Consider the following 72,089-nt stretch of genomic DNA (forward strand, 5'->3'; position numbering starts at 1 on the left):
CCTCTTAAATAAAAAAAAATAACAGCAGACTTATCAACACAAACTCTTAAGTCAAGAAGGGAGTGGGGAGAAATATTCCAAGTCCTGAAGGAAAAAAATATGCAACCTAAGTTCATATATCCGTCAAAACTCTCTCTAAAAATTAATGAAGAAATAAGATACTTTCAAGACAAGGAGGAACTGTGGGAGTTCATGGCCACCAATCCAACCCTACAGAGAGCGCTGAAGGACATTACAGAGAAAGAGAGGAAGAGATATCAGGATTACAGCTACAGTGGCAGAGAAGCCTCAGTGAACGGGGCAGACCATGGAATGAGGGAATAAGGTGGACAAATTATAGCAGAAAAGTGGAGTAGCAGACATGAGGCAGAGACGGTAAGCTAGTCTTTAGTAGAGACAGCTCTGAAACTATATTTAAAAAAAAGAAGCAGAGGTCATTGCTAATGGTGTATAACGATTTAAAAGACACAGTAGTCCTAGTGACATATTTAGATTGAATTAAATTTGTTCTGGTCTGTCCACTCATATCAGATTTGAGGACACAGACCTCTAGAACCAAAAATAGCAGGTTATACCACGGCAACTATCCTTACTTTCCTATTGACTTAGGCTGAAATTCTATATTACTTACATTGTCTTACTATGACTGATCTTAATTGTATCTGAATCATAAGACTATTGGTTGGCCTTGACTGATCCTATTTGAAATCGGTATGCATGTTAGAATCAACCCTAAAAGTAGAGGAAACTACTCTGAGCATGACAAGATGTAAAGGATATCCATACTGGTATGAATCAGTAACAGCTCTCAAATACTACAATGCAGTCAAAGATAAGTTTTTATAAAAATAGGTGATAGTATGTTTAACTATAATAAGCCAGTGTTGTCGACAAATCTATTGAAAATAACAAGAGAAAACATAGTAGCTACGGAAGATCATTTATATTATAGTTTTATAAGTCCTATCCATTGCATGTTTATCTAGGAAATTGTTTCGTTGTCTTGTTATGACTTGGTTTTCCCTATAATACAGAGAGGATAGGAACAAATACTCTGAGGAAGAGACCTGAAAAACCCGAGGCTTATTTTGTAGCATTATAATATAAATTCTAGCAATCTATTGCTTGCTGATTAAAATGACTCTGGACTGGTTTCTTCAGCTCAACTTCAGCATATGCAGAGATGGGGACGGCTATCACAAAGAGAATGAGAGATGCGATGGTAGTTGGTATTGTCTTCCCTAATTTGGAACTTGAGGACCTAAAAAGACTCCATCATCCTGTAATGATTTGATTAGTTCTATAATATGCAATAAGTATAGAAAGTGGGTGAAGTTAGGGACAACTATTTGTAAGAAGCTAGAGACAGTTAGATAAGGTAGATCTCCAGTGGACTTGCTTTGAAATCTGTATTTCTTTAAATTTTTTTATTTTTTTTTTAAAATGTTCTGTTCTGTTTTGATATGGTTAACCTTATCCTCTTAGAGATGTAAAACAAATAGGTGGGACTGATAATCATATTACGGAGCTTTTGTTCGGCCATAGAGCAGAATGGTTTGTAGGGTCATTTTTTTTGAATGTCATTCTATATACTTTAATTCTATAACCTGAACAGCCATTTTGAAGATGACAATTTGTAACTTATCAACTGGCAATTTCTTACCTTTTGTTTGTCTGTAATTTAGAATTATTTCTACCCTTTTTTTTTAATCTCCATGTATTTTTTTTTCGTTTCCTTTTCTTTAAATAAATTAAAAAAAAAATCAACGGAGAAAAAAAGATACATCCACGACAAAGAACAGTTAAAGTGCCTCATGATCACCAAGGCAACCTTGTGAAGAATACTGAAAGACAGTTTAGATACACTTAAGAAAAAGCACTAAGCAAAGCAGACAATTAAACAGAACAGAAAGATAAAGATGCAAGAGCAGAAAGATAATATGTCAACAATAAACCAATATTTAACAGTTATAACAATTAATATAAATGGTCTCAATGCACCAATTAAAAGGAACAGACTGGAAGAATGGATCAAGAAACAAAATCCAAACATATGGTGTCTACAAGAAACCCATCTAACCCAAAAGGATACTCACAGATTGAAAGTCAAAGGATGGAAAACAATACTTCATGCAACAGGAACACAAAAAAGCAGGGGTAACTTCTTGGTTTGCACACAATGTAAACTGAAAAACAATAATTATTAGAAGAGATAAAGAAAGTCACTACATACTGGTTAGGGGAAAACTTCGATAGGAAGAGGTAACTATCTTAAATATATATGCAACAAATGACAGAATACCCAGTTATATAAAACAATTATTAACAGAATCAAAAAGCCAAATTAGCAGTAATACAATTATAACAGGAGATCTTAACACACCATTGACAACAATGAACAGATCAACCAGACAGAAAATCACCAAAGAAATAACAGAACTCAGTCACACCTCTGGACAAATGAACTGGATAGACATATACAGAGTATTCCTCACAAGAACAACAACATCTACATTCTTCTCAGCAGTACGTGGGTCATTCTCTAAAATGGACCACATATTAACTTACACAACATATTTAATTAAATGCAAAAGAGTGGAAATTATCCCTTGCATGCTATCAGAACATAGTGCTATGAAATTAGAAATTAATGATAAAAGATACTGCAAAAATCCCACAAACACATGGAAACTGAGTAGCACACTCTTGAGTAATCAGTGGGTCAATGAGGAAATTAAAGAAGAAATTAAACAATACCTACAAACAAATGAAAACACAAATGTGACTTACCGGAATCTGTGGGATGCAATAAAAGCTGTCCTCAGTGGAAAATGTATTGCACTAAGTTCCCACATTAGGAAAACACAATGAATACAAATAAATAACCTGATGTTACACCTCAAACACCTAGAAAAAGAAGAGTAAGTCATGCACAAAACAAAAAGAAAGGAAATTATAAAAATCAGAGCACAAATCAATGCAATAGAGACTAAGAAAACATTGCAAAAACTCAATGAATCAAATAGTTCATTCTTTGAAAGAATAAATAAAATTGGTAAGCCCCTAGCCAACCTTATTTAAAAAGGTTAAAAAAAGCTCAAATTCATGCAATAAGGAATGAAAAAGGTGAAATCACTACAGACTCTACAGAAATACAGAAGATCATCAACACCTATTTCAAAAACCTCTACACTCAGAGGTTTGATAACACAGAAGAAATAGACAGATTCCTAGAAACATATGAAGTACCAAAGCTAGGTCAAGGAGATGTAAACCTACTGAATAATCCAATTTCTGTTAATGAAATTGAAAATGTAATTAAGTCCTTACCTACAAAAGAGCCCAGGCCCACACGGATTCACTGCAGAATTCTACAAGAAATACAAAGAAGACCTAATGCCAACACTTCTCAAACTCTTCAATGAAATTGAAAGGGAAGCAATCCTGCCTAAGTTGTTCCTGGAAGCAAATGTTACTCTAGTACCAAAACCTGAGAAGGACCCAGCTGAAAAAGAGAACTAAAGACCATCTCCCTAATGAACACAGATGCAAAACTCCTCAATAAAACGTTGGCAAATAGGATGCAGCAAATCATAAAGAAGATTATACCCCATGAACAACTGAGATTCATCGCAGGCATGCTGGGATGGTTGAACCTTCATAAATAAATAAATGTAATCCACCACATCAATAAAACCAAATGTATGAATCACATGATCATTTCTATAGATACCGAAAAAGTATTTGATAAGGTCAAACATTCATTTATGATAAGAACCTTGCAGAAAATTCAAATAGATGGTCTTTACCTCAATATAATAAATCCGTCTATGACAAACTAACAGCCAGTATCATACTAAATGGCCAAAAATGGAAAGCCTTTACTTTCAAATCAGGCACAAGACAAGGAAGTCCCTAATTACTGCTCCTATTTAATGTAGTACTGGAAATACTAGCCAGAGCAATTAGAAAAGAGAGAGAAATAAAAGGAGTAAAGATAGGAATAGAAGAAGTTAATATATTATGTGCAGATGACATAATATTCTACTAAAAACATTTGCTTCCAGGAACAACTTAGGAGTAACATTTGCTTCCAGGAACAACTTAGGAGTAGAAGACTCTCAAAACTCCATTGAAAGACTCTAAAATATAGTGAATAAATTCAGCACTATACCAGAACACAAAATCAATATTGAAAATTCAATAGCATTCCTTTACACTCACAAGAGAATCACAGAGAGAGAAATACAAGAGGCCACAACATTCACACCAGCAACTACTAAACTGAGATATATAAGAACTACTCTCATGAAAGCAGTGTAAAACCTATAGAGGAAAATTATACTGCACTGAAAAATGAAATTGAAGATGATCTCAGAACATGGAATGGCATCCCTTGATCATGGATAGGAAGAATAAATATTGTGAAAATGGCCATCCTTCCAAAACTGTTGCACAGATTCAATGCAATCCCAATCAAAATACCATCAACATACTTCATAGACCTCAAGAAATCATTCCTAAAATCCATCTGGAGAAAGAAGAGACCTAGAATACTAAAGACAGTTCTAAGCAGCAAAGGCAAGGCAGGAGGCTTCACAATCTCTGACTTGAAGCTATACTACAAAGCAACTGTACTAAAATCAACATGGTACTGGAACCAAAACAGAGCTGAAGATCAGTGGAATAGATTAGAAGATACAACCACAACTACAAACACACTCAAACACCTTATCTTTGAAAAGGGGTCAAACATGTTCACAGGAAGAAAGACAGTCTCTTTAACAAATGGTGTTTGAAAAACTGGCTCTCCATATGCCAAAAACTAAAACTAGACTCATGCCTATCACCATGTACTAAAATAAAATCTAAGTGGATCAAAGATCTGAATATTAAAACAGAAACACCTAATCTATTGGAACACAAATTGGGTAAAAACTTTGAAGACATAGGTGTAGGTAGAGAATTTATGAAAAAGATTCCAACCACATGCGAAATGCTTCTAAGAATCAATAACTGAGATCATCTCTTATTAAAAAGTTTCTCCAAATTCAAAGAAATCTTCACCATAGTGAAAATAAAACCCACAAACCGGGAAAAAATCTTAGGAACTGCCCATCAGACAAAGGACAACTTTCTAAAACATATAAAGAATTTAAAAAAATCAGACCCCCAAAATTCAAAGACCCAATCCACAAATGGGCATCTGAGATGAATACACAATTCTCAGATGAAGAAATACAAATGGCAAATATTCTTAGTCATTAGAAAAGTGCAAATTAAAACCACATTGAAATTTCATCTCTCTCCTGAAAGAATGGCCAAGATCAAGAAAACCCCAAACAAATGCAGGAGAGGTTGTAGGGGGAAAAGGCACTCTCCTACACTGTTAGTGGGATTGTAGACTAGTGCAACCATTGTGGACGTCAGTCTGGAGATTTCCCAGAAAGCTGGGATTGGAAGCCCCATTTGTCTCAACTATTCCACTTCTAGGCATACTCGCAGAACTGAAATCATCATACTACAGTGATATATGTGCACCCATGTCTATATCAGCACAATTTGTAATAGTTAGATCTTGAAACCAACCTAAGTGTCTATCATCTGAGGAATGGATAAAGAAGCTGTGGTATTTTTATACAATGGAGTAGTACTCAGGTGTAAAGAAGCATCACGTTGAGGTATTTATTAAGAAATGGACACAGCTTGAGACCATACTCATAAGTGAAAGAAATCAAACTCACATATATAAATACCTAATTGTTTCCCTAGTGTAAGAAATGATAAGAATACATAAAAGTTATGTGGTAACCATGATTCCCAACTATATTGGTTTGAATCCATATAATGTTTTCACTCATTAATTGGAATGATTTTAATCTGGGTTGTTCAATTTGATTGTCTGTAATAGTACAAATAGGTATTTTGAAGAAAACAAGACATCATAACAACTAGTTCTAATTTAATATCATTTTGTTTTGAAGTCCCATCAAGCTGTTGTTAATCGGTTTCCATTAGTTTAGCATGTTGTATCTTATTATATTTTAATATATGTGATAACATAAGCAAAAATTTTTATACGTAATGAGAGAATATAGAAACTATTGTGTTTTTTGTATTAGCTGGTTCTAAATAGCCTGTAATACTTTCAGTCTCTTGAATGGTTTCACACTGTCTTGATATGTTTGATGGTACAGTATGCAAAGTTATACTCTAATATTTCAAGGAAATAGACACTATGGTAACTACTATTATGTCAGATTATCTGGTGGTGAAACACTGTGATGCTTAAATTGTTCTGTTCTGATCTATGTTGTTCTGTTGTTATGTCATCTTTTATCTCAATCTAACCCATTTTTTAAAAAGATTAATTTATTTTTCTTTATTTTTTTAATTAAGGGAAAAATAAATTTAAAAATAGCAGGATATATTAGAGTAACATTTTGTTTTCCTATTATCCTGATTTGAACCCCTATGTTGCTCTCCCCATCTTGTTTTCACTGATTTTTCTATATTCTGTTTTGTTTGATAGTATCAAGTTTGAGGGCATAGGCAACCACTTTGAAGGCAATAAGATTTACTGTGATGCCCATTATGGTTTAACTATTATCTTCTTTTGAAGCCCTCTAAGGTCTCCAATGTTTAGGTTTTATTGGTTTTGTTCTGTACTGTTTTGTTCAATTTTGTTATACCTGATGATATAGACAACTCTTTTTAAGATAGCAAGAGGCATAATAGTAACCATTGTTGATCACCTGGTATTCTGTTTTTACATCATATACTGTGTCAATCCTTGTATTCCTACTGACTCTGTTTTGCTTTGTCACCTTTGGATTTTTCTCTTCAAAAAAAGTAATAAGAACTGTGTGAGTAATAAAACCCAAAATATTTAATTGTTATTGTAGAAAAGAGAGGGAAAGAAAGTGATCTAAAGGATATAACTGCATGTATATTTAAGTGTGTAAGATAGAAAACCATATTACTGGGTTTTTGTTGGATCATTGAAAAGAACTGTTTGAATGTCCACCTTATATGCTTTAATTTTGTAATTTGAACAACTATTTCTAAGATGACAATATGTAATCTATTAGCTAGTGATTTCTTACTGCATTTTTCTTGACATTCTGTATTACATGTATCCTTTCACTGTTTTGTTTTGGTTTTTTTTCTCTTTAAATAATAAAAAAGACCAGACAGTTGGGAAGTCAACAATGGTTGCCATAATGTCTCTCATTCTCTTCGAAATAGCGGGCCATTTCTTTATGTATGTTGACATTTAACATGAGACTAGACTAATATCACTCTGAACAGTGAACAATAGTATTGCTAGATTTTATATCATAATGCTATAAAATTACCACTGGATATCTTAGTTTCTCTTCTTCAGAGTATCTGTTCATTTATTGTGCATTATTTAATCTGTTCTCCTAAACTGATTAGCAAGTATACACATCTGTGAATCTCTACATGTATACCTATCCTTTCTGTATTATCAGGTAAAACAGATCAAAACAAGACAAAAAAAACAAATTCCTACAAAAACATGAAAAGAAAAAGACATATAAAATCACAATATTAGATGATGTACAGTAATTACTATTCTGTCTCCTGTTATTTTCAATAGAATTGTCTGCATCATCAGACACAATATAATTGAACAGAGCATTACATAGCAATTTAATAAAAATACAACATTGGAGATATTGTAGGCTTTCAAAAGGAGTTAATAATCAAACCAGAATGGATATCCTGTTGCATCTTGTCATCTTCAGAGTAGTTGCCTCTATTCTTAGACTTGGTACTATCAAGCATACCAAATTCAAATAAAATCAGTCAAGACAAACAGTCATCTAACAAACCAGCTTCAAATAAGTTCAGTCATAGTAAGATAATGTAAGTAATACAGGGCTTCAGCTTAAGTTAATAGGAAATTAAGTTTTCCCTAGTATACTGTAGTACATCCTGCTATTTTTAGGATAGCTGTCTGTGCCTTCCACTCTAGTATGAGTAGACAGACTGAAACAGAATAAAATCAAATCAAACAGATCCATGTCTAATGTGACTTTTACATCTTGATACACTATCAACATGTCATCTGCCTTCCTTTTTTAGACAATTCCTCCTCTTTCCCTTTATCAGTGTGCTTTCTATATTTTGGATTCCACTAACTCTTTTAGTTTTTAGATTAGGGAGGCAATCCGTTATCTATCTAAGTGGTGCTGAGCATTTTTAACCCTGAGCTTGATCTTGAGCTGTATTCCTTTACCTACTAAAGCCTCAAGGTTTTCCTTCCTTATAGCTGAGTAGTTCTGCACTGCACAAAAGTGTCATGACTTTCCAACCTATCTGCAATGGCTGAATGAGTTGTCCCTATTTTCCTTAGGTTTCCTGTCACATAGAAGATCATTTTCTCATCTTTGACTTTTGGTTTATTAGCCCTCTTTCAGGTTAATTATATTTCCTATCTTGATGAGCCCTATCTCCTGATGTACTGTGCCTGTGTTTCTTTTTGTTAGTGTATCAAAACCATCCATATTAGAAATTATAGCCAATCTTTTCTGCCTCATCTCTACTGTGCTATTTTTCTATTATTTGTCCGCTTTTCTCCTTCATTCCACTGTCTGCCCTGTTCATTGAGGCCTCTCTGCCACTGTTGCTGAAATACTGGTATTTCTCTCTCTCTCTCTCTCTCTCTCTCTCTCTCTCTCTCTCTCGAATTTCCTTCAGTATTTTTTGTAGGGTTGGGTTGGTAGTCACAAACTTCCACAGTTCCTCTTTGTCATGGAAACATCTTTTTTGTCCATTAATTTTGAGAGAGAGGTACATCAGGGTACATCAATCTGTGTTGGAGGGTATTTTCTTTTAAGGCTTGGACTACTTCACTCCAAGCTCTTCTTGATTTGATAGTTTGTGTTGAGAAGTCTTTCATGATTTTTATGGATTTTCCCTTATAGGTAATCTGTTTCTTTTCTCTGACCACTTTTAATATTCTGTTCTTGTGCTGAATTTCTGGGATCTTGATTATTGTATGTCTGGGTGTAGATCTGTTTTGGTTGTTGCTGACTAGAGTTCTGTATGCCTGATTTATCTGGATATCACTTCCCTTTCCTATTATTCCTGTTTTTCTTAATGATTTCTGTGAATAGCCTTTGTAATTCATTTGCGTTTCCTCTTGCTTTTTTGCTTAAGTTTTTTGTTCTTAAGTTATAGATACTCTTGTCAGCTTCTAGCCTTCATATTGTTACTTCTTGGTTCCTTGTTATTTTTAAGAGGTCTTTTCTTTCACAATCACACATTGCCAATCTATCTTCAAATTTTGAAAGGTTAACTTTAGTTTCTGTCAAAGCATTCTGCCAGCTTTCAATGGACTTTTTAATTTTCTGGTAATCTCTTGGGTCTGTTTCATGTATTCTAGATTTTTTTTTTTATATTCTTCACCATAGGTTTCTCTTTCTTTTCTGGGTTCATCCATTTTTCCAACTGTGCCTTCCTGAGAAGGGCTTAGCATTTCTTTTATTACTCTTTTTATATCTTGCCTCACTTGGATTAAAATTTCAGTTTTAAGTTCGTCTATGAGGTCATGAAGTATTTCTTTATATCCGCTGATGCTGTGTCCAATATTGCATGATTTCTGCCCTGGATTTCTTCTGTATTTAATTTTCCTGGACTTATTTTCCCACGGTCAGCAGCTGGAAGCTTTTTCTTATTTCTTTCTCTTGTCATGCTTCTGGTTTCTTTCAGATAGGTGTATGGTGAAGGTCTGAGACCGTTCAGTATTTTTAAAAATTTATTTTTATAAGATTAAGATAAAGGAGCTCATAGCAAAGCAGATCTTAAGAGAACAATGTAAGCAACACGTTGTTACAACACAAGAAAACCCGACACAAGAGTAGCTAGCAACTGTCTCTTTCGTTGAAATATTTGAGTATACATTCACATACAATAATATGAAACATAACAAAATAGTATAAAACCATTCATGAGAACAACAACATTACAGGGCATTCTGTACCTAATAACAGAAAATGAACAAGGGTTACTATATGATTCTCTTGTCTATAAAAATTGTTTATACCATCACCCACAATAACATCCAGTAAGATACAACATGATAGAATTAATGGACACAAAAGAACAAAAGCATGGTAGGACTTCAAAACAAGATGATATTAAATCAGCACTGGCTATTATAATGTCTTATTTTCTTCAAAATAGCTGTTAATACCATCACAAACAATAAAATCAAACAACACAGGATAAAACCATTCCAACTAATGAATGAAAGTCTTCAAAGCAATATAATGGGGAATCATGATTATCATATACTTTTATTTATTGTTACCATTTCATACACTAGGGAGAGAATATGGTATTTATATATGTGAGTTAGATTTATTTTGCTTATGAGTATGGTCTCAAATTGTGTCCATGTATTCATAAATATCTCAATGTGATCATTCTTATAGCTGGATAGTACTGCACTGTATTAAAATATTACAACTGTTTTATCCATTTTTCAGTTGATGGACACTTAGGTTGTTTCCAAGATCTGGCTGTTACGAATTGTCCTGCTATAAACATGGGTGCACATATATACTGTGGTATGATGTTTTCAGTTCTTCTGAGAATATGCCTAGAAATGGAACAGCTGGATAAATTGTGATGTCCAATTCCAGCTTTTTGAGAAATCTTCAGACTGATCTCCATAATGATTTCAGCAGTCTACAGGCCCACAAACAGTGCAGGAGAGTTCCTTTATCCCCACAGCTTCTCCAGCATTTGTTGTTGGTAGCTTTATTGATCCTGGCCATACTTTCAGGAGTGAGATGGAATCTCGATGTGGTTTTCATTTTCATTTCTCTAATGACTAATGATAATGAACCTTTTTTTCATGTATTTATTTGCCATTTATATTTCTTCATCTGAGAACTGTATATTCGTCTCAGATGCCCATTTTTGGATTAGGTCTTCGAATTTTGGGGGTCTGATTTTTAAAAATTCTTTATATGTTTTAGACAGAAGTCCATTGTCTGAGGGAGAGTTCACTAAGATGTTTTCCCATTTTGTGGATTTTCTTTTCACTATGCTGGAGATTTCTTTTGATGTGCAGAAATGTTTTAATAAGATGTGATCCCAGTTATTGATTTTGGGAAGTATTTCATGTGCAGTTTTATTCTTGTTTATGAATTGTCTACCTACCCATATATCTTCACAAATTTACCCAATTTGTCTTCCAATAGGTTAAGTGTTTCTGTTTTAGTATTCAGATCTTTGATCCATTTAGATTTTAGTTCAGTACATGGTGATAAGCATGGGTCTAGTTTTATTTTTTGATGTATAGTGAGCCAGCTTTTCCAGCACCATTGGATAAAGAGACTGTCATTCTTCCACTGAGCATGTTGTGCCCCTTTATCAAAGATAAGGTGGTTGAGTGTGTTTGTAGTTGTGGGTGTATCTTCTAATCTATTCCATTGATCTTCAGATCTGTTTTTACTCCAGTGCCATGTTGATTTTACTACAGTTGCTTTGTAGTATATCTTCAAGGCAGTCATTGTGATAACTCCTGCCTTGTTTTTGGTGCTTAAAATTGTCTTTGCTCTTTTAGGTCTCTTCTTTTTTTTATTTTATTTAAGAGGAAAAAGAGAAAAACACAAAACAAAACAAAGCGGTGTAAGGGTACACGTAATACAGAACTACAAAAAAAAAAACATAACAGTAAGAAATCACCTGTTAATAGATTACATATTATCATCTTCAAAATACTTGCTCAAATCACAGTATCAAATAATACAAGGTGGACATTCAAACAGGGAGACTGCAAACAGCTGTGTTTGATGATCCAAAAACATTGATATAGTCAGCTATTTAACACCCCTAAACACACTTGCTGTTATATCCGTTAGAGCTCTTTTTCTTTTTTTTCCCTCTCTTTTTTACAACAAAATTTACACATTTTGGATTTTATTACTCCTTAGTGCTTATTACTTTGGGGGGGGGAGAGAATACAGTCAAATATGGCAAAACAAAGCTGTCAGTCAAAACCAAGGATAGACATAGCACATGGTGTAGAACAGAGTACAAGGTTATCAACAATGGTTATCAACGTTGTCTCTTGTTTCCTTAAAAAGAATTGTCTATCTCATTAGATATTATAAAGTTGGACAAAACAGTAGAGAACAAGACCAATAAAACTTAGGCATTGTAAACACTACAGGACTTCCAAAGAAGACAATAGTCAAACCAGAATGGGCATCTTAGTGAATCTTATTGCCTTCAAAGTAGTTGCCTATATCCTCAAACTTGATACTATCATACAGAATGGAACAGAGTCTAATCAGTCAAAACAAGATCGTGGGAGTATTACAGGACTTCAAAACAAGTTAATAGGAAATCAAAAAGAGTTACTATTTATATATCCTAATTTTTTAAATTTTTTCTTTAATTAAGACAAACATAAGAAATGACTAAATAATTTTTTTTAAAAGAATAAGGGGGAGATTGAGATAAAACAGGACATAACAATATAACAATAGAGGTCAAAGCATGACTGTTTCAGCAACCTAGTACTTCACCACCATATAACCCGACTTAATAGTAGTTACCATAGTGTCTGTCTTTTTCCCTTTAAATATTTGGATAAAACTTCATATACTCTAGCTTCAAATATTTCCATATCAAGAAGCCCAGAATAAAGCCTTTCTAATTAATGAGTGAAAACTTTATAAGGTTTCAAGGCCACCTAATGGGGAATCATGATTACCACATATTTTTATATATTTGAATCATTACTTACATTAGGGAAACTATTCGGTATTCACACATGCGAGATTGATTTATTTCACTTATCAGTATGGTCTCAAGCTGCGCCCATTTATTGATAAATATCTCAATGTGATCATTTTTTATAGCTGAATAATACTCCATTGCTTAGAAATACCACAACTTTTTTATCCATTCCTCAGTTGATGGACACTTGGTTTATTTCCAAGATCTGGCGATTACAAATTGTGCTGCTATAAACATAGGTGCACATATATCACTGTGGTATGATGCTTTCAGTTCTTCTGGGAATATGCCTAGAAGTGGAATAGCTGGAAGAAATTGGATTTCCAATCCCAACTTTTTGAGAAATCTCCAGACAGATTTCCACAAAGGCTGTACCAGTCTACACTCCCACCAGCAGTGCAGGAGAGTTCCTTTTTCCCCACAGCCTCTCCAGCATTTGTTGTTGGTTTTCTTGATCCTGGCCATTCTTTCAGGAGTGAGATGGTATCTCAGTGTGGTTTTAATTTGCATTTCTCTAATGACCAATGATGATGAGCATTTTTTCATGTATTTATTTGCCATTTGCATTTCTTCATCTGAGAATTGCGTATTCATCTCAGATGCCCATTTTTGGATTGGATCTTTGAATTTTGGAGGTCTGAGTTTCTTTAATTCTTTATATGTTTTAGACAAGAGGCCCTTGTCTGAGAGAGAGTTCACTAAAATCTTTTCCCAGTTTGTGGGTTTTCTTTTCACTATGCTGGAGATTTCTTTTGACATGCAGAAACTTTTTAATAAGAAGTGGTCCCAGTTATTGGTTCTGGGAAGTATTTCCCGTGCGGTTTGAGTCCTGTTCATGAATTTTTTACCTACTCCTATGTGTCCAAGGTTTCTACCTAATTTGTCTTCCAATAGATTTAGTGTTTCTGTTTTAATATTCAGATCTTTGACCCATTTAGATTTTAATTTAGTACATGGTGATAGACATGGGTCTAGCTTTAGTTTTTGGCAAATGGGAGCCAGTTTTTCCAGCACCATTTATTAAAGAGACTGTCATTCTTCCAGTGAACCTGCTTGGCTCCTTTATCAAAGATAAGGTGGTTGAGTGTGTTTGTAGTTGTGGTTGTATCTTCTAATCTATTCCATTGATCTTTGGTTCTGTTTTGATTCCAATACCATGTTGATTTTACTACTGTTGCTTTGTAGTATAACTTCAAGTCAGGGATTGTGATGCCTCCTGCTTTATCTTTGCAGCTTAGAATTGCCTTTGCAATTCTAGGTCTCTTCTGGTTCCCGATGAAATTTAGGAGTGATTTCTCTAGATCTATAAGGTATGTTGATGGTATTTCTATTGGGATTGCATTGAATCTGTGTAAGAGTTTTGGGAAAATGGCCATTTTCACAATGTTTGTTCTTCCTATCCATGAGCAAGGGATGTCTTTCCATTTTCTGAGATCATCTTCAATTTCCTTTTTCAGTGTATTATAATTTTCACTGTATAAGTCTTTCACTTCTTTCGTAAGAGTAATTCCTAAATATTTCATTTTTTTGCTTGCTAATGTGAATAGTCCAGTTTCTCTTATTTCCCTCTTTGTGATTTTGTTGTTCGTGTATAGGAATGCTATTGATTTCTGAGTATTGATTTTGTATCCAGCCACATTACTGAATTTATTTATTGTATCTAAGAGTCTTTCAATGGAGTTTAGGGGGTCTTCTATGTAGAGTATCATGTCATCTGCAAACAATGATAATTTAACTTCTTCTTTTCCTATCTTTACCCCTTTTATTTTCTTTCTTGCCTAATTGCTCTGGCTAGTACTTTCAGTATTATATTAAATAGGAGTGGTGATAAAGGACATCCTTGTCTTGTTCCCAATTTTAAAGTAAAGGCTTTCAATTTTTGGCCATTTAGTATGATGCTGGCTGTTGGTTTGTCATAAATGGCCTTTATTATATTGAGGTAAAGACCATTTATTCTAATTTTCTGTAAAGTTTTTATCATGAATAAGTGTTGGACCTTATCGAAGGCTTTTGGTACCAGATGAATTTTAGATGTGATTTCGTTAGTTCAATGAGGTATGTTGATGGTATTTTGATTGGGATTGCATTGAATGTGTATAAGCATTTTGGGAAAATGGCCATTTTCACAATATTTAATTTTGCTATCCATCAGCAAGGGTTGTCTTTCTATTTTCTTAGATCCTCTTCAAATTCTTTTTCAAGGTATCATAATTTTCCCTATATAGATCTTTCACTTCTTTTGTGAGAAGAATTCCTGAGTATGTCATTGTTTTTGGTGTTAGTGTGATGGCTGTGGCTTCTCATCTCTCTCAGTGATTTTGTGGTTAGTGTATAGAAATGCTATTGATTTTTGAGTACTGACTTTGTATCCAGCTACACTGATGAATTACTTACTAAATCTAAGAGATTTTCAATGGAGTTTGGGCGTCTTCTATGTAGAGTATTATGTCATCTGCAAATAATGACGATTTAACTTCCTCTTTTCCTATCTTTACCCCTTTTATTTCTCTCTCTTGTCTAATTGCTTTGGCTAGTATTTTCAGTACTATCTTAAATGGGAGTGGTGCTAACAGACATCCATGTCTTGTGTCTGATTTTAAGCTTCAGTTTTTGGCCATTTGGTCTGATCCTGGGTGTTGGTTTGTCATAAATGGCCTTAATCATATTGAGGTATAAACCATCTATTTCAATTTTCTATAAGTTTCCTATCATTAATGAATGTTGGATGTTATCACAAGCTTTTTCTGCATCTATAGAAATGATCATATGATTCTTACTTTTGGCCTTATTGATATGGTGTATTACATTTACTGATTTACATATCTTGAACATCCCTGCATGCATGGGATGAATCCCACTTGGTCATGGGGTATAATCTTCTTGATGATTTGCTGCATCTTATTTGCCAATATTTTATTGAAATTTTTGCATCTGTGTTCATTGGGGAGAATGGCCTGTAGTTCTCTTTTTTAGTTGGGCCTTTCTCAGGTTTTTGTACTAGAGAAACACTTGCTTCCAGGAATGACCTAGGAAAGATTGCTTCCCTTTCTATTACATAGAGCTATTTGAGGAGTGTTGGCATTAATTCTTTTTTTTTTTTTTTTTGAATTCTGCAGTGCATCCGTCTGGTGCTGGGCTCTTCTTTGTAGGTAAGGACCTAATTACATTTTACATTTCATTAATAGAAATTGGGTTACTCATTAGTTTTACATCTTCTTCACCTAGCTATGGTACTTTGAGTTTCTAGGAATGTGTCTATTTCTTCTGTGTTATCAAACCTATGAGAGTAGAGGTTTTCAAAATAGATATTGATGATCTTCTCTATTTCCACAGAGTCTGTAGTGATTTCTCCTTTTCATTCCTTATCATGAATTTGAGCTTTTTCTTCCCTTTTCAAAAATAAGCTTGGCTAGGGGCTTATCAGTTTTATTTATTTTTTCAAAGGACCAACTCTTTGATTCATTTAGTCTTTGGATTGTTGTTTTAGTCCCTATTGCATTAATTTCTGTTCTGATTTTTATAATTTCCTCCCTTCTTTTGGCTTTGGACCTGAATTGGTCTTCTTTTTCTAGATGTTTGACATGTAACATGAGGTTATTTATTTGTATTCACTGTGTTTTCCTGATGTGGGAACTCAGTGCAATAAATTTTACTCTGAGGACAGCTTTCATTGCATCCCACAGATTTCAGTAAGTTGTGTTAGTAATTTTGTTTGCTTGTAGGTGTTGTTTAATTTCTTCTTTTATTTCCCCTGTGACCCACTGATTGTTCAAGATGGTGTTATTCACTTTCCACATGTTTGTGGGGTTTTTGCAGTTTCTTTTATCATTAATTTCTTGATTCATGGCACTATGATCTGATAACATGCATCAGATAATTTCAACTCTTGCATTTATTTAAACATTTTCTGTGGGCTAGTTTATGGTCTATTTTAGAGAATGCCCCATGTGCTGCTGAGAAGAATCTATATTCTGATGTTGTTGGATGAAACACTCTGTATATGTCTACCAAGTCCATTTGTTCACAGCTTCAGTTCTGTTTCTTCATTGCTGATTTTCTGTCTGGTAGATGTGTCCCTTGGTGTAACAGTGTGTTAAGGTCTCCTGTTATAACTGGGTTATTGCTAATTTGCTTTTTCATTTCTGTTTATACTTGCTTTATATGACTGGTGGTCTTGAACATGGTGCATATATATTTTAAGATTGTTATGTCTTCCTCTTGCAGTTTTCCCTAACCAGTATGCAATGACCTTCTTTATCTTTTGTGATCACTCTTGATTTCACATTTGCATTGCCTGCAAACAGAATAGCTACCCTTTCTTTTTTGGGGGTCCCTACTGCATGGAGTATTGTTTTTCAATACTTTTACTTTGCATCTGTGAGTTTCCTTTTGGGCTAAATAGGTTTCTTGTAGACAACAAATGGTTGGATGGTGTTTCTTGATCCATTCTGCTGGTCTGTTTCTGTAATAGGTAAATTGAGACCATTTACATTAATGGTTATAACTGTTATACATGGTTTATTGTTGACATGTTATCTTTGTGCTGTTGCAGGTTTATCTTTCCATTTTGTTTAATTGTGTGCTTTGCTAAGCGGTTTTCCTAAGAGTATGTAAACTGTCTTTCAGTATTCTTTGCAGGGTTGGCTTGGTGATCATGAAGTTCTTCAGCTTTTCTTTGTCATGGAAGTATCTTATTTCTCCATGTATTCTGAAGGACAGTTTGTGGGTACACCAGTCTGTGTTGGAATCCATTTTCTTTTAGGATCTGAAATACTTCACTCCATGCTCTTGACTTTATTATTTGTGCTGAGAAGTCTGCTGTGATTCTGATAGGTTTTCCTTTATAGGTGATCTGTCTTTTCTCTCTTACAGCTTTTAAAATTCTATACTTTTGTTGGACTCATGGGATAGTGATTATTATATGTCTGGGTGTAGTATTATTTTGGTTATTTCTATTTGGAATTCTATATGCTTCACTGATTCTGATGTCAGTTTCTATTCTCATGTTTGGGAAATTTTCAGTTATTCTCTAAATACCCTCTTGACATACTTTATATTGTCCCCTTCTTCTTCATTTATTCCTATCAATCTTATTTTTTTCCTTGCATAATCTTGTTGCTGTTGAATTGTTATTTCCTGATTCCTTGTTATTTTTAAAAGATCTTTCCTTTCCTGTTCACAAGCTGCAATCATGTCTTCAACATCTGGAATTCTATATTCACTATTTTTGAGGCAATTTGACAACTTTTAATGGAATTTTTGATTTCCTGTATGTCTCTTTCAATCTGCTTCATGTATTCTGTTTGTTTCTTATATGGTTCACCCAGGGATTCTATATTTTTGTTTTGTTCCTCTAGTATTTCAACTGTGTCTTGTTTAGATATGTTCAGCATGTCTTTCATTTCTTTTTTCATTTCTTCTTTTACCTGGGAGATTATTTCTACCTTGAATTCCTTTCAAGCTTCCCAGAGTTGCTTCTTTATTTCAGTTGCTATTATTTCAGGTATTTCAGGTGTATGGCATATATTTTCTCCTATGTGCATAGCTCCCAAGGTTTCTTGGGATGGGATGGAGGTTTGACATTGTATTTTGGTCTTTCATTTTGTCATTTTTCTATATTTCCCTGTTTTGAGTGTTATTCTGAGGCTTTGCCTGGGCCTGTTGTGAATCCTCTTCTATGCTGTCAGCAGCTGGGACTCTGACCACCCAATTCCCTAGATTGAGAGGGGGTCACTAGGGTTGGGGCAGGCAGGCCCAAGACCTGCAGAGTCAGTCAAATGTGGCACGAAACTGTGAAGTTCCTTGGAAGCAATGATTTTAAATTCCAAGGGCTCTGCCTGATATGGGGCCACTTACCTCTCGCTGCCCAGTTTCCGGAATTGATGGCACAGGCAGGCCCAAAATCCCCTGGCCTGAGCATGGCAGGAAGCTGGGAAGTTGGTGCAGGTAGGCCTAAGACCTGTGGAGCCTGTTGAGTGTGTCAGGAAGCTGGGAATCTCCTTCACAGGAGGGGTCAATGATGCCAAACTTCTGGGACTCAGGATGGTGTGGGGACTTCACCTCAGGCTCAAGGTCCCCAGAGCTGGCCAACTATCTAGACTGAAGCATTTGCAATCCTAAAAGAAAACAACTTCTAAGCACATTGGTGTACCCTACAAAACTATTTTTCAAAATCAATGAAACAGTAATATACTTCTATGATTAAAGAAAAGTGAAGAACTTCAAGACCACCAAACCAACCCTACAAAGAGCACTGAAAGATATTCTAGAAAGAAACAAAGATGACCATAATTCCAAGGAAATCAACAAAAAGAAACCAACAAGCAGGATAAGCATTAAAACAGAAGGAGGATACAGAGAACCAAGATTAAAAAGTTAATATAGGAAAGATAAGCCAATACATATCAGTTAGAACCATTAATGCAAATGGTCTCAAATGACCAATGAAAAGAACCTGATGGGCATAGTGGACAAAGAAAAAATCCAAAAATGTTCTATATACAAGAAATATACCTAATTCAAAAGGAAATTCATGGAATTAAAGTCAAAGGATGGAAAGAAACACTCTGTGGCAAGAACTCAAAAGGTAGCTATTCTGTTTACAAAATTGATCAAATAAGATATAGAAAGTCACTACAGAGTTGTTGGAGGAAATCTTCAAAAGGAGAGATTACAAACATAAACATATATGCACTAAACATAGGAGTACCCAACTACATTTGACAAATATTAATACATATGAAAAATTAAATAAGCAATAATACAGTTAAGACAAGGAATCTTTTTTTTTATTTAAGAGGAAAAAGAGAAAAACAGAAAACAAAACAAAGCAGTGTAAGGTTACATATAATGCAGAACTACAAAAAAAACATAACAGTAAGAAATCACCTGTTAATAGATTACATATTATCATCTTGGAAATAGTTGCTCAAATCACAGTATCAAAGAATACAAAGTAGACATTCAAACAGAGAGACTACAAACAGCTGTGTTCAATGATCCAAAAACATTAATATAGTCAGCTATTCAACATCCCTATACACACTTGCTGTTATATCCGTGAGAGCTCTTTTTTTTCCCTTCCTCTCTTTTTACAACAAAATTTACACATTTTAGATTTTATTACTCCTTAGTTCTTATTACTTTTTTGGGGGGGAGAATAAAGTCAAATATGGCAGAACAAAGCTGTCAGTCAAAACCAAGGATAGACTTAGCACATGATGTAGAACAGAGTACACGGTTATTAACAATAGTTATCAACGTTGTCTCTTGTTTCCTTAAAAAGATTTGTCTATCTCATTAGATATTATAAAGTTGGACAAAACAGTAGAGAACAAGACCAATAAAACTTAGACATTGTAAACATTACAGGATTTCCAAAGGAGACAATAGTCAAACCAGAATGGGCATCTTAGTGAATCTTATTGCCTTCAAAGTAGTTGCCTATACCCTCAGACTTGATACTATCCCACAGAATGGAACAGAGTCTAATCAGTCAAAACAAGATCGTGGGAGCATTACAGGACTTCAAAACAAGTTAATAGGAAATCGAAAAGAGTTACTATTATATATCCTAATTTTTTAAATTTTTCCCTTAATTAAAATAAACATAAGAAATAACTAAATAATTTTTTTAAAGAATAATAGTTACCATAGTGTCTGTCTTTTTCCTTGAGATATTTGGATAAAACTTCATATACTATAGTTTCAAATATTTCCATATCAAGAAGCCCAGAATAAAGCCTTTCTAATTAATAAGTGAAAATTTTATAAGGCTTCAAGGCCACATAATGGGGAATCATGATTGCCACATATTTTCATATATTTGAATCATTACTTACATTAGGGAAACTATTCGGTATTCATACATGCGAGATTGATTTATTTCACTTATGAGTATGGTCTCAAGCTGCGCCCATTTATTGATAAATATCTCAATGTGATCCTTCTTTATAGCTGAATAATACTCCATTGTATAGAAATACCACAACTTTTTTATCCATTCCTCAGTTGATGGACACTTGGGTTGTTTCCAAGATCTGGCGATTACAAATTGTGCTGCTATAAACATAGGTGCACATAAATCACTGTGGTATGATGCTTTCAGTTCTTCTGGGAATATGCCTAGAAGTGGAATAGCTGGAATAAATGGGATTTCCAATCCCAACTTTTTGAGAAACCTCCAGACAGACCTCCACAAAGGCTGTACCAGTCTACACTCCCACCAACAGTGCAGGAGAGTTCCTTTTTTCCCCACATCCTCTCCAGCATTTGTTGTTGTTGGTTTTCTTGATCCTGGCCATTCTTTCAGGAGTGAGATGGTATCTCAGTGTGGTTTTAATTTGCATTTCTCTAATGACCAATGATGATGAGCATGTTTTCATATATTTATTTGCCATTTGCATTTCTTCATCTGAGAATTGCGTATTCATCTCAGATGCCCATTTTTGGATTGGATCTTTGAATTTTGGAGGTCTGAGTTTTTTTAATTCTTTATATGTTTTAGACAAGAGTCCCTTGTCTGAGAGAGAGTTCACTAAAATCTTTTCCCAGTTTGTGGGTTTTCTTTTCACTATGCTGGAGATTTCTTTTGACATGCAGAAACTTTTTAATAAGAAGTGGTCCCAGTTATTGATTCTGGGAAGTGTTTCCGTGCGGTTTGAGTCCTGTTCATGAATTCTCTACCTACTCCTATGTCTCCAAGGTTTCTACCCACTTTGTCTTCCAATAGATTTAGTGTTTCTGTTTTAATATTCAGATCTTTGACCCATTTAGATTTTAATTTAGTACATGGTGATAGACATGGGTCTAGCTTTAGTTTTCGGCAAATGGAGAGCCAGTTTTTCCAGCACCATTTATTAAAGAGACTGTCGTTCTTCCAGTGAACCTGCTTGGCTCCTTTATCAAAGATAAGGTGGTTGAGTGTGTTTGTAGTTGTGGTTGTATTTTCTAATCTATTCCATTGATCTTCGCCTCTGTTTTGATTCCAATACCATGTTGATTTTACTACTGTTGCTTTGTAGTATAATTTCAAGTCAGGGATTGTGATGCCTCCTGCTTTGCCTTTGCTGCTTAGAATTACCTTTGCGATTCTAGGTCTCTTCTGGTTCCAGATGAAATTTAGGAGTGATTTCTCTAGATCTATAAGGTATGTTGATGGTATTTCTATTGGGATTGCATTGAATCTGTATAAGAGTTTTGGGAGAATGGCCATCTTCACAATGTTTGTTCTTCCTATCCATGAGCAAGGGATGTCTTTCCATTTTCTGAGATCATCTTCAATTTCCTTTTTCAGTGTATTATAGTTTTCACGGTATAAGTCTTTCACTTCTTTCGTAAGAGTAATTCCTAAATATTTCATTTTTTTGCTTGCTAATGTGAATAATCCAATTTCTCTTATTTCCCTCTCTGTGATTTTGTTGTTTGAGTATAGGAATGCTATTGATTTCTGAGTATTGATTTTGTATCCAGCCACATTCCTGAATTTATTTATTGTATCTAAGAGTCTTTCAATGGAGCTTAGGGGGTCTTCTATGTAGAGTATCATGTCGTCTGCAAACAACGACATCTTAACTTCTTCTTTTCCTATCTTTACCCCTTTCATTTCTCTTTCTTGCCTTATTGCTCTGGCTAGTACTTCCAGTACTATATTAAATAGGAGTGGTGATAAAGGACATCCTTGTCTTGTGCCTGATTTTAAAGTAAAGGCTTTCAATTTTTGGCCATTTAGAATGATGCTGGCTGTTGGTTTGTCATAAATGGCCTTTATTATATTGAGGTAAAGACCATCTATTCCAATTTTCTGTAGAGTTTTTATCATGAATAAATGTTGGACCTTATCGAAGGCTTTTTCTGCATCTATAGAAATGATCATGTGATTCTTATTTTTGGCTTTATTGATATGGTGGATTACATTTATTGATTTGCGTATGTTGAACCATCCTTGCATTCCTGGGATGAATCCCACTTGGTCATGGTGTATAATCTTCTTGATGATTTGCTGGATCCTATTTGCCAATATTTTATTGAGGATTTTTGCATCTGTGTTCATTAGGGAGATCGTTCTATAGTTCTCTTTTTTAGTTGGGTCTTTCTCAGGTTTTGGTACCAGAGTAATATTTGCTTCCAGGAACGACTTAGGAAGGATTGCTTCCATTTCAATTTCATTGAATAGTTTGAGAAGTGTCGGGATTAGGTTTTCTTTGTATTTCTTGTAGAATTCTGCAGTGAATCCATCTGGGCCTGGGCTCTTCTTGGTGGGTAAGGACTTAATTACATTTTCAATTTCAGTAACAGAGATTGGGTTATTCAACAGTTTTACATCCTCTTGATCTAGCTTTGGCACTTCATATGCTTCTAAGAATCTGTCTATTTCTTCTGTGTTATCAAACTTTTGAGAGTAGAGGTTTTCAAAATAGGTGTTGATGATCTTCTGTATTTCTATTGGGTCTGTACTGATTTCTCCTTTTTCATTTCTTATTGCATGAATTTGAGCTTTTTCTTCCCTTTTTTAATAAGGTTGGCTAGGGGCTTATCGATTTTATTTATTCTTTCAAAGAACCAACTCTTTGATTTGTTGATTCTTTGGATTGTTTTCTTAGTCTCTATTGCATTGATTTCTGCTCTGATTTTTATAATTTCCTCTCTTCTTTTGGCTTTTGGCTTGACTTGCTCTTCTTTTTCTAGCTGTTTGAGGTGTAACATCAAGTTATTTATTTGTATTCGTTCTGTTTTCCTGATGTGGGAACTCAGTGCAATAAATTTTCCTCTCAGGACGGCTTTCATTGCATCCCACAGGTTCCGGTAAGTTGTATCTGTATTTTCATTTTCTTTTAGGTATTGTTTGATTTCTTCTTTAATTTCTTCTGTGACCCACTGATTACTCAAGAGTGTGTTATTCAGTTTCCATGTGTTTGTGGGATTTTTGCAGTATCTTTTATCATTAATTTCTAATTTCAGAGCGCTATGATCCGATAACATGCAAGGGATGATTTCAGCTCTTTTGCACTTGTTTAAATATGTTCTGTGAGCTAATATATGGTCTATTTTAGAAAATGATCCATGTACTGCTGAGAAGAATGTGTATTCTGATGTTGTTGGGTGGAACATCCTGTATATGTCTATCAAACCCATTTGTTCACAGGTATGATTCAGTTCTGTTATTTCTTTGCTCATTTTCTGTCTGGTTGATCTGTCCCTTGGTGTCAATGGCGTATTAAGGTCTCCTGTTACAATTGTGTTACTGATAATTTGAGTTTTCATTTCTGTTAATAATTGTTTTATATAACTTGGTGCTCTGGAGTTTGGTGCATATATATTTAAGATAGTTATCTCTTCCTCTTGGAGTTTTCCCCTTACAAGTATGTAGTGACCTTCTTTGTCCTTTATGGTCATTGTTGGTTTAAAGTTCACGTTGTCTGCAAACAGAATGGCTACTCCTGCCTTTTTCTGGATTCCTGTTGCATGAAGAATTGTTTTCCATCCTTTGACTTTCAGTCTGTGAGTATCCTTCTGGGTTAGATGGGTTTCCTGTAAACAGCATATGGTTGGATTTTGTTTCTTGATCCATTCTGCTAGTCTGTTTCTTTTGATTGGTGCATTGAGACCATTTACATTAATGGTTATTACTGTTAAATGCTGGTTAATTGTAGGAATGTTATCTCTCTGCTGTTGCATCTTTATCTTTCTGTTTTGTTTAATTATTTGCTTTGCTTAGTGGTTTTTTCCTTTGTGTATCTAAACTGTCTTTCAATATTTTTTGCAGGGTCGGTTTGGTGTTCATGAAGTTCTTCAGCTGTTCTTTGTCATGGAAGTATCGTATTGCACCATCTATTTTGAATGATAGTTTTGCAGGATATATCAGTCTAGATTGGAAATCATTTTGCTTTAGGATCTGGAATATTTCACTCCATGCTCTTCTTGACTTTATCGTTTGTGCTGAGAAGTCTGCTGTGATTCTGATAGGTTTTCCTTTATAAGTGATCTGTCTTTTCTCTCTGACAGCTTTTAGTAATCTATTCTTGTGTTGGATTTCTGGGATGGTGATTATTATATGTCTGGGTGTAGTTTTATTTTGGTTATGAGTGTTTGGAGTTCTATATGCTTCACTGATCTTGATGTCAGTTTCTGATCTCATGCTTGGGAAATTTTCAGCTATTACTTCTCTAAATATCCTCTTGACATCCTTTATGTTGTCTCCCTCTCTTTCATTAATCCCTATCATTCTTATGTTATTCTTCTTTGCATCGTCTTGCAGTTGTTGAATTGTTGTTTCCTGATTCCTTGTTATTTTCAAAAGATCTTTCCTTTCCTGTTCACTAGCTGCAATCATGTCTTCAAGGTCTGAAATTCTATCTTCACTTTCATTAAGGCGGTTTTTACAACTTTCAGTGGAGTTTTTTATTTCCTGTATATCTCTGTGCATCTGCATTATGTATTCTGTTTGTTTCTTATATTGCTCGTCTAGGGATTCTATCTTTTTGTTTAGTTCCTCCAATTTTTTATCTGTGTTTTCTTTAGATATATTTAGAATCTCTTTCATTTCTTTTATCATTTCTTCTTTTATCTGGGAGATTATTTCGAGTTTGAATTTCTTTAAAGCTTCCTGGAGTTGTTTGTCAACTTCAGTAGCTATTATGTCCGATATATGAGGTGGATGGGATATATTTTCTTCTATATACATTGCTCCTAGGGTTTCCTGAGATGGGCTGGAGGTTTGAGGTTGTAATTTGGTCTTTCGTTTTGTCATTTTGTATATTTCTGTGTTTCAAGTGTTATTTGAAAGCTTCCTCAGGATCTGTTGAAAATCCCCTTCTATGCTTGGAGCTACTGAGGCTCTGACACCGCACTACCCCAAGCCATTGGGCCTGCAGAACCAGTGTCCCTCCTCTGCCTGCTCAGAACTCCACAGTTCCAGACAAGCTGGGCCTCAGGGACACTGTGCGCCCACCTGCCCCTTGGAAGATCCACAGCTCTTCAATTGCAGCCGGGTTAGGGTGCTCTCCACAGGCCGCAGTGCCTCAGGAGCCTGTGATCCCTCCCTGCTTACAGAGATATCCACAGTCCTCTAGGCAAAGGAAGGGACTCAGCAGACTTCCAAGTGTAGCCGGGGGGGATGGGGAGGCAGCTGTAGTGGCCTCTAACCCACTGCTCCACTTCACTGCACCCAGAAGCCTGGGGGGTCCGGAACAGTCTGAGATTTGGGCAGACTGTGCTGGGCACTCACCACAGGCTGAGGTGCCTCAGGAAGCTGCGATGCCTCCCTGCTTGCAGAAGTATTCAGTCCTTCAGACAAAGGAACGGGCTTCTGCAGGCACTCCGGATCCGCCCAGCTCCTCCTCTGCAGGCAGATGGCTAGGCGCGGCTGGGCTCCGGGGTTAGTGTAGGCCCGCCCATCCGTCAGGAGCTCAGCAGACTTCCAAGTGTAGCCGGGGGGGGGGATGGGGAGGCAGCTGTAGTGGCCTCTAACCCACTGCTCCACTTCACTGCACCCAGAAGCCTGGGGGGTCCGGAACAGTCTGAGATTTGGGCAGACTGTGCTGGGCACTCACCACAGGCTGAGGTGCCTCAGGAAGCTGCGATGCCTCCCTGCTTGCAGAAGTATTCAGTCCTTCAGACAAAGGAACGGGCTTCTGCAGGCACTCCGGGTCCGCCCAGCTCCTCCTCTGCAGGAGATGGCTAGGTGCGGCTGGGCTTGGGGGTTAGTGTAGGCCCGCCCATCCGTCAGGAGCTCAGCAGACTTCCAAGTGTAGCCGGGGGGGATGGGGAGGCAGCTGTAGTGGCCTCTAACCCACTGCTCCACTTCACTGCACCCAGAAGCCTGGGGGGTCCGGAACAGTCTGAGATTTGGGCAGACTGTGCTGGGCACTCACCACAGGCTGAGGTGCCTCAGGAAGCTGCGATGCCTCCCTGCTTGCAGAAGTATTCAGTCCTTCAGACAAAGGAACGGGCTTCTCAAGACAAGGAATCTTAACAGCATGTTGTCACAAAGAGGTCACCTCAATAAAAAATGAACAAAGAAATAACAGAATCATATCAAACCTGTGAACAAATGGACTTAGTTAAAATGTACCGAGTATTACATGGCAACAACATCAGAATACACATTCTCCTGAGTTACCCATGGGGCATTTTGTAAAACAGCAAGTAAACTAGCAATACAACATGTTTAAGTATATGCAAAGGATTTGAAATTATATCATGCATATTATCTGACCATAGTGCAATGGACTTGGAAATTAATGAAAAAAGAAATTTCAAAAGTCTGTATACAAATGGAAGTTAAACAGCACCCTACTGGAAAACCAGTGGGTCACACAGAAAACTACAGAGCAAATTAAAGTCTATATGCAATCAAAAGAAAATGCAGATACAAATTATCAGAACATGTTGGACACAACAAAAGCAGTCCTCAGAGGAATATTTATATCAGTGAACTGTCGTGTCAAGGAATAGATCTAATGTTACACCTCAAATTGTGGAAAAGAAAATAAGTCAGTCTCAAAGCCCAAAGGAGGAAGGAAAATAAATACAATCAGGACTAAGATCATAATATGAAGAATTAATTAATCAAAAAGTTGAGTTGATTCTTTGAAAGAACAAATTAAATTGATAAACCCCTAACCAAACTTATCAAAAAGAGGAAAGAAAAAACTCAAATTCATGTAACATGGAAAGGGTGAAATCACTACCTATTCTGTTGACAATCAGAATATCATCAATACTTGCATTGAAAATATATATATTCTCAAAGGATGGAAAGTACAGAAGAAAAGGCTAGATTTCTAGAAACATGAATTACCATAACTGAATTAAGAAGATATAAAAGTCTTGAATCTCCAATATCAGTTAATGAAATTGAAAACTAAAAGCTGAGCAACAAAGAAAAACCCAAGCCTTATGGATTTACATGTCAATTCTACAAGAAATGTAGAGAAGACTTGATTCCAATATGCATCAAACTCCTTAGTGAAATTGAAAGTGAAGCAGTGCTTCTTAACTCATTCAAGGAGACAAGTATTACCCTGATACCCCAACCAGAGAAAGTTCCAAACAAAAAAGAGGACTATGCTCTAATCTCTCTAATGAACATATATGCAAAATTCCTCAATAAAATACTAGAAAACAGAATGGAGGAAATTTTCAAGAAAATTATACACCTTGCCCAAGTGGGATTCATCCCAGAAATGAAGAGATCATTCAACATGAACAAATCAATAAATGTAACATACCACATCAAGAGAACAGAAAACAAAAAAATCGATATTCATCTCAGAAGATGCAGAAAATGCTTTTGTATAGTGCAGCACTCCCTCGGGATAAAAACCATTGAGAAAATAAAAATAGATGGTTTTTGCCTCAATATGATAAAAGTTCTCTATGACAAATCAATAGTCAACATCATGATAAATGGTTCAAAAATGAAAGCTTTCACTTTGAAATCAGGAACAAGATAAGGTTGTCCACTATCATTCCTCCTATTCAAGATAGTTCTGAAAACATTACCCAGAGAAATTAAACAAAAGAAAGAAACACAAGAAAAGAGATAGGAACAGAAGAAGTTATCATTATTTAAATGTCATGATAATCTACATTAAAGACAGCAAAGCTTCACCAACAGATTTCTACACTTAATAAGCAAATTCAGCATCATAGGTGGATACAAAGTCAATACTAAGAAGTCAATAAAATTCCTGTACACAAACAAAAAACCCACTGAGAAAGAAATTAGGGAAATCATACCATTCATAATAATATAAAAAAGAGCAATATATAGGAATAAATCTAACAAAGGAAGTAAAATATCTAAAAATTACAGTACTATGAAAAATGAAATTGAAGAGAAATTCAGAAAATGAAAACATACCTCTGCTGATGGTTAGCAAGAACCAACATAGTGAAAATTTCCATACTACCCACACTGTTTTATAGATTTAATGCAGTCTGGGTCAAAATACCAACAACATACCTCACAGATGTAGAAACACAATTCCTAAAACTCACGTGAAAACATAGGAGACCTATAATAGCAAAGATAATCGAGGACAAGAAGTGCAAGGCAAGAGGCATCACAACCCCAGACTTCAAATTAAGCTACAAAGCTCCTATAACAAAATAAGCATGATACTGGCAAAAAATATACTGGATAATCAGTGGGAGAAAAATAGAAGAAGAAGATACAACTACCAACACACTTGGACAACGTATGCTTGACAAAGGGACAAAATATGTTCACTGAAAGAAAGATAGCCTCTTTAAAAAGTGGTGCTGGAAAAATGGGCTTTCCACATTCTGAAAGCTTTATGCAGACAAATGCTTTTCAACCTGCAGTAAACTAAAGTAAAAAAGGATTAAAGATCTAACTAGCAAAATAGAAACACAAACCTACTGGAAGCAAAGTAGATAGAAATCTCAAAGATATGTCTAGTCAAATATTTCATGAACAAAAGCCAAACCACACAGGCACATCAAAAAAATTAATACTAGAGTGAAAAGAAACCCCACAGATTGGGAAAAGACTTTTGCCAACTGTCCCTCAGACAAATGACTTTTAATAGAACATAAAAGAATAGGAAAATTTCAGATACCACATATTTAAAGATGCAATCCAAAAATGGGCATTGGAGATGAAAACACAGTTTTCAGATGAAGAAATTCAAACAATAAATAAAAACATAGAGAAGCAGTCAATGTCATTGGTCATTCTAGATATGCGAGTGAAAGTAACACCCCAGAAAGAATGGCTACCATCAAGAAATTAACCAATAACAGATGCTGCATGGGCTGGGCGGGGTGGTAGTGGTAAGGAACAGTTCTCCACTGTTGATGAGAGTGTACATTGGTACAACCATTGTGGAAATCAGTATCAAAATTCCTCAAAAACCTAGGATTAGAATTCCATTCAAAGCAGCTATTCCTCTTCTGGGAATAATAATTGAAAACATCATGCCACAGCAATATATGTGCACATATATTTCTAGCAGCAAGACTTGCAGTAGCCAGAACTTGGAAACAATTGAAACCAGTTGAGGAATGGATAAAAATGATGTGGCATCTTTATAGAATGGAATACTATTCAGATATAAAAAAGATAAAGTCAAGGTTTTTATTTATAAATAGGTACAACTAGAAACTATTCTCATAAGTAAAGTCAATCAGACTTCCATGTGTAAACACTGTTTTGCCTCACTAGTGTAAAAACAAAGAGTAAGTATGATCTGAATTTTCCACTGGATTCAGTAAAAGGGAAAGAAATTGTTCAAAGGGATACTATATTGTTTGGTCAACCTTCCACACCTCCATCTGGTAACCTGAGCAACTATTTTGAAGATAACAACATGCAATATAACAATCATTGCTACCTTCCTATTATGTTGTTTTAAAATCCTATTTCACTTTTGTTGTCATTTTGCTTTTCTTGTTGTTATATGGTTGTCTAGTGCTTGTTGACTTTTCTTTTTCTCTTTAAGTAAATAGATAAATAAAGAAATAATTTTTTGTCTAAAACGTCAACATGTCTCACTGCAGCATGCAGGTGAAAAATGTCTCCTTGCACTTGTGGCTGGAATAGGGTCTTGAGTAAGAGCCTGTGATATTACAGTACTGAGATATGTGGGAACATTGCAGATGAGGATATGCGACTCTTAAATAATATACTCTCCTGCAGTAAATGGTCCAGCCTTCCATCCATCAAGCTATCCATTGCATTGCTAATTGGAGAGCCTCTTAGCCTGGTGAGCGGTGCTCTGTTTGCCCTGATGACCAATGTCTGAGAAGATTTTTCTGTTGTTCTGTACTATGCCCCCCACTCACCTCTCTTACTGACAGCAATAAAAGCACTGATCTCTTGTAGTTGTGGTTCTTTTTTCCACAGAGAGCACTGTAGCATCTCAGACCTCCTCAACTGCAAATCATTCTGTCTTTGTATTTCTTTTGCATTCATGTGCCATGTTGCCAGGTGGAAGACGGAAGCCTCTGCAGGTATTTTGGTATGGCATAAATCACAAAATTTTTATACAGTTTTAATTTAATCCCAATGAAAGTACCATTAGCATGCTTTATATAACTAGAGAAATCATTCATAACCTTCATTTGGTACCAGGAGATATCTAGAAAAGAAGATACAGTTCTGAACCAGAGACAAGGCAGGGTCCAACACAATCCCTGACTTAAAATCATACCACAGAGCCACTATTTTGAAAATAGCATGGCACTGGCAATCATAACAGACCTCAGTGTCAGTGAAATAGATTGGGAGAAGCAGAAACAACTTCAAACACACTTAGGCTTGATAAAGAGGCCAAACACTTTGAATGAAATAAAGAAAAACTCTTTAAAAACTGATGATGGGGGAGAAAATGGCGGCTTGCTAGGGGATCAGGGGGAGAGTCTCTCTGGAGAAATCATATTAGAAGCTAGAATATGACAACATGGAGAGGGCGAGACAAATGGATAACGATTCTTATTAACCAAGACAGTGCAGCTGGAACATTTAAAGTCGTGCTGAGACTGTGAAGGCGGATAATGGGAGGCTGCAAATCCTGCACCTTTAAATCAACAAACTGACCCATGGATCCAACAGGAAAAGCTGTGTTGGCTTTTGGTGACTGCTGGTAACTGAGACCTGGGACCCTGAGAAGCAGCCAGGACTGCCCCGCTGCACCAGCGGAGATTGTGAAAGGTTCTGGAGCTCCAAAGCTGAACGCTGAGCAGATTTCTGACCGTTCCATGCTGTGCCGGGAGCATGGAAAAGGTGGGTGGCGTGGTGTGTGGTGGACCCAGGAAGAGGACCTGCACTGGACCCTGGTGAGTACTGGGGACCCAGCAGCTGCTGGGGTTGACCAGAGAACATCTTGGAATTGGGCAGTGCCCGCCACAACGGGGACATCAATAACACAGAGTCTGGTGGCACCTATCTTAGAGTTAGGCAGAACCTACAGCTTGGTGGCATCACTGAGTCCCCCTGTAGGGAGGGCTGGTGGAAGACATCTTGAAATTGGGCAGAGCCTGAGTACGTGCTGGCTTCAGCGTCATACAGAGAACTAGTGGGAGACATCTTGGATTTGGGCAGATCTGCTATTCTGGTGCTCCTGTCACAGAGAGGTCTGGAAGAGAACAGCTGGGATTTGGGCAGAACCCTGTGCCATAGTGACATTAGTCAGCTGCTTCTGGTACAAAGAGAACCGGCAGGAGCTACTGGGGCTAAACCAAGCCTCTGCTTGGGGCCCAATAAGCGGATACAAAATAGTCACAACTCAGTGACATCCAGAAAGTACAGCCTAATTTACGGATTGACTGGCGCAGAGGATGGAGACTACCCTGTACCGCCCCTGCATCCCAGCCTACCCCAGATAACAGCAAATTGGGGAGGACAGCAAAAACTGAAGTCAGCACGCTTCTGAAAGGCCCTAAGCAATTCGGAGAGGGCCAGAGAACCCCAGGACAGTCTGAAAGAAACCAGAAACATGACAAGAGATAAAAATTTAAAAAAATCTCCAGCTGCCCAACATGAGAAAATAAGCCCAGGAGAAGTAAACACTGAAGAGAACAAGCACAGGAACCATCCATTGCTTGACACAGCATCAGCCAAAATTAAAAAGTACCTTCATGGTCTCATAGAAGAATTTAAAGCTGTACTCCTGATCCAAGTGAGGCAAGATATAAAGAGATTAACTAAAGAAATGACAAGCCCCGCCCAAGAGAACACAGATAGAAGAACTGAGGAAATCAGAAAAGAAAGACAAACTTCTGAAGAAGAATTTAAACATAACTTAGAATACATGAAACAGATCCAAAGAGAATACCAGGAAACTAAAAACTCCATTGAACACTGGCAAAATGCCTTGACAGAAACTAAAGACAGCCTTCTGAAACTTGAAGAGAGATTTATGGCATATGATTGTGAAAGAAAAAGCCTCTTAAAAATAACAAGGAACCAGAAAGAAGCAATTCAAAAACTAGAAGATGACAAAATGATACATAACTTAAGAATAAAGAATGTGAGTGAGGAAGCAGGAGCAACCAAAAATGAAATACAAAGAATATTCACAGATATATTAAAGCAAAATTTCCCATGTATAGCAAAAAGAAATGATATCCAGATAAAAGAGGCATACAGAACACCAGCTACCTACAACCAAAACAGATCTATGCCTAGACATATAATAGTCAAGATTCCAGAAATCCACCAAAAGAACAGAATATTAAAAGCAGCCAGAGAAAAGATGCAGATTACCTACAACGGGAAAACTATCAAAATAACAGCAGACTTATCAACACAAACTCTTAAGTCAAGAAGGGAGTGGGGAGAAATATTTCAAGTCCTGAAAGAAAATAATATGCAACCGAAACTCATATACCCGTCAAAACTCTCTCTCAAAATTAATGGAGAAATAAGATACTTTCAAGACAAGGAGCAACTGTGGGAGTTCGTGGCCACCAATCCAACCCTACAGAGAGTGCTGAAGGACATTGAAGAGAAAGAGAGGAAGAGATACTAGGATTCCAGCAACAGTGGCAGAGAGGCCTCAGTGAATGGGGCAGACAGTGGAATGAAGGAATAAGGTGGACAAATTCTAGCAGAAAAGTGGAGTCACAGACATGAGGCAGAGACAGTAAGCTATAGTCTTTAGTATAGACAGCTCTGAAACTCTATAAAAAAGGCAGAGGTCATTGTTAATGGTGTATAAGGATTTAAAAGACACAGTAGTCTTATTGCCATATTTAGTTTGAATTTAATTTGTACTGGTCTGTCCACTCATGTCAGATTTGAGGGCACAGACATCTTGACCCAAAAATAACAGGTTATACCATGGTAACTATCCTTACTTTCCTATTAACTTAAACTGAAATCCTACAATACTTACATTGTCTTACTATGACTGATCTTAATTGAATTTGAATCATAAAACTATGGGTTGGCCTTGGCTGATTTTATTTAAAATTGGTATGCTTGTTAGTATCAACCCTAAAAGTAGAGGCAACTACTCTGAGGATGACAAGATGTAAAGGATATCCATACTGGTATTAGTAACAGCTCTCAAATCCTACAATGCTGTCAAAGTTAAGTTTTTATAAAAATAGGTGATACTATATTTAACTATAATAAGCCAGTGTTGTGGTCAAATCTATTGAAAATAACAAGAGAAAACATAGTAACTACGGAAGATCACCTATATTGTGGTCTTATATGTCTTATCCATTGCGTGTTTTTCTAGGAAATTGTTTTGCTGTCTTGCTATGACTTAGTATTCCCTATAATACAGAGAGGATAGATATATATGTAGAAATTCACACATGGGTTTTTTTAAAAATTATTTACGGGAATAGATTATATAATACAAGATGTAATGAACAGATACTCTGAGGAAGAGACGTTAAGAAACCTGAGGCTAATTTTGTAGCATTATGATATAAGTTCTAGCAATACTATTGTTCACTGATTAGTATGACATTGGACTGGTTTTTGAGTTCAATTTCAGCATATGTAGAGATGGGGACAGCTATCACAAAGAGAATGAGAGATGCGATGGTAGTTACTATTGTCTTCCCTAATTTGGAACTTGAGGACCTAAAAGGCCTCCAATGATTTTATTAGTTCTATAATATGCAATAAGTATATAAAGTGGGTCAATATGGGGACAACTATTTGTAAGAAACTAGAGACAGTTAGATAGACAATGAAGATCTCCAGTGGACTTGCTTCAGAATCTGTATTTCTTTAAATTGTTTTTTTAAACTGCTTTGTTCTGTTTTGATATGTTTAATCTTACCCTCTTTGAGATGTAAAACAAATGTGTAGGATTGATAACCATATTACTGAGCTTTTGTTCGATCATAGAGCAGAATGGTTTGTAGTGTCACTTTTTGAATGTCATTCTAAATACTTTAATTCTATAACATGAACAGCTATTTCTAAGATGACAACGTGTAACTTATCAACCAGCAATTTCTTACCGTTTGTTTTTCTGTAAGTTTGTATTATTTCTACCCTTTTTTAATGTCCATGTATTTTTTATTTCCTTTTCTTAAAATAAAAAAGAAATGATGATGGAAAAAATGATTTTCTACATGCCAAAAACTAAAACTAGACACATGTCTATCACTATGCATTAAACTAAAATCAAAATGAATCTTTTATCTAAACATTAAACTAAAATCACTAACCCTACTGGAAAAGAGAATAGGTAGAACTCATATAGATATAGGTGTAGTTAAGGCTTTCATGAAATATAAAACTCCTGATTATTTTATAAGTATAAAAGTTGGAGTGGCATTTTTGGAGTTACAGAAAAGGATCATTACATTATATTAAGCCAAGGACTTACCACATGGTAAAGAACTAAAATTATCAGGAAGAAGCTGCAATTTACACTTCATTAATGGAATATCATTGTATATTGATTTTGAATCTATAGATTCATTGCAATTAATGGTTCCTCAGGCAATAAGAAAGGTTTGTGGCTTGGAGTTTTTATGTTGGCACATAAAATTAGTGCTCAGACAAGCATGGGCACTATGAAAAAGATGGTGTAATTGCAATTATCCCTGGTTGAACGGGGCTGAGACTACCCATAGGGAATATATAAAGGACTAGTGCGTATTTTTCATGAGGGTGAACTCACCAGAACATTTCAGAGACTCATTACATTGAGCCCACAGGTGCAAGCCTTCTGCATCATCCCAAGTGATCTCAGAGTAAAGAACCTGTTGATATAAGTGTGGAAGAAAATTTGAAGAAAAAGAGGCCCTTGGGAACTTATAAGTGCTCTTGGTTGAAAGCTTCATGGCTGGAGGTGGAAAAGCAGATCTTTAGACATTTTGCAAATTTCACTTGGACACCAAATCACAGATGCAGAGCTTCAGGGCAAAATGATGGAAAGTTCCTCGAAAGATATTAAAGAGGCTTGGCTGAAAGAACTCAGGAGTATTAAATGCATACACTTCAGTTTAATTTAAAAACTCACACAGATACTTATACTCATACGTACTTACGTACATATATTTCATATTTGCCAGAGTGACACTGGAAGTTCCAGCTTCACCTTGACTTCATCCTTATAGAGGCTCAGAAGATGCTGCCTTTGAGTGTCACCTGCCTCCTCCTGCAGCTGCTACCCTTGGTGTGCACTTGGGGCAATGACGACTGCCTTCGCAGGAAGAGCACCAGCATTCACAAGGATGGAGATATGGTGATTGGCGGTTTCTTTTCACTCCACACCAGTTTAGATTTAACAGGCATCACTCATATAAAGCCCATCAAGGAATTTTTTATCTTGCAGTAAGTACATTACTCAATTACTATTTTCTTTTTGATTATCGTAATGAACAATGTCTAGATGTCGAAACATGGATATCTCCCAGTGTCTACCTCCTTGGCTTGTCCTTCCCACACACACTCCTAAAGAACTGTTCGTAGTTTACTTTACCATTTTGTGTTTCTATTTTTATTTAAGCAGGTTGGAAAATAGAATTATGATTTCTTGGTGTTAGTGTCCCTCTTCCAAGATTAGTATCTAAGGCAGGTACCATCTTCATTCATATTTTCTTATGTGTTCACACCTTACTTTGCCTGGCAATGCAGCTGTAAAGTGATATTCATTACAAATTCAATCCAGACCATTGTACCCAACACAATACAATGCAGAAAATTTAAACTATTAGGTTCATAAAGTCCAATGTCTTATAATATTTCCTTGGTTATGCACAAATTTTAACCACCTACACTTTACTTTGAATACCTAAGATTTGTGGAAACCTGGCATATTCTCACTGTGGATATTCAGTAATGTTTTCTAATTCTCTCAATATCATACTTTCATGCTGCATGCCTCCTGGAGGTACACATGAAGCTAGGTAGAAAGGGAATTTTTCTAGTATTTTCAATCACCTAAACTGTTTCTAATTCACATGATGCACATTTTCTGTGTTCAGGTACTACTGCATGAGTTCCCATGCTGAAGTTATCGTTAAGAAAAAAACATTTTACATAGAATCAGAAAATCCCAGAAAGTTACTTATGCTCTTGGAGAAAAGAAAGTGCTCCTACAAGAATGACTGCTCGTGTTTTTGGTCATTATTGTCCTCAGTAGCTGCCCAGGTTTGCTGCAGGGATGGCATGGTTGGAAATCACAGCATCTTACTGCCACAGAAGGTGCTTTTTCATATCACATATTGCTTGTCAAATGTAAAACATTACTTCTAAATTCTTCTACTTAGACACTTCTCTAACGTTTATATACTTTTGGTACTAGCTTTCATTATGTTGTCAAGGTTTGTGTAAATTTTCTTGGTTGAAGCCACCTTCTAACTTTAGCCTCACGCATGACTATTAGTGAAATTATGCTCCACTACAACCTAACGTTTCTCCCTACAGTTTTGTAAATTGTGTTGTGTGCTATTGATCAATCCGTTTAATGTAAAATTTTTGATATTGATGGTTGCTGGTTATTATTTTCACTGTCTAGTTGCAGGGCTTTAAGTCTATTGGAACAATGGGTCATGGTAATCTGGTCTGAATTTCCTGAAATCGGTTCAAGGAAAAAAACTTACTAAATGCACTTACTGAAAATGGGAACAAAGCTTTTATATAGTCAGGCAATGAGAGCCAGTGTCCTGATCACTGCAATCAGAGTTACCCTTTCATAAGAAGGTTGTGGGGTGGCTTATAAGCATTGCATGTGTAATGGGGGTTTATTGCTGAAAGGTAAGAAGCAGTCAGGATGCAGCACTGCTGAGAGACAGTGAGAGGGTCATGATGGTTCTGGCTAAACCACTCAGAAAGGATTCCAGCAGGAGGAAGCCCAGGGTAATCAGGCAAAATCTGAGGACAGTAAAGGAGAAGAAACCTGTCAGATGCAAAGTGTGATGAGATCGGGATATTTCAAAGATGGAGAAAGTTTATTCCTCTCTCAGAGATCACTGGAAAGGCTTTCTGCAACTTCTTTCCTCTTCTGCCTATTCTCATGGCTCAGGCAATCTCTGTATGATAACTGAACTTTTCCAAACCTATGCACTGTGTACAGTATCTGAAAAGAAGATCCTTTAAATTTCACGGGCTGGTTTTTCCAGGAGAACATGGTGGACAGATAACAGCCGCTACAGAGGCTCTCTGAGATAGCCAGTTTAGAATCCAGGAATGGTGCAGAGTTTGGAGTCCTAAGCAAGGGGAGATATACCCTGCTCACCCAAGAATGAACTAAGCTGACAGAAACAAACTGGAAAAGCAATATTGGTGCTATAATAGGAACAGAGAAAATCTCAGTGCTGAAGCTGAAACCTGTGCCTTGGGAAGCTGTGATTTGAATTTCCCGCCACCACTGCTGTGTCTGAATCAGCACAGCACGGAGAGAGATGCATGAAAACTCTGAGAACAGGAATCTGCAAGTGGAGTTGGGAGTGGGAATCAGAGAATGGAATTGAGAGTGGGAATCAGCGAATGGAGTTGAGAACAGGATTGGGGGGAGCCATACATTGACCTGTGGTGAGTGAGAGGAACAAGGACCCTACCATAGAATAGGAGGCTCCAACAGAGGACATTGTGGGACTGGGCAGACTAACCAAAACAGGATGCTGCAGTAACTTCAATCACATATTTCCCTCTCAAGCAGGATAGGTGGGGAGTGCTTGACCTGGGTGACACTGCAGACTAAGACCCAGCAGGCTAACCCAAACCAGATCCCATCAAGTGGTGGTGCACCCTAGCAGTGAAGCCTTTATTACATTGACCTGGAAGGGCAGGCCTAGCAGAGGCTCCCCAGGTCTGTGTCTCCCTACACAGCAGTGGGCAGGAGCACATGGCCAGAGGATTCAAACAAACTGTAAATGATAAAGAAAAAAAAAAACTGGGGCTCCTGTATATGCCTATATGGAAGAAACAAAAAGTATGGGAAGAGGGAGCAACAAGAAAGGGTCCTCAGTCCCCAATCCTGAGAACACTTATCCAGGAAAGGTAAATGCAAAGGAGAATGAGAACAGAAAACATGCAATATCAGACACGGCACCAATAAACATAAAGCAGTATCTCCAGAGCCTCATAGACGAGTTCAAAAGTGAAGTATTTAATGAAATAAAGCAAGATATAAGTAGAATAGTTAGAGAAGGGCTAAGCACCAACCAAGAAAAAACAGATTGTGGAATGGGAGAACAGAAAAAAAGGGGAGAATTGTTTGAAGGAGAAAATAAGAAAAACATAGAATATGTGAGGCATGTTCGAAGAGATTACCAGGAAACTAAAAACTCTATTGAAAGCTGGCATAACAGCTTGAAAGAAACTAAGGATAGATTATTTGAACTGGAGGACAGATTTGTAGGGTGGGAGTATGAAATGAAAAACTTCTTAAAAATAACAAGGAAACAAACAGCAATAATATGAAAGCTAGAGGATGATAAGAGGATCTATAACTTAAGAATTAAGAACATAAAAAAAGAAGTAGGGACACAAACAAATGAACTACAAAATCTTTTCACAGAAATAATCCAGGATAATTTCCCTAATTTAGCAAAAGGTAAAGATACTCAGATGTATGAGGCATACAGCACCCCAGCCACCTACAACCCAAACAGAGCTACATCCAGGCATATAATAATCAAAATTCAAGAAATCCAATATAAGCACAGAATATTAAAAGCCATCAAAGACAAGAAAAAGATCATTTACAGGGGAAAACCCATCAGAATTGCAGCAGACTTCTTGGCACAAACCATCAAATCACAAACAGCGTGGGGCAAAATAATTCAAGCTTTGAAAGATGAGAACCTCCAGACAAGGTTGAGATATCCTGTACAACTGTCCCTTGAAATTGATGGAAAAAGAAGGTGCTTCCAGGATAAAGAGGAACTAGGGGAATTTGCAACTACCAGTTCACCTCTACAGAGAATACTGCAGGATATTCTAAAAATGAAAAATACCAAGATTCCAGAAACAGTGGCAGAGAGGCCACAATGAATGGAGCAGAAAGCAAAATGAAGCAGACAAACTGACAACTAATGACAACAAAAGAGCACAACAGAAATGAGGCAGAGAAGGTCTGATGATAGCAACAGCTATTTTGGAGAAAACAAGACATCATAATAGCTAGTGCTGATGTAATATCATCTTGCTTTGAAGTCCCATCAAGGTTTTATTCTTCAGTCTCCATTAGTCTTAACCTGTTGTATCTTACTGGATTTTATTTTATGTGATAATATAAACAAAAACTTTTTAAAATAAGGAGATTATTCAGAAACCACTATTCATTTTCTCTTAGTTGATTCTAAATACCCTGTAACACTGTCATTCCATTGAACATTTTGCATTGTCTTGATATTGTTGATGCTACAGTATATGAAGTTATACTCAAAGATTTCAAGGAAAGAGACCCTATGGTAACTACTTTTATGTCGGGATTATCTTGTGGTGAAACACTATTTTGCTTAAATGATTATGTTTTGACCTGCATTGTTTTGTTGTTATGCCCTCTTTTATCTCAGTCTCCATTTTATTATTTATTTTTTATTTTTATCCTTTTAATTAAGGGAAAAAGAAATAAAAAATAGCAGGACATATTCCAGTAACCCACTTTGATTTCATATTAACTTGATTTGAAACCCTGTATTGCTCTCACCATCTTGTTTTGACTGATTTTTCCTCTATTCTGTTTTGCTTGATAGAACCAACTTAGAAAGTATAGGCAACAACTGTGAAAACAATAAGATTCATTATGATGCTCATTCTGGTTGACTATTAGCTTCTTTTGAAGTCCTGTAATGTCTCCAATGTTTTGGTTTTATTGGTTTTGTTCTTTACTGTTTTCTTCAATTTTATTTTAACTAATGATACAAGAAATTCTTTTTAAGATAGCAAGAGGCATTATGGTCAATCGCTTTGTATTTTATTTTTACATTATGTATTATGTCCATCATTTTGATTTGACTGACTCTGTTCTGTTATGTCACATTTGATCATACTCTCTTCAAAAAAGTAACAAGAGCTGTGTAATAAAACCCTAAATGTGTAATTGTCATTGTACAAAAGAGAGGAAAAGAAAGTGCTCTAAAGGACATAACTGCATGTATACTTAAGTGTATGAGATAGATCACCATATTATTGAGTTTTGTTTATTCATTGAACAGAACTGTCTGCAGTCTCAGTGTTTGAATGTCCAGTTTATATGCTTTAATTTTGTTACTCGAACAACTATTTCTAAGATGACAATGTGTAATCTATTAACTAGTGATTTCCTACTCATTATTTTTCTGAAATTCTGTATAACTTGTACTCTTTTTCTGTTTTTTTTTCCTCCTAAAATAAAATTTTTAAAAAATTAAAAAAAATTCCATGAGCTTTTTATGCCATGACTAACTGATTATCTAGGGAAAATAACAACTTTAGTGTCACACTGGAATATTTAAACATCTCCTAAGATAAGAATAACAGGAAAAATCCTTGGAAGACAAAAAGTACATATATAAAATTTATGTATTTGTCCATACAAAAATGTTACATAGCAAAACATAGTTAAATTACATTATGAAAAGCTAACAATGTAATAAAATGAGAATCTCAAAAAGAGATATACTGTGTATCTTTAACTTCACAACCTTTTCTTCAAATGAAGATTTTCTCTTACAAAGATGAAAATAGATGTTAACACAGAAACTGCTTTTCAAGAAATTAGTCATATATGATATATCAAATTTTTAAAATGTTTCTTCACAGTGTATGTTCCTTACATAGCAAAATGAGGGTTAGTTATTCATCACAGCCAATCCAACATTTTTTACTTTTTGACTTTTTTGATTGCTGTCATTTTTCTAAATTAAGATGGAATCTTAGTGTTGTTTCAATTTGCATTTTTCTATTGCCCAGTGAACAGAATTTCAGCGCTATTCAATGGCCATGACTTCTCTTTTTTCTGATAAGTGCTTGTTCATTTGACTTGCCCTTTCCAATGCATGTTTAAGCTGATGAGAAAATATTTAGTAGGTATTTACTTGACTTATACATGATAACATGAAGGTGAACAATACAGTTGATGAGCATTTAGCTTAATGTCATAAGTGCCTGCCTGCCAAGTATAATGTCGTGAGTTTGGTCCCTGGTACCAGAGAGAGAGAGAGAGACAGAGAGAGAGAGAGAGAGAGAGAGAGAGAGAGAGAGAGAGAGACAGAGACAGAGAGAGACAGAGACAGAGAGACAGAGAGACAGAGAGACAGAGACAGAGAGACAGAGAGACAGAGAGAATGCAATTTACCTAAGGGGAATTCAGTAGAGTAACAAAAATAGGTACATATGAATACATAATAGAGAAAATAAGATGAACATAATATCAAAATAAGGTCAAAATAGTATGAAAGTAACAAGATATACTGTGTTTTAAAGAAGTGTATTAAATTATCACAAAACTGCATGTATAATACATTTCTTACTTGAATACACATGGTGTAATTTGATGGCAAAGTACAAATTATTAACTTTTTGATAAAAAAATGTGTAAACCAAACTAAACATTAATGATTCAGTAACAAGATAAGGCAATAATTACAAAAATATTGTCAAGCTAGTTATAGTTGAATTAACTCAAAAGACCATAAGCCACCCCACTATGTAAGTACTTCTGGCTTGCTGGGATCAATTTTATTAGATTTGGGCTCTATTTGCCACCTTTGTCTATATATCAGTGACAGCAGAGACATGCCCAGAAGTGCACATTTTTTCCTGTTGTTGCTCCCTTTTTTCCCCAGATGTATTATTATTATTTTTATACGAATGTGAAAATTCTTTCTACTGTTGTTGCTGCTAATTTTTCTACTCTTCTTTCTGTTTCTTCCTCTTTTTTTGCTCACAGAGTTATTTATTGTTTTTCTCAAAGATTGTATAATCATTCATTGTACTTTAGACTTGCTTACAATCGTTTTCTCATCTTTTGTTTATGTATTTTTGCCCAATCCATTTCATATTTTATTCACTGAGGGTAACATTACCATACTGAGGAGTATTTACTATGTATAATTTAATGGTTTGTTTTAGATTTTGTTATGTAACTGCAATCTTGTTCATGTGATTAAAGGTGTCACATTCATAGTTTTACCACTATAGTTAGACCACTCTATGTCATTTTCTGAGTGCTGTTTGATGGCAGTATTTTATTGAAGTTGCATAGTTATTTCACTCACTTGTTCTCTTTTGTATATCAAGACTGTAATTCTTGAGAGTTATAAAGAGTACCATAGGCCAATGCAAAAGAACCCAAACAGGATAGGGGAAATATGCATTGCCTTTTCAATGCAGCCAAACTGACTGAAAGGATTCTTCAAGAGACTGAAAATCTAAAAGTCAACTGCACCTAGAAGACATCTCTTAATAGAAGTCATTTCCTGGTATTTCTCAATAACTGGCAATAAGACTGTTTACAATATGCAATTCACAACATAAATGGAAAAATTAAGCTTAGGAATATAGAAATAAGAAGAACAGGAGCAAGATGCAACCACAGACTTCCAGATCACTAAAGGAAAACCTACGTGAAAATATGATGGAACAATAAAAAAGACACCCCAACTGATATGGCCTCACTGATATGGTAACAGTAAAAGTAACTTTCAAGGTGTATGAACGTTGAAAGAAAAACAAATTAGAAATAATTTCTCAGAGAGCTGAATAGATGTTTACCATAATAAACAATATGGTTAATGATTCTAGAGCACATATAGGTAAATAATCTGCCTTGGCATGGCAATTACTTACCTGCACACCTTTCCCATCAGAAGGATAGCTTACTTCCCTCAGGTAGCCAGCATAGGCAGGGAGAATCAATTGTGTCTTGCATGCCTGCTGCCATAGGAAGGCTTGACTCTTTGGTAGCTAGCAAGGATAGGGAGAATCAGCCAGACTGAATACTGCATCGTAAGGCTTGCTTCCATTGAATAACCATTCTGAGTAGGGAGAAACAACTACAATCACCCCTGTGCCAATGCTGCAATCAGGAAACTTACTTCCCTCAGATAACCAGCATTGGCAAGGAGAAACATTCAGGTATACCCCATGTGCCTGTGGGTCCCTGGACCCACATGGCCTCAGAAAACCACATAAAAATTCCTCTATGCAACTGCCAGCATCAGGAGAGACCCTGTATAGCCACACAGACTTACAAATAAAGCAGACCCACCATCATGTACCCATGGCCATTGGTGAAGCCTAAGTGTAGCCACACAGGTCTGTTTAAGTTGGCCTCACACCCCATGGTCTCACTGCAGTTTGGCCCATTCTGCTACATTGCAGAAGGACAGCCAACATGCTAAGTGACTGGAAACCAGGGTTTTTTTTTTAGAAACCCAGGCTCAAGATGAAGGAGCAAAAGAAAATCTCAGACTTCAATCCCAAAGAACAAGTCTGGGAGATAGAGACTTGGAAAATGTGTAACTCATGTACCTGAAATCTTCAAGTGGATAGCAACTTCAGTAAAGAAACAAATTCATGAGTCTATAAAAGTAAGAAATTCAAAATATTTTAGGAAAAGAAAAAATCACAAATATAATGAAAGAATGGCTAAGCATATTGATAGAAGAAATAAATAAAAAAGTAGACCATAGGAAAGTAATGGAAACCTTGAATGACCAATATATGAAGAAATTTCAATGCATAAAACACAGTCAAAGAGATATCCAGGCAATTAAAAACCCTTTTGAAAGTAGACAAAACTTCACGAACGGGATGGAAGATAAACTTTCAGACCTTGAAGACAGGATTACAGCTAGTGATCATGAAAGAAAAGACATCTTAAAAACAACAAGGAACTAGGAATTAATCATTCTATCACAGTAAGAGTATGAAAAGAAAAATACTTTAAGAGTGATAGGTTCGCCCATAAAAGTAGCAGTCAACACAATCACATAAAGAGACTGTTTGTAGAAGTAGTTGCAAAAAATTTCCCAACCATGGGAAAAGGAACTGACAGGCCGATAAGTGAGGCATATGGAACTCCAACTAACCATCGCAAAAAATAAATCTACACTCCAAAATATAATAACCAAAGTCCCAGAAATTCAGCACACCAATATAATATTTAAGCTTTTAGAGAACAGAAATGGATCATCTATATAGCAAAACCATTCAGAATCGTGACAGACTTGTAAACATAAACCCTCAAGTCAAGAAGAGCTTGGAATGAAGTGTTTCAAATCCTGAAAGAAAACAACTTACAACTCAGATTGATGTGCCCTGTAAAACCATCTTTCAAAACTGGTGGAAAAATAAGATACTTCCATTATAAAGAACAGCTGAAGGAATTCATTTCCATGTAATGAACTCTACAAAGAGCACTGAAAGATATTCTAGAGAGAAAAATGAACACAGTTCCAGGATAGCAGAAGGGGATCAACAAACAGGGCAAGTAATTGAATGAAGGGGAAAAGTGGGGGTCCAACAGCAGGAGGATAGGTGGCAGAGACGAGACAATTCATTCTGGCTGTGACCATTAATGTAGACGGCCTCAATTCATCAATAAAAAAAAAACTGGAAGGGTAGACTAAGAAACAAGATCCATCAACATGATGTATTCAAGAAATGCATTTAACTCAAACAAAAATTCACAGACTCAAAACTGAAGGAGAGAGAACAGTGTTCCAAGCAACAGAAAACCACAAAGAAGCAAGGGTAGCTTGTCTATAAAATACAGAATGAATGTAAAAGATATGATATTTTCGTACAATGGAAAGCTACTCACCTATAAAGAAGAATAATCTCAAGGCTCTTGTAGGTAAATGGATGGCAACCTGAGATCATGCTTATGGGTAAACTCATATGGGTAAACATCTTATTATCTACTAGCATAAGAACCTGAAATAGTGGGATCCAAATCGTACAGCAGATAATATGAAAGTGATGGGCAGGAAACATCTAAAAAGGGAAAATAGTAACCACTGTTAACTTCCTGTTATCTTGCTTTGAATTTCTGTATTGTTTTCATATTTTTGTTAAGTTTAGTTTTATTCTGTCTTATTCTCTTTGATTTTACTCTGTCCGATCTTATGGGCAGCTGTTTGGAAGATAATGGAATGTATTATGCTAGGCATTGCTGATTTGCTATTATCTTGTTTTGAAGCCCTGTAATGCTTTCATTTTTTTCTTTTAATTGGTCTTGTTTTATTTGAATCTATTATGTCTGATGATATGGACAGGTGTTTTGAAGATAACAAGAGACATTACGGTACCCATTGTTGAATTACTGTTTTGTTTTAAAGTCCTGTATTACTTTTATTGTTCTGTTCATGTTGTTTATTCTATTTGGGTTTTTGTTTTCATTCAATTTTAAATAAATAAATGATAAATATCTAAATGAGCATAGGAAAATGATTCAAACAGATAACTACCCAATGTAGGGAAAAATGGAATCCATGAAATGGAAAGAGGTGTCTAGGAGAATAAAATCCTATTGAAAATATATACAAGATCAACCAAAGTGATCACAGAATACCAGATTTAAAATACAAATTTCAAATTAGTGATCATGAAATAAAAGATTTATTTTAAAAATAGCAGAGAGCTATGATAAATCAATGGAACAACCGTTAGATAAGTCACAGAAATGAATCTCCTAAATTTCAATGGTGGCAGAACCAGGTTCTTGTTAACCATAAACTTCTCATACATATCTTATCTTTCCATGCCTAAGACACTTTGCCAGCACTACTGTGCCTTCGCACTGATATTTCAGTTTTATCTTAATCACATTTCTGTAATAATAAGCTCTTACTGATATATTATTATGAGACATTTTATTACTGCTTCATAGAAGAAAATATTTACAAAAGCCACCCTAAGTGCAGTGTCTTTTTCAAACCTTCAAACTTTTGTTTCATAAAGAAACCATTTATTCTCTAGGAATATAGAAATTAGTAAGAGTTTACTACCAGATAAGTATTTACTTGCTTCAGTATAAGTATTAAGTCCTTATACATACACCTCTTCCAGAAAGATAATTCTTGGGTGTTCATCTTTTTTTATTCCTGGTTGTTCATTTTAATATAGAACTGTTTTTTCTCACATTGGTGTTTATAAATGTACAATCAACTACATATTTATAACAAAATGTACTTCTGTGTGCCAGTTGTTTAGGCTAAGCAGGTAAGGAGCCTCTCATGCCTGGCATATGCATGGAAGTTGTATTAATATATCCTTACAACACAGCAGTATGTAATATGTTCTCTCTGGTGTATGGTAAGGATGTAAAGACACAGCCAGGAAAACTTCATGCACATGACCTAATTTCATCAGCAATTATCTCTCTAAAATAAATTTTCTCTGACCATCACATTCAGCTTTAAGGTCTAAGAATATGAATTGGGGGAAGGAACAAACTTTCAACTCTCAATGATGTTGCACTGTATTGGAAAGCAATCATGGGTTAAGTCTTTTCCCTAATGACTTCTGTCTTCTCCCAGCAGGCTTATGCCCTTCAACTACCAGACTGCTCTAGCTTTCATTTTTGCCATAGAAGAGATCAACAGGAATCTCCATCTTTTACCTAATATATCTCTGGGATATGAGTTTCATAATTTACTTCCCTCTTATTGGAGGTTATTGGAGAGTTTCTTCATTTGGCACACAGGGCAAAATGAAATACCCAATTATACGTGTGGACGAGAGACTAAGTCTGTAGCATTATTAACAGGAACATCGTGGGCAACCTCTAGTCAAATAGGACCACTGCTGGAACTCTACAAGTTTCCACAGGTATGGGTGTGTGTGACAGAAGTCGATAAAATCGTATCATAATTCTCTTGTTTCTCAGATTCTTAAAGGAGGTGAATGGAGGAACTGAACTTGAGAATCACTCACGTTGTATAGTGTCAGTGAATAATCATATGCAGAGATTTTCAGGCTATGCCTGACTGTCTCCAGCAGTAAGGATGGAGAGATGAAAGCAAATAACTTTCCTAGATTTATGGGTCACTTCATTTGTTTTAAAAAAAAGGATCTTAGGGGATGGTATGATCCCACAGATGAAAAGAATGTATATTTCCTTTTAAAATTCCCACTAACCACTTAATAGTGTTTAGCACTAAAACTTTTGTTGACATCAACTCTCATATAAATGTCTTCTATTTTCTTTTTGCTTTTAGCTTTCCTTTGACTCTTTTGATCCTATGTTCAGTGACAATGGCCAGTTCGCATCTGTCTATCAGGTGGCATCCAAGGATGCATCTCTGGTTCATGGCATGGTCTCCTTGCTGCTCCATTTCAGCTGGACATGGGTGGGAATGATTGTTGCTGAAGGTCATAAAGGCTTGCAATTTGTCTCAGATATTAGAGGAGAGGCAGAACAAAACAGAGTCTGCATAGCATTTGTGAAAATGATCTCAAGTGCTTACGCATCCTATTTCTTACATATAGAGAAAAATGATATCATAGCCAGGGAAGTGTCACCAGTATATGTGGTTATCATTTATTATGATACAGACCGTCTAAATCATGTAAACCACTATATACAATTGCATTTTGTGACTTGGAAAGTCTGGGTGACAAATTCACAGTGGCATGCTGATGTGGCCAGAAGAAATTTCATTCTTGATACTTTCCATGGGCTTCTGATTTTTTCACACCACCATGAGAAGATTTCTGGTTTTAAGGACTTTATCCAGAAAGCCACCCCATCCGAATATCCAGAAGACACGCTTCTCAGTCTGCTTTGGTTCCAGAATTTCCAGTGCTCAGTGACTGAATTCGACTGTTCCCTGAAGAACTGTACACCGAATGCCTCTCTGGCTTGGCTTCCTGAGAATATTTTTGACCCAGTCATGAGTGACTGGAGCTACAACATATACAATGCTGTGTATGCAGTGGCCTATGCCCTGCAGGAGATGTCTCTTCAACAAATTCAAACGCCACCAATGGAAAATGGAGGGATGTTTTACCCTTGGCAGGTAATGTATTATTATTGGATAGCAGGTCCAATTATCACAGTCATTTCTGAAGTTCTTTTACAAGTGCTTAGCAAGCAGGCAAAATCTTGTTTCACAATTCAAGAGATTATGCACTGGTTTCACTGTTGAGGTAAATTTTGAGCTGCAAATGAATAAATATCACTCCTTTATTTAAAAGGATGTGAGTGCTCTTCCATGACATTTTCAATAAAATCTAACCTTTATTATACAGTTTTTGAAAGTATAGTCTATTTAAACTTTTTTTACTAAAATAGTGTTAGAAGTGGTACAGAATAGATTATCATTTTTACACATTTTTTTGTACAGATGCCTTGAGTATTTATAACCTAACTATGATGACAGATGATGTGGGGAGAGAAAATGGGTTTGGAAATATTTGCTATCTTTGTACACCATCTATTTAGATGGACCTGGTGAGACTATTATGTCTCAAAGCTATCATTTGTGGTATTTTTGCGTTTCACATACTTGTTTACCTGGTGACTTTTTTTTGTCTTTTTCCTTTTTATCGATACCGGGGATCGAACTCATGACTGCCTGCTTCCAAGGCAAGCGCTTATGCCGCTGAACTAAATCCCCAGCCCCTTCTGGTGACTGTTTTAAAGTCTCAATATGAAGCAATGAATAAAGACCTTACCACATTCATATTTTGCATTTTGAAACAGGAATCCATTTTCACATAGCATTATGTATCTCTTTCAGCTGCACCCTTTTATGAAAAACATCCAATTTACCAGTCCTACGGGAGAGCATGTAAATTTAGACTTGACAAGAAAAGTGGATGCAAACTACGACATTCTCAACCTGTGGAATTTTCCAGAAGGTCTTAGACTTAGGGTGAAAGCAGGAGAGTTTTTCCCTCATTCCCCATTTGGACAGCACTTCGCTATATCTGAAGATATGATAGAATGGGCCACAGAAATTGCAGAGGTATGGGAGCTAAACATCCTTCATGGTAATAAAATAAGTAAAATCTGGTGTAGTTTTGTTTATCAGTGATAGACACATGTGAAATGTTACCATTCATATTTAAGGTTAAGAATTTTTGCTTTTGGCCTTTTTGTGCCAGAGTTCATACTCAAGAACTTACACTGGCCAGGCAGGCTCCATGCTGCTGAGCTAAATGCACGGTCCTGGTCCTCTTTCGGATTAATGACATAAAACCTAATAGCTTAACTATTTTTAAATAAATATTCATGCTTTGAACATCAGATAAACATGTAAAACAAATATTCAACTTAATGTATTCATACACTTTAAGTTAATTGCTTTGCTTATTAAGGATTAAGTTAAATACTTGGATGTTATGAACACAAATATGATTTTCCTCAGCTTCCGCACTCTTCATGCAGTGAGAGCTGTCACCCTGGATTCAGGAAATCCTTGCAGGAAGGAAAGCCTGTGTGTTGTTTTGTTTGCACTCCTTGTCTAGAGAATGAGATTGCCAATGACACAGGTAAGAAGAATACCAATGAACCATTTTCCACCATTCATTTTTCTCCCACCAACCAAGAAGTCCAAAGAAAATTGTTAAATAAAAAAAGAAAGGCAATATTCTTTCTTGCTTAATTTATCAACTTAAATTGAGCACCCTTTTTGTTGCAAAGCAGGTACTGGGGGTAAAGATGGGCATGTCTTTGGAGCACAGCATCTCACGGTGCAGTATCAACTCAGTTCCTAGTGTTTTAGCCATAATCTCTTGGAAGTTCCAGAATATTGGGGAGACAACATTTGAGACTGTAATAGTGTAAATCCAAGGCATTTATGTTTTTAAATATTTATGACACTAGATCTCACTTTGCAAGAAGCCCCTCATAACACTCTTCTCCTTGTCCATGTGCTTATTCCATCATTCTTGCCCCCCTTACAAGCAGTACCGGAAATCCTCCTTTACTTGTGCTGTTGTGTCTTCCTTGGTGTTCTACAATGATTCCAAATGATTAATTTTCATGTTTGCCTGAACATAAGACCTACTAGAGACTGAAGGTTACAGCCCCAGTCAGTGTCCCCCTCACTTTGAAAACAATTTTGAAATAGCCACTGAGCAATCACCAAAAATGTGTCATCTTCTGCAGGACACTGATCCTCACTGTGGCAATGTCCTGAATATGTTTTATTTTGGGGGAACCGTGGTCATTTGATTTGGGAGACAGAAGTGGCACTTTAGTAGGTCTAGTGAATGAGGTGTTTGATGACCCACCATATTTTTAAAAGCCTCTTTTACATGGAAAAACAGGGCAACAGAGCTCACTGAATATTCGATCACAGGTCATAAAAGGACTCACAAAAGATCTTTCAGAGTAGACTGAGAGAGTGACTAAAATTGAGGGATAAGTGTGTACTAATTAAGGGGGAGTATTTTGATGGAAAACATGGGAATTATTTTCCTCTTGTGATTTTTAAATGATAACGTTAGACATAGTTTTCAAATATCAGTTTTATAATACCATAAGTTTTGTTGGTTTCACAGATGTACAAGAATTATATGGACACAATTAATATAATTCAGCACATAATCATATCTGTAGCTCTGAACAGGGAATTGTAAAACATTTCCCAGTGGCTCGAGTATCAACACCGTATGAGATGGATGAATGGTGAGGTAAATCTTGCTGATTAAATGAAGTGGCAAATATGTAACATTCCAATTTTGTATGGTGGTGTTTTCAGGAGAGGGGACCACAGTTTTTCTGGTTCTTATTGTCCTATTCAATGAATTATTCCCACCCACGGGTGGATCTGAAAGGTTTCTGTTTCTTTTGGGCAGAAATAATAAGAAAAACAAAAGAAACATAAAAGAAATGCTCAAAGAGAAAAATGTCTTTTGAAGGAAAAAAGACAAGATGTGTCCTGTCTGAAGAATGAACACCTCCACAGACATGAGAGTAGCATCACAAATTCAGTTGCTGCAGTTTTTTTCTGTGCTTCTTCAGTATTTGATAAAGTAACAGTGCTGGAGTTTGTGTTATGAGATTTGCTTCAGGTACCAGGTTCAGCTTGCTCTTGTATCAGCCTCAGGAGCTGCTGCCTGCACCTATGCTTCACAAGTCTCTTCAGCTGGCAGTCCCTCCCTTGATCTCTTATCTCATTAGGTGAAGTACAAACAATGACATTCAATTTTAGTTTTTTAAAAAGTAGTGCTTATGGGGTCCGTATTGGAGCATTGTGAGGAAAGATGAAGAAAACCAGCATTGAAGATTTTTGAGTACCATAATTATCATTTTGAAAATAATTAAATTTGTAATAATGAATCCTCAAATGGTGAAAATGCCTGTCTACTGCATTTTCTTAATTATTTCTGTGGCTGTTATATATTTCAACTCATAATGTACTTGGAATAATTTTGAATTAGAGTCAAAATGCACTAAAATTGATTACATAGGATACCACCTAGTTAGTTTGTGTGCATCTCTTCAGATTGGGATATGGCACATATGTGCTCATGTGCACACACAGAAAAATGCATCAAAAAACTCAGGGACTCAATGCTTCTGGTTAAATAAATACATATTTTAACAACATTTGCTTTATAGAAGGTATTGAAACAGAAATACTTGGGTATCTTCTTTTGAAAATTTTATGTGGCCAACCTAGTGAATTGGAGGTAAATCTGTGTTTAGAAACAGAATATACATGATATATACTGATATGCTGTTTATACATATTTGAATAAAGAAAAGCTGAAATTCTGATTTTGAAAATATTATGAGACACAAGCTAAGAGAGTCAAATAAATACAAAGGAAGAAATTCAGTGACAACACAATCTTAATAGAATGAATATCTACTTTAAAAATATAATGCAGATAAAATGAATTCTGATAAAAAACAACTATTAACAACCTTTGAGATGTTTGATCAAGAAAAGGCAAAATTTGCAAAATAGTGAAGCATAATTACAGAGCAATTGCTCATTTGTAAAATTACCAGGGAAATAAATCCTATCACAATACTGTATGAAGAATTTCATGTCAATCTTTGAAAATTTACTTGCAACCTTCAAATTCACAGGAAAAATATCAAAGCTGTCCTAAAATGAGCACTAGACTTAGTGTCAGGTCTAGTAACAAAATTGAGCTTATAGTTTCATAATTTCCCAAAGTGATCATGGTAAGTTTCATTCATGCATTTAGTAAGCACTCCAGGGCACAGTAATGCTGATTAGACAAATTACTTTAACGGAAAGGAAAAGTAGGAAATAATTAATCATACATAATGTACTGAAAGTTTTTAATACTTGACAACAATGACACTGGAAACAAAATAATTTAAAGTGTACATTTCCTGAAGAAATTTCTACTCAGAAACATGATTTATATTGTTAAGAAGCTAAATGATAGCAAGGTTTATTATATGAAACATATTTCAGTACATCAGTTTCTTACAAAACAAATAAATTAATGAAGTGATAAAAACATAATACAAGTGAATATCTTTACATAATTTAGAAATATCAAAGTATTTAAAATCTTTACAGTATCCAAAAGTAACATCATGTTTTGTGGCATGAAGCAAGAATGAGAGAAAAATTTTCCATATGGCCTCTTTAATCGTATACACCTAATGATTTATCACCAGAAAAATGATTAATGATGAAATACTCTCAACCATGTTCATTACAAGAACATAGATGTCTAACGATAGTTGTGCGCAAGAAATAAACCGTAGTGTGCTTACCGTTTTATTTGCTGATGACTACATAAAAGATTAATGGTAAAAGTGAAAATATTTGTACGTCACATTAATGAAATTTTTATGGATTAATTTTAAGAGTTAATATATATTGCATCTCAAAATATTAGATATGTAACGATAGTTTAAATACTTGTAAATATGCTACCAATAAATTACAGAAAACTATTTACAAAATAAAACTGGAATAAGTCAATGAATATAGCATGTTCAAAATAGAAAGACTCAGTGATGAAGACTGTCATTAATTTCCAATGTATTAATTTGATCAAAGTGAAATCATATAACTACAGCAACTTCTTATGGAAATAGCATTTTTTAGAGTGATTTTATTGTTACTTCAGATGAAGCGCTACTGATAATATTTCCTTTTGCCGAGCTTCTCAAACTATGTTGCTTTGCAAGTGATTGATTGCTAAGTTTATTCAGGACAATAAAACATAGTTTCATTTACACAGGTCTATCTGTGTTTTGTAAAAGCAGAAAATTCTTATGAACATGTTAGATTAAGAACCACAATAAATTATCATGCACAGGAGCATAAGGAAGATTAGTAGTATTCACGAGGAATTATTTGTTATATAGTGTTATTTTACATCTGTTTAGAGAAAAACGAGGAATTTAGCTCAGCTAACAATGAGCATATGGGAATAAGGGCTGTGAACAGGAGATACATGCAGAATTTGGAATAATGATAATTTCGTTTTCTCACTAGACATAGAACAATGTGTTATGTGTCCAGAGCAAGAATATGCCAACATTCAGAGAACTCGCTGCCTCCAGAAGTCTGTAATGTTCCTGGCTTATGAAGACCCTTTGGGGAAGACACTGGCTGGAATAGCTCTCAGTTTCACTATCATTACTTCTGCTGTTTTGGGGCTCTTTGTGAAGCACCGAGACACTCCCATTGTCAAGGCCAACAATCGGGCTCTCAGCTACACCCTGCTCATCTCCCTCACCTTCTGCTTCCTCTGCACCTTGCTCTTCATTGGCCGTCCCAACACAGCCACCTGCATCCCCCAGCACACCACATTCGCAGTTGTCTTCACTGTGGCTGTTTCCACTGTCTTGGCCAAAACAATTACTGTGGTGCTGGCCTTTAAGGTCACTGCTCCAGGCAGAAGGATGAGGCAAATGTTGATATTAGGGGCACCAAACTCCATCATCCCTATCTGCTCCCTGGTTCAGCTCACTCTCTGTGGAGTCTGGATGGGGACAAATCCACCCTACATTGACAAAGATGCACACTCTGAACATGGCCACATCATCATCATGTGCAACAAGGGCTCGCTCACGGCCTTCTACTGTGTCCTGGGATACCTGGGTTCCCTGGCCCTGCTCAGCTTCACTGTGGCTTTTCTGGCCAGGAATCTGCCTGACACTTTCAATGAGGCCAAGTTCCTGACGTTCAGCATGCTGGTGTTCTGCAGTGTGTGGGTCACCTTCCTCCCTGTGTACCACAGCAGCAAGGGGAAGGTGATGGTGGCCATGGAGGTCTTCTCCATGCTGGCCTCCGGTGCAGGGTTGCTGGTCTGCATCTTTGCTCCAAAGTGCTTCATTATTTTGTTCAGACCAGAGAGAAATTCTTTGCATGGATTTAGAGTGAATAAGTATCCTGAGGAAAAAGTGTCTTTTTAAATTAAAAATATTCATTCACTAAATTACAGAAATATTCTAAGGCAATTTAGTTTCGTTTCCCCATTCAAATATTAGATTATACTATAAATTTTGTGGAATAAAAAAACAGCTATTTCTTCTGCCAATAGATTTACAGTCACAGGCCCTTTTAATAATATTCAGCTTTTCAAACCCACTGTTATCTGAATTTATGTTCCATTTATTGTAGTCAGTGATAGTTTTGTGAAAATTTATTACATCATTCACTTCTAATTTGACTATCTCTTGATTGTCCAGGTAAGTTTACAAATTTCAATACTTTAAACATTTTTAAAAATTTTTTCTGGTATCAGGGATCAAACTCAAGATGTGCACTTGCCAGGCAAGCAGTTACAACAAGAGCTAAATCCCAGCCCTAATACTCTAAACTTTATGTTTAGATTAATATGCTTGAGTCCCTTAATGTATTTCTATTATTTGTTTTCCAGTAGTTTCATGTTATTCATATGGTGATAACAATATGATTTGAACATTTTGTGTCTAGTTTGTTTTCACAATATGACTTTTGCAGTACTCATGAGGCTATCTTGGAGAATTTTTGTACCTGTGGACTTCAAATTTCTAGATTCTGGGAAGATGGTAGAACAGTAAGCAGCAGAGTAAACAGCCTTTCTAGGAGAAACAGTCCAGATGTTTGAATATAATATTCTGCAGAAGACAAGAAGGAAGGAAGTGGATCCCCTTGACCCATAAAGAAACTAAAGAGAGGATTGAGGCCCACAAAGAGAATAATAAAAACCTAAACAGAAGAATGTGGGAGTTAGTGGCGCTCTCAACCAGAGCCAGAGCTACTGTGCAAGAAGTGCTGTTCAACCTGGAGATGCAGTGTCACAGTGAAGCTGGTGGCTGGCAAGCTCAGAGGCCTCTCTGGGGAGATATGGTGTTAGAGGGGAGCAGTGGACCAGAGAACTGCACTGGGTGACAGTGAGCATGGGTGATTGGCTGGTGGCCATTTTGAAGTCAGGCAGGATAAACCCAGAGCCAGAACTGCAGCCAGCTTCAATCAGCCACTCCATTTTGAGCAGACTAGTGGAAATTGCTTGGGATGAATCCTGACCATGTGCATGGTCCACCGTCCATGGCTGAGGATTCCCTAAAGCTATCCACAACCAATCTGCCTACTTGGTGCATAGTAACATGGTGAAGACTCCCTGAGGTTAACCAGTTTGGAAGTGAGGTGGCAGCCTGCCCTGTGCCTGCTTGCACTCTAGTAGCCACCAGCAGGCTGGAAAAAGCTTTAAACAGCAGAAATCCCCAGCCAGTATGCTTTAGAGTAATTAAAAATAATACATGAAGTGTGAGGGAATCCACTACCCACTTGTCCAGAAGAATCCAGGAACATGACAAGAGGAACAAGCTTAAGGCCTCCAACCCAAGCAGTACTGGTCCAGGAGATGTAAACATGGAAGAGATCAGGAGTCGCACATGTAAAGTTTTTGAAGTAACAGCAACAGAATTAAAGACAATAAATTCATGAGTATATAAAAGAACTTAGAACAGAAATGCTATCCTGGGTGCAAGAAGAAATCAGAAACATAATAAAAGAATTGTTAAGCATCTCAAAACAAGGCACACATGGAAGAATTGAGGAACATAGAAAATGGAGGGAAACCTTCAATGAAAAATATTTTTAAAATTTAGAATACATGAAACAGATTCAAAGAGATTACCAAGAAATTAAAAACTCCATTGAAAGCTGGTACAACTGCTTGAAAGAAACTACCTTTGTAGACTATCAAACCTTGAAAACAAGTTTCCAGCATGCAATCATGAAAAGAATGATCTCTTAAAAATAACAAGGAACCAGGAAGTAACAATACAAAGGCTAGAACATAACAAGAGGAACCGCAACTTAAGAATACAATATGTTGGTAAAGAATTATGGTAAACATAAATGAAATACAAAGGCTATTTACAGAAATAATTAAACAAAACTTCCCAAGTATAGGAAAAGGAAATAATGTTTATATAAATGAGGCATACAGAACCCTACCAAGCTATAACCAAAATAGATCTATATCCAAACACATAATAATAGGGCCTCCCTACTCCTGGCCATGCTTGGCGAACTCTGGAGTTCTAAGCAAGCAGTCACCATCGGTTCCAGAGGCTGGGCAGCATAGGGTGAGTGCCCCCACACCATCCCCCAAGCCCAACTAGTTTGGGATCTTAACTCAGCCCCAGACAGGGAACTTCGTGGCTTTCTGTTGCACTGGACTAGCAGGGCAGGTCCTGAGCAGGCCTGCAATGGCATCGCCACTTCCTGCCATGCTTGGCAGACACTGGAGCTCTGAGCAAGTGAACGCCATTGGTTCCAGAGGCTGGGCAGCCTGGATGAGTGTCCTCTGCACCTACCCTGAGTCCAGGAAATTTGGGATTCTCACTCAGCACCAGGCAGTGAACTTCACAGCTTTCTGTGGCAGTGGAGCAGCTCGGCAGGTCATGAGCTTACCTACCGCACCCCCAAGACCCATCTCAATCTCAGGACTTGGATGGCCAGAATCCTAGAAGCTGAGAGCATAGAAGAGGATTTCCAACAGATCCTGGGGAAGCCTTGGATCAAATTACAATCTCAAATCTCCAGCCCATCGCAAGAAACCTTAGGAGCTATGTACATAGAAGAAAATGTATTCCATACACCTGAAATATTGGAAAAAATAGCAATTGAAATAAAGAAGCAACTCTGAGAAGCTTTAAAAGAAGTCAAGCTAGAAATAATCTCCCAGGTAAAAAAAGAAATGATAAAAGAAATGAAGCAGATGCTGAACATATAGAAAGAAGACACAGTTAAAAAATTGGAGGAACTAAGCAAAGGATAGAATCCTTGGGTGAACCATATAAGAAACAAACAGAACACATAAAGCAGATGCAAATAGATATACAGGAAATCAGAAATTCCATTGAAAGTTGTCACAAATGCCTCAATGAAAGTGAAGACAATTTCAGACCTCAAAGACAAGATTGTAGCTAGTGAATAGGAAAGATCTTTTAAAAATAACAAAGGATCAGGAAATATCAATTCAACACCTGCAAGATGATGCAAAGAAAAGCAACATAAGATTCATAGGGATAAATGAAAAAGAAGGGGACAACATAAAGGATGTCAAGAGGATATTTAGAGAAGTAATAGCTGAAAATTTCCCAAACATGAGATTGGAAACCGATATCAGGATTGGTGAAGCCTATAGAACTCCAAATAGTCATAACCAAAATAAAACTACAGCCAGACATATTATAATCACCATCCCAGAAATCCAACATAAGAATAGAATATCAAAAGCTGTTAGAGAGAAAAAACAGATCACTTATAAAGGAAAACCTATCAAATCACAGCAGCCTTCTCAGCACAAAAATAAGGTCAACAAGACCATGAAGTGAAGTATTTTAGATCCTAAAGGAAAATGATTTCAAACCTAGACAAATGTATCCTGAAAAACTGTCCTTCAAAATGGTTGAAGAAATAAGATACTTCCATGACAAAGAACAGCTGAATCACTTCATGATCACGAAGCCAACCTTGCAAAAAATACTGAAAGACAGTTTAGATACACTTGGGAAAAAGCCAACTAAGCAAAGCAGACAATTAAACAGAACAAAAAGATAAAGATGCAACAGTAGAAAGATAAAATGTGAACAGAAACTCAATATATAACAGTTATAATCATTAATGTAAATGGTCTCAGTGCACCAATTAAAATAAACAGACTGACAGAATGGATCAAGAAGCAAAATTATACCATATGCTGTCTACAAGAAACCCATCTAACCCAAAAGGATACTCACAGACTGAAAGTCAAAGGATGGAAAAAATACTTCATGCACCAGGAACCCCCCCCCCAAAAAAAAACAGGGGTAACTATTCTGTTTGCAGACAATGTGAACCTCAAACCAATAATGATCAAAAGAGATAAAAAGACACTACAGACTGGTTAGGAGAACACTTCAAGAGGAAGACATAACTATCTTAAATATGTATGCACTATTTTCCAGAACATCCAGTTATATAAAGCAAGTGTTAATAGAAATGAAAAAACAAAATTAGCAGTAACACAATTATAACAGGAGACCTTAACACAACATTGACACCAAGGGACAGATCAACTGGACAGAAAATCAGCAAAGAAATAACAGAATTCAATCAAACCTGTGAACAAATTGACTTGACAGACATATACAGAGTATTCCTTCTAACAACATCAGAATACACATTCTTCTAATCAGTACATGGGTCTTTCTCTAAAATAGACCATATACTATCTCACAAACATATGTAAATAAATGCAAAAGATTTAAAATCATCCCTTGCATATTATCAAATCATAGCACAATGAAATTAAAATTAATGCTTAAAGAAACTGCAAAAATCTCACAACCACATGGAAAGTGAATAATACACTCGAGTAATCAGTGGGTCACAGAGGAAATTAAAAAAGAAATTAAACAATATCTACAAGCAAAACAAAATACAAATACAACTGACCAGAATCACTGGAATTCAATGAAAGCTATTCTAAGAGGAAACTTTATTGCGCTGAGTTCCCACATCAGGGAAACACAATGAATACAAATAAATAACCTGATGTTACAACTCAAACATCTAGAAAAAGAAGAGCAAGTCAATCCCAAAGCCAAAAGAAGAGAGGAAATTATAAAAATCAGAGCCAAAATCAATGCAATAGAGACTAAGAAGACAATCCAAAGAACCAATGAATCAAAGAGTTGGTTCTTTGAAAGAATAAATAAAATTGATTATACACTAGCCATCCTTATTTTAAATAAGGGAAGAAAAAGCTCAAATTCATGCAATAAGGAATGAAAAAGGCAAAATCACTAGACTCTATAGAAACATAGAAGATCATCCAGACCTATTTCAAAAACCTTTACTCTCAAAGTATTGACTGCACAGAAGAAATAGACAGATTCCTAGAAGCATATGAAGTACCAAAGCTACGTGAAGATGTAAACCTGCTGAATAACCCAATTTCTATTAATGAAATTGAAAATGTAATTAAAGCCTTACGTACAAAGAAGAGCCAAGGCCCAAATGGATTCACAGCAGAATTCTATAAGAAATGCAAAGAAGACTTAATGCCGCCACTCCTCAAATTCTTCAAAGATATTGAAAAGGAAGCAATGCTTCCTCAGTCATTTCTGGAAGCAAATATTACTCCATTACCAAAACCTGAGAAAGACCCAAATAAAACTAGAACTACAGACCAATCTCCCTAATGAACACAGATGCCAAAATCCTCAACAAAAATGGGCAAATAGGATGCAGCAAATCATCAAGAAGATTATACACCATGACCAAGTGGGATTTATCCCAGGCATGCAGGGATGGTTCAACATATGTAAATCAATAAGTGTAATCCACCATATCAACAAAGCCAAAAGTAAGAATCACATGATCATTTCTATAGATGCAGAAAAAGCTTTTGATAAGGTTGAACATTCATTTATGATAAGAACCTTACAGAAAAATGTAATAGATGGTCTTTACCTCAATGTAATAAAGGCCATCTATGACAAACCAACAGCCAATAACAGACTAAACAGCCAAAAATTCAATGCCTTTACTTTAAAATCAGGCACAAGACAAGGGTATCCCTTATCACCACTCCTATTTACTGTAGTACTGCAAATACTACCCAGAGCAATTAGAAAAGGGAGGGAAATAAAAGGGGGCAAAGATAGGAACAGAAGTTAAATTATCATTTGCAAATGTTATGATATTCTATATAGAAGACACCAAAATTCCATGGAAAGTCTCTTTGATATAATAAATAAATTCATCAATAATAAAAAGTCAGTACTGAAAATCAATAGCATTCCTGTACATTAAAACAAAATCACTGACCTAGAAATATGAGAAGCCACACCCTTCACACTAGCAACCAAAAAAACCCGAAATATTTAGGAATTTCTCTCATGAAAGAAGTGAAAGACCTATATTGGGAAAATTATAATACACTGAAAAAAGAAACTGAAGACAATTTTTGAAAATGGAAAGACATATACCTTGCTCATGGGTAGGAAGAATAAATATAATGAAAATGGCCATTCTCCCAAAACTGTTATACAGATTCAATGCAATCCCAATCAAAATACCATCACCATAAATCATAGATCTAGAGAAATCACTCCTCAAACTCATCTGGACTGAGAAGAGACCTAGAATAGCAAAGACAGTTCTGAGCACCAAAGGCAAGGCAGGAAGCATCACAATCCCTGACTTGAAGTTATACTACAAAGCAACTGTAGTAAAATCAACATGGTATTGGAATCAAAATAGAGACGAAGATCAATGGAATAGATTAAAAGATACAATCACAACTACAAACAAACTCAACCTCCTTATCTTTGATAAAGGGGCCAAACATATACATTGGAAGACCGACAGTCTCTTAATCATTGGTGTTGGAAAAACTGGCTTTGCATATGCCGAAAATTAAAACTAGACCCATGCCCATCACCATGTAGTAAAATAAAATGTAATGGATTAAAGATCTGAATATTAAAACAGAAACACTAAATCTATTGGAAGACAAATTGGGTAAAAACCTTGAAGACATAGGAGTAGGTATAGAATTCCTGCCAAGGACTCAAACCGCACAGGAAATACTTCCCAGAATCAATAACTGGGATCACCTTTTACTAAAAAGTTTCTGCATGTCAAAAGAAAACTCCAGCATAGTGAAAAGAAAAATCCACAAACTGGGAAAAAATCTTAGTGAACTGGCACTCAAAGAAAGGACTTCTGTCTAAAACATATAAAGAATTATAAAAGTCAGACCCCCAAAATTCAAAGATCCAATCCAAAAATGGTCATCTGAGATAAACACATAATTCTCAGATGAAGAAATACATGGTAAAAAATACATGAAAAAAGTTCATAGTTATTAGTCATTAGAGAAATGCAAATTAAAACCACACTGAGATTTCATCTCATTCCTGAAAGAATAGCCAGGATATAGAAAACTACCAACAACAAAAGCTGGAGAGGCTGTGGGGAAAAAAAAATACTTCCCCTGCACTGTTGGTGACAGTGTAGACTTGTGCAACGATTGTGGAAGTCTGTCTGGAGATTAATCAAAAAGCAGGGATTGGAAGTCCCATGTGTTCCAGCTATTTCCCTTCTAGGCATATTCCGAGAAGAACTGAAATCATCATACCACAGTAATATATGTGCACCTATGTTTATGGCAGCACAATTTGTAATAGCCAAATCTTGGAAACAACCTAAGTGTCCATCAACTGAGACATGGATAAAAATGTTGTGGTATTTTCATATAATGAAATACTACTCAGCTATAGAGAAGCATCACATTGAATTATTTATAAATAAATGGACACTGCTTGAGACCATACTCACAAGTGAAAGAAATCAAACTCACATATATAAATACTGAATAGTTTCCCTAGTGTAAGAAATGATAAGAATACACAAAAGTATGTGGTAATCATGATTCCCAATTATATTGGTTTGAAGCAATATAATGTTTTTACTCACTAATTGGAGTGCTATTAATCTGGGTTGTTCGATTTTATTGTCTATGATAGTATGAATAGCTATTTTGAAGAAAACAAGACATCGTAATAGCTAGTGCTGATTTAATATCATCTTGTTTTGAAGTCACATCAACCTGTTGTTCATCTGTTTCCATTGGTTTTAACATGTTGTATCTTATCATATTTTAATATATGTGATAGTATAAACAAAATTTTTTATAGGCAAGGAGATAATATAGAAATCGTTGTTCATTTTCTGTTATCTGGTTCTAAATACCCTGTAATACTTTCATTCTCTTGAATGGTTTCACACTGTCTTGATATGTTTGGTGGTATAGTATACGAAGTTATATTCAAATATTTCCAGGAAAGAGACACTATGATAACTACTATTATGTCAGCTTATCTGGTGGTGAAACACTATGATAATTAAATTGTTCTGTTCTGACCTTTGTTGTTCTGCTATTATGTCCTCTTTAATCTCAATGTCCCCCTTTTTCCTTTTTTTAAAAAAATTAATTTATTTTTTTAATTAAGGGAAAAATAAATTAAAAATAGGATATATTATACTAACTTTTTTGTTTTCTTATTAACCTGATTTTAACTCTTGTATTGATCTCCCCATCTTGTTTTTACTGATTTTACACTATTCTGCTTAGTTTTATAGTATCAGTTTTGAGGGTATAGGCAAGCACTTTGAAGGCAGTAAGATTTACTATGATGCCCATAATGGTTTAATTATTGTCTTCTTTTGAGGTCTTGTGAAGTCTCCTATGTTTAGGTTTTATTGGTTTTGTTCTATACTGTTTTGTTCAATTTTACTATACCTGATGATATACACAACTCTTTTTAAGATAGTAAGAAGCATGATTGTAACCATTGTTGATCACCTGGTATTCTGTTTTTACATCATGTACTATGTCCATCCTTCTGTTCTAAATGACTCTGTTTTGCTTTGTCACAATTGCTTTTTTTCTATTAAAAAAAGTAATAAGAACTGCGGGAGTAATAAAATCCAAAATATATAATTGTTATTGTAAAAAAGAGAGGAAAAGAAAGTGCTCTAAAGGATATAAATGCATGTATATTTAAGTGTGTAAGATAGAAAACCATATTACTAAGTTATTGTTGGATCATTGAATAGAACTGTTTGTAATCTCACTGTTTGAATTTCCACTTTGTATGCCTTAATTTTGTAATTTCAACAACGATTTCTAAGATGACATTATGTAATCTATTAACTAGTGATTTCTTACTGTATATTTTTTCTTGAAATTTTGTATTACTTGTATCCTTTTACTGTTTTGTTCTGTTTGCTCTTTAAATAATAAAAAATGGGTGCTTCTTGAGGCCATACTCATCAATGAAATAAATCAAACTCACATGTATAAATACTGAATAGTTTCCCTAGTGTAAGAAATGATAAGAATACATAAAAGTATGTGGAATCATGATTCCCCATGATATTGCTTTGAAGACTTATAATGTTTTCACTCATTAATTGGAGTGGTTTTATTCTGGCTTGTTTGATTTTATTGTCTGTGATGATATGAACAGCTATTTTGAAGAACAAGACCTCATTATTATGACTCTTTTGTTTTCTTATTAACCTGATTTGAACTCTTAAATAATTTGAAACATAAATTATTCTGTGCAACACCATAAGGAAGATGAGTAATACTGATGAAGAATTATTTCTTACATAATAATATGTAAAATGATATTCAATTTTATTATGCTGATTTAATATCATCTTGTTTTGAAGTTCCATCAAGCTGCTGTTCTTCTGTCTCCGTTGTTTTTATCATGTTGTGTTTTATTAACTTTTATTACATTTGATAGTATAAACAAAATTTTTATAGGCAAAGAGAAAATATAGAAACCATTGTTCGTTTTCTGTTAGTTGGTTCTAAATACCCTGTCATACTTTCATTCTCTTGAATGGTTTCGCACTGTTTGATATGTTTGATGCTATCGTATATGAAGTTATACTCAAATATTTCAAGGAAAGAGACACTATAGTAACTACTATTTTGTCAGTTTATCTTGTGATGAAACACTATGTTGCTAAAATTGTTCTGTTCTGACCTGACTTGTTATGTTTTTATGTCCTCTTTTATCTCAATCTCCTTTTTTAAAATTTTATTTATATTTTAAATTTTTTTTAGTTAAGGGAAAAACTAAATAAAAATAGTTTGATATATTATAATAAATATTTTGATTTCCTATTATCTTGATTTGAACCCCTGTATTGCTTTCACCATCTTGTTTTGACTTATTTTACTCTGTTCTGTTTTGTTTGGTAGCACCAAGTCTGGTGGTATAGGCAACTACTTTAAAGCCAATAAGGTACACTATGATAATCATTCTGGTTGGACTATTATCAAATTTTGAAGTCCTATAATGTCTCCAATGTTTTGTTTATATTGGTTTTGTTCCATACTGTTTTGTTCAATTTTATTATGCTGATGATATGGGCAATTCTTTTGAAGATAACAAGAGGCATTATGGTAGCCATTACTGATCTCCAGGTAATTTTGTTTCTAAGTCATGTACTATATTGATCCTTTTGTTTTGATTTGCTATTTTGTTTTGTCTCATTTTGTTTTATTGTCTTCAAAATAAAAAAAATAAAATCATAATGAATTTAAAATTTATTTACTGGTGACTACATAAAAGATTAGGGGTTTAAATGACTGGATATCACAGCCATGAAACTTTTATAGATTAATTTGTAAAATGATATTTACTACATCTTAATACATGAAATCTCTCATGATGAATATCTTAAGTGTTTTGAAATGTGCTATAGGAAATAACTTACAGAGTTAAAACTGTACTAAATTATTGGATGTAGCGTGTTCAAGAATTGAAAGGTTCAATGACGGAAGAATATCAGTATTTTCCAAATTGAATGACTACTTTTATCTAACTGCAATCAGATGATTATCATTACTTCTGGTGGAAATCACAACACTTTACAGGATATTTTCACTCATACCTCAGATGGAACACTATAGGAGATATTTGTTTTTTGGAAACTTCTCAAATTATATTGATTTGGAAGTTATTGATTGTTTATTGAAGTAAATTCAGGATAATGCTTACAGAAGTTTATCTTAGAAAGGTCTTCCTGTGTTTGGTGAAAAGAGTAAATTCTTCTTTCAAATATGCTAGATTAATAAGAACCATAAATTATTCTGTGCAACACCGAAGGAAGATAAGTAATACTGATGAAGAATTATTTCTTACATAATAATATTTTACATGTGTCTAAGAGAAACAGGGGAATTTGGCCCACCTAGCAGTGAAATTCTGGCATTGGACTGTGAATAAGAGATAAATATAGAATTTAGAATAATGATAATTTCACTTTCTCACTAGACATGGAATAGTCTGTGATGTGTCCAGATCAGCAGTACACCAACATTCGGAGAAATGGCTGCCTCCAAAAGTCCATGTTCCTGGATTATGCAGACCCTTTGAAGAAGACAGCAGCTGGCACTGCTCTAAGTCTCACTGTCCTCACTTTTGTTATTCTTGTGCTCTTTGTGAAGCACCGAGACACTCCCATAGTCAAGGCAAGCAACCAGGCTATCAGCTACACCCTGCTCATCTTCCTCATCTTCTATTTCCTCTGTTCCTTGCTCTTCATTGGCGTCCCAACACAGCCATCTGCATCCTCCAGCAGACCACATTCGCAGTTGTCTTCACTGTGGTTGTTTCCACTGTGTTGGCCAAAACCATTACTGTGGTTTTGGGCTTTAAGGTCCCTGTTCCAGACAGAAGGATGAGGTCACTTCTGGTATCAGGGGCACCAAACTCCATCATCCCCATTTGCTCTCTGATCCAACTCACTCTCTGTGCAGTCTGAATGGGACAAATCCACTCTGCATTGGCACAAATGCACACTCTGAACACAGCCAAATTATCATTGTGTGCCACAGGGCTCCCTCGTTGCCTTGTACTGTGTCCTGGGATACCTAGGCTCCCTGGCCCTGTTCAGCTTCATAGTGACTTTCCTGGCCAGGAACCTGCCTTATACCTTCAAAGAAGCCAAGTTTCTGACGTTCAGCATGCTGTTGTTCTGCAGTATGTGGGTCACCTTCCTCCCCATGTACCACAGCAGTAATGGGAAAGTGATGCTGGCCATGGAGGTCTTCTCCATGCTGGCCTCTGGGGCAGTGATTTTGTGCTTCATCTTTGTCCCTAAGTGCTAAATGATTTTGTTAAGGCCAGAGAGGAATTCATTGCACGGAATTAGAGTTAGTAAATATCCAAGGGAAAAAGTGTATTTTTAAGTTAAAAATACTTATTCATTAAATTACAGAAATATTCTAAGGCAGTTTTCTAATTTTCTTTGTCAGACTTTGTCAGACAAAGACATTAACGGAGTTTACCAAAAAAGTAGCTGCTTCCTCCAATTGTCTTGTGTCATTATGTCTTTTGATAACGAACTTTTCAAACTGGCTGTAATCTGATTTTATGTTCATTAATTCTACTGTAATCAGTGTTACTTTTTATCAAATGTGCTACATTTTTCCATTGTAATTTAGCTCTCCAGGATTCTCTCAGGAAGTCTACTAATTTCAATCCTCTAAATTTTATGTATAAATCAATGTGTCTTTCTCTCTTATTACTTTTCAATTATTTCTTTTCCAGTATTTACAGGGTATCAAAAAGGTGATAATAGTATGATTTGGTCGATGAGAGTATATATCTCTTTCACATATATTACTTTTGTTGTATTCCTGAGCCCATTTTGTAGGATTTTCTTATTTGTCAACTTCAAAATTCTAGTAAAAGCTTATCACATTCAATAATAAATGCTGAAATTAAGATATGTAGGTACTCAAATTATATATTAATAAGAAAACAAAAAAGTTACTATAATATATCCCGCTATTTTTTAATTTAGTTTTGCCTTAGTTGAAAAAAAATAGAATAATTTTAAAAAGGGGGGAGATTGAGATAAAAGAAGACATTGTAACAGAACAAAACCGATCAGAACCAAATGTAAGCATTACTGTGTTTCACCACCAGGTAATCTAACATAATAATAGTCACCATAGTGCCTCTTTCCTGGAATTATTTGAGTATAATTTCATATACTATAGCATTAAGCATATCAAGACAGTGTGAAACCATTCAAGAGAATGAAAGAATTACACGGTATTTAGAACCAGCTAACAGAAAACGAAGAATGGTTTCTATATTATCTCTTTGCCTATAAAATATTTTGTTTATACTATCACATATAGTAAAATATAGTAAGATACATTATGTTAAAACCAGTGGAAACAGATGTACAACAGCATGATGGGACTTCAAAACAAGATGATATTAAATCAGCACTAGCTTTTATTGTGTGTTGTTTTCTTCATAATAGCTATTCATACTACTATAGATATTAAAATTGAAGAACCCAGGTTAAAATCATTGCAATTAATGAATGAAAACATTATATGGCTTCAAACCAATATTATTGGGAATCATGATTACCACATAAATTTATGTATTCTTATATCTTACACCAGGGAAATTATTTGGTATTTATACATATGAGTTTGATTTCTTTCACTTATGAGTATGGTCTCAAGCTGTGTTCATTTATTCATAAATATCTCAATGTGATCATTCTTTATAGCTGAGTAGTACTCCATTGTATAAAAATACCACAACTTTTTTTATCCATTCCTCAGTTGATGGACACTTAGGTTGTTTCAAAGCTCTGGCTATTAGAAATTTGTGCTGATATAAACATGGGTGCACATTTATCACTGCGGTATGATGCTTTCAGTTCTTCTGGGATTTGCCAAGAAGTGGAATAGCTGGATCAATGGGGCTTCCAGCCACAACTTTCTGAGAAATCTCCAGAATGATCTCCACAACGGTTGTACTAGTCTACACTGCCACTAACAGTGCAGGAGAGTTCCTTTACCCCACAGCCTCTCCAGCATTTGTTGTTGGTGGTTTTCTTGATCTTGGCCATTCTTTCAGGAGTGAGATGAAATCTCAGTGTGGTTTTAATTTGCATTGCTCTAATGAATAATGATGCTGAACATTTTTTCATATATTTATTTGCCGTTTGTATTTCTTCATCTGAAAAATGTTTTTTCATCTCAGATGCCCACTTTTGGATTGGTTCTTTGAATCTTGTGGGTCTGATTTTTTAAAATTCTTTATATATTTTAGACAGAAGTCCTTTGTCTGAGGGGTAGTTCACTAGGATTTTTTCCCAGTTTGTGTGTTTTCTTTTCACTATGCTGGAAATTTCTTTTGACATGCAGAAACATTTTAATAAGAGGTGATCCAAATTATTGACTCTGGGAAGTATTTCCTGTGTGGTTTGAGTCCTGTTCATGAATTCTCTACTTCTATGTCTTCAAGTTTTTTACTCAATTTGTCTTTCAATGGATTTAATGTTTTTGTTTTAATATTTAGATCTTTGATCCATTTAGATTTTAGTTTAGTACATGGTGATAGGCATGGGTCTGGTTTTAGTTTTCAGCATATGGAGAGTCAGTTTTTTCAACACCATTTATTAAAGAGACTGTCATTCTTCCAGGGACCATGTTTGGCCCCTTTATCAAAGATAAGGTCGTTGAGTGTGTTTGTAGTTGTTGTTGTATCTTCTAATCTATTCCACAGATCTCCAGCTCTGTTTTGGTTCCAGTACCATGTTGATCTTACTACAGTTGCTTTGTAGTATAACTTCAAGTCAGGGATTGTGATACCTCCTGCCTTGCGTTTGCTGCTTAGAACTGTCCTTGCTATTGTGTCTCTTTTAGCTCCAGATGAATTTTAGGAGTGATTTCTCAAGTTCTATGAGGTATGTTGATGGTATTTTTATCATGATTGCATTGAATGTGTATAAAAGTTTTGGGAGAATGGCCTTTTTCCCAATATTTATTCTTCCTATCAATCAAAAAGGGACGTCTTTCCATTTTCTGAGATCATCTTCAATTTCATTTTTCAGTGTATTATAATTTTCCCTGTATAGGTCTTTCACTTCTTTCATGAGAGTAATTCCTAAATATTTCATTTTTTTGGTTGCTAGTTTGAAGGGTGTAGCTTCTCTTATTTCTCTCTCTGTGACTTTGTTGTTAGTGTATAGGAATGCTATTGATTTTTGAATATTGATTTTATATCCAGCTACATTACTGACTTTATTTATTATATCTAGGAGTCTTTCAATGGAGTTTTGGGGATCTTCTATATAGATTATCTTGTCATCTGCAAATAATGATAGCTTAACTTCTTTTTTTCCTATCTTTATGCCTTTTATTTCTCTCTCTTGTCTAATTGATCTGGCTAGTATTTTCAGTACTATTAAATAGGAGTGGTGAAAAGGGTCATCCTTATCTTGTGCCTAATTTTAAAGTCAAGGCCTTCAATTTTTGGCCATTTAGTATGATATTGGCTGTTGTTTTGTCATAGATTGCTTTTATTACATTGAGGTAAAGACCATCTATTACAATTTTCTGCTAGGTTCTTATCATAAATGACTTTTAGACATTATCAAAAACTTTTTCTGCATCTATAGAAATGACCATGTGATTCTTACTTTTGACTTTATTGATATGGTGGATTACATTTATTGATTTACATATGTTGAACCATCCCTGCATGCCTAGGGTGAATCACACTTGGTCATGGTGTATGATCTTCTTGATGATTTTCTGCATCCTATTTGCCCATATTTTATTGAGGATTTTTGCATCTGTGTTCATTAGGGAGATTGGTCTGTAGTTCTCTTTTCCAGTTGGGTCCTTCTCAGGTTTTGGTACTAGAGTAATATTTGCTTTTAGGAATGATTTAGGAAGGATTGCTTCCCTTTCAGTTTCACTGAAGAATTTCAGGAGTGTCAGCATTAGGTCTTCTTTGTATTTCTTGTAGAAATCTGCAGTGAATCTGTCTGGGCCTGGGCTCTTTTTTGTAGGTAAAGATTTAATCATGTTTTCAATTTCATTAATAGAATTTTGGTTATTCAGCAGTTTTGCATCTTCATGACCTAGCTTTGGTACTTTGTATGCTTCTAGGAATCTGTCTATTTCCTTTGTGTTATCAAACTTTTGAGAGTAGAGGTTTTTGAAATAGGTGTTGATGATGTTCTGTAATCTATAGGGTCTATAGTAATTTCACTTCTTTCATTCCTTATTGCATGAATTTGATCCTTTTATTCCTTTTTTAAAATAAGATTGGCTAGGAGCTTGTCAATATTATTTATTCTTTCAAAGAACCTACTCTTTGATTAAATGATTTTTTGGATTTTTTAAGGCTCTATTGCATTGATTTCTGCTCTGATTTTTATAATTTCTTCTCTTCTTTTGGCTTTGGGCTTGACTTGCTCTTCTTTTTCTAGATGTTTGAGGTGTAACATCAAGATTTTTATTTGTATTCGTTCTGTTTTCCTGATGTATGAACTCAATGCAGTAAATTTTCCTCTGAGGACAGATTTCATTGCATCCCACAGATTCTGGTATGTTGTATTTCTTTTTTCATTTGTTTGTAGGTATTATTTAATTTCTTCTTTAATTTCTTCTGTGACCCACTGATTACTCAAGAGTGTCTTATTTAGTTTCCATGTGTTTGTGGGATTTTTGTAGTATCTTTTATCATTAATTTCTAATTTCATAGTGCTATGGTCTGATAGCATGCAAGGGATAATTTCAACAATTTTGCATTTATTTAAATATGTTCTTTGATTTAATATATGCTCTGTTTTAGAGAATGACCCATGTACTGCTGAGAAGAATGTGTATTCTGTTGTTGTTGTGTGGAATACTCTGTATATGTCTCTTAAGTCCATTTGTTCACAGGTGCAATTCAGTTCTTTTTTTCTTTTCTGATTTTCTGTCTGGTTGATCTGTCCATTGGTGTCAATTGTGTCTTAAGATCTCCTATTAGAATTGTGTTACTACTAATTTGGTTTTTAATTTCTGTTAGTACTTGTTTTATATAACTGGGTGCTCTGGAGTCCAAGGCATATATATTTAAGATAGTTATGTCTTCCTATTGGTGTTTTCCCCTAACCAGTATGTAGTCATCTTCTTTATCCCTTTTGATCATTATTGTCTTGAAGTTCACATTGTCTGCAAACAGAATAGCTACCTCCTCTTTTTTTCGGTTTCCTGTTGCATGAAGTATTTTTCCATCCTTTGACTTTTAGTCGGTGAGTATACTTTTGGGTTAGGTGGGCTTCTTGTAGACAGCATACGGTAGGATTTTGTTTCTTGATCCATTCTGCCAGTCTGTTTCTTTTAACTGGTGCATTGAGACCATTTACATTTAATGGTTATAACTGCCATATATTGGTTTATTGTTAACATGTTATCTTTCTACTGCTGCACCTTTATCTTTCTGTTCTGTTTAATTGTCTGCTTTGTTTAGTGGTTTTTTTCTTAAATGTATCTAAGCCATCTTTCAGTATTCTTTGCAGGGTTGGCTTGGTGATCATGAAGTTTTTCAGCTGTTCTTTGTCAATCTAAGTATCTTATTTCT

At 35.6% G+C, this 72,089-nt stretch overlaps 1 protein-coding gene across 1 annotated transcript; it reads left to right on the forward strand.

The window, feature by feature from the left end:
* The first annotated feature begins 35,858 nt into the window (after positions 1–35,858).
* Positions 35,859–55,998, forward strand: LOC100731682 (vomeronasal type-2 receptor 116-like). Its single transcript, XM_063229066.1, has 7 exons — positions 35,859–36,064; positions 47,209–47,497; positions 47,887–48,687; positions 49,411–49,638; positions 50,041–50,164; positions 54,115–55,001; positions 55,693–55,998. The coding sequence occupies exons 1-7, from the start codon at positions 35,859–35,861 to the stop codon at positions 55,996–55,998; spliced, it is 2,841 nt and encodes a 946-aa protein (XP_063085136.1).
* Positions 55,999–72,089: the final 16,091 nt, after the last annotated feature.

The sequence above is a fragment of the Cavia porcellus genome, unplaced genomic scaffold (genome assembly GCF_034190915.1).
Source record: "Cavia porcellus strain 051 isolate PalLab524CR breed Dunkin Hartley unplaced genomic scaffold, mCavPor4.1 scaffold_17, whole genome shotgun sequence".
Lineage (NCBI taxonomy): Eukaryota > Metazoa > Chordata > Mammalia > Rodentia > Caviidae > Cavia > Cavia porcellus.

Coding starts and splice junctions, on each gene's coding strand:
- LOC100731682 (XM_063229066.1), top strand. CDS start 35,859: ATGCTGCCTTTGAGTGTCACCTGCCTCCTCCTGCAGCTGCTACCCTTG. Junction 49,639..50,040: donor GGGCCACAGAAATTGCAGAG/GTATGGGAGCTA, acceptor GATTTTCCTCAG/CTTCCGCACTCTTCATGCAG. Junction 55,002..55,692: donor ATTCTTTGCATGGATTTAGA/GTGAATAAGTAT, acceptor CAGCCTTTCTAG/GAGAAACAGTCCAGATGTTT.